This window comes from Sturnira hondurensis, unplaced genomic scaffold, assembly GCF_014824575.4.
Source record: "Sturnira hondurensis isolate 20B ecotype Veracruz unplaced genomic scaffold, ASM1482457v3 Scaffold0022201, whole genome shotgun sequence".
In the NCBI taxonomy this organism is placed as follows: Eukaryota; Metazoa; Chordata; class Mammalia; order Chiroptera; family Phyllostomidae; genus Sturnira; species Sturnira hondurensis.
The window spans coordinates 11,160,336-11,220,074 of NW_028094832.1; the positions used below are offsets into that span (position 1 = coordinate 11,160,336).

Consider the following 59,739-nt stretch of genomic DNA (forward strand, 5'->3'; position numbering starts at 1 on the left):
TCCTGATGCTGCTCCTTCCGGCAGTCCAGAGGCAGAAACTCATGGACAGGACTCAGGGCTCGAAAGTTAGGAGCTAGTCAACCAGATCCTATGTCCCCACTTCAACACTTCAGAACGCGTTTGGAGAGGCAGGGCACATACTGGGAATAACAAGTGTCACAGGTGACAGGAGAGGTAGGTGCTTCATACACACAATCTCTGGTCATGCTGTTAGCTCTGTCCATACAGTGTACCATTTCTGTCTCATTATTCCACTTTTATTTGCTCATGACAGGCTATTTACCTCTCAAAGACACACTATTTGGCATGACTAAATTCAACTAACATCATTTTCAAAGCCAACACCCATACACTGTCTGCCTGACAAGCACAAAACCAATGAAACTCCCTCCAATCTTGCCATTTCCCCTGTGATAAGCATGCAAGCAAATGGACTGAGGCAGGGTCTAGTGATGGCGTATCTCCGAGGGTCTGGGATCTTAGCAGTTGCTACTTCCAGCCCCAGGAGGTCTAGGCATAGTAAATGTCTCCCTGGTCAGTCCCCTTCCATTCAAATGCCGAAAGGCAAAATTCAGGACAAAGAAAGAACTAGGTAAGAAAGAGACCAAGGATAAACCAAATGACCAGATAACCAGTCTCCAGAGAAATTAAATAATCAATCATTCTTTATTAAAAATAAATAAGCCCTCTTACAGGAAAATAGGAAAGTAATCTGCTTGTCTCCTGGCTTCTGAGATAGAAACCACATTCAGAATATATTCATTTACAAAAAAAGATATGTAGATTATCAAAACTGAAATTTAGGAACTTCAATATACATTGTTTCTATGAAAAATAAAGACAAAAAGAAATAATTCATATCAAAGGCCACAGGTTAGAAAACTGATTTTCCTTTTGAGGCTCATTTTAGCAAACCCTCCAATCTTCCTGCTGAAAGGCCATGTCCTGAGGAGGTGCCCTCCCTCCCTCCTGCTTTAATGCTGGCTCCCTGTAGGGCTGAGTCCCATGACTAAGAGGACATCAGGACATCAGCCACATCACTCCCGTTGTCCACAAACTAACTTGGCTCAGCTCTCTGCAATGGACAGGATGTTTCCTCAGCAGCAGAAGACTCAGAGTACCACGTTTTCCAGATTCACAGTGTGCTCAGAGGGCTTTTAGGAAAGGTTCAGTCAGCATGCCTGGGTGCTTATTCATGGGACTTGCACTCTGAATGTCACAAAGGCTGCTTCCTGTGCCTTCCATGCTGCTAATGTCCCAATTAAACACATTACAAATACATTAGATCAACGAAGAACTAAGAAGGAACACAAAGTTGTTCAAAACTCCTTACCCCAAATACACAAACACAAAAGAACTCTTCTTATAAATTCAGGTTCATCATCTGAGAGGTTGAAGACTCCAGCGATTCTTCTAGCTCCAGGGCACAATGACTATACGCTTCCAGATGTTTTCTCCAGACTTGAACTGTAAATGAGAAAGCAGCACAACTATGAATAGGCAGGGGCAGTCAGCACAGTCTCTAGTGGAAAGCGTACTGTTCAGCAGGTACTGTTCAATCCCCTGGGTGGGATCTGGCATGAGTTCAACCCACCATCTCCAATGCACCCCTGAACCCCAGTTGTGAGCATTATCTATCACACCTCAGCATTCAGTGACCTTAACAACCTTCTGCCAAGGATACAGCTGTCCTTGCAGCTACCCTCTATCTGGAGGCCATCTGACCAGCGGTCTGAGAGCACATCTCAGACAATGGACAGGACTGACTGGGCCTTCCGAATCCAGTACTATTTCAGAGTGGCTGTGCTGCTCCCCCAGGCACCTGGACTCTTTAACCAGTCCACAAAGACTTGAAGGACACTTTGCCCAGACTCAGACCCTCCCCAGCACTCACTGTAGTATGGCTCTTCTGTCTTGGAAGAAGCCGTATCTTCTGCTGAGCAGCTGGTGCCCTGTGCAGGTAGGCTGGCTGGGGCCTGCAACCCAGGCTCTTCGGCCAGCTCCCTGTGCACATTCTCCAACATGGTCTTATATGCCTCCCGCGCAGCCATCGTCAGCTCAACCATCTTGTGGAACTGGTCCTTGGACAGAAGTGAGTGTACAGGTGATGTCCCCTGACCACAGAAGACAGGGCTCTCCTGCAAACCACAATGGCGCCCTACGCAGGCGGCTGACAACTGCCTAAATTGCCACCCTGAGAGAACAGGGCACCTATGGCACCTCTGTGGTGGCAGTAATCCCAGAGCTAAATTTGGAGTCACACTTCCTTCCATGCTATTATGGAAACAAAGTCCACTGGGGCTGAGTGGCTCTGTTGGGCTGTCTGTGGACCACACCATCTCTATTGCCTCCCTCCCACAAGCAGGGCTGATAGGCTGGAGCCCCTTCCCCACTCACCTGGGCCCCATCATAGCTGAAGATCCCCACCACGCTGACAGGAACGGCTTTGTTCAAACTGCGCCCCAGAGCTTTGCGGTTGAGAGCAAACACAAAGGGAATGTTCTGTTCACAGGCATAACTGATGATGGTGTGCAGGGTGTCATCCAGCCCACCTGTCCAAGGACAAGGAAACATGGTAGGAATCCTGGTTGGAAGGGCTTTTGCTACAAACAACAATACTCTCCAGATACCGTTACTCCAGTCAGTGGCCTGTGCCAGATGTCACCAGGAGAAAACAGGTCACTGCAGTATAAGTACCCTATTCCTCTCAGCCATGTGGAAGAATTCACACAAAAGACCATTCCTTAGAGTAATAAAACATGTCTACATTGAGTCACCAGCTGGCATTATACCTAATAAAGTCTTAGGAATATTTACTAAATGCTCACTAAATGTCAGGCCACTGTTCTAACTTCCTCACGTATTACTTCCTGTATCTTCATAAAACACTCCACTTACAGACGGGAATCTGCAGCAGAGAGATCACTGGGCACCTACCCCACATGACCAGTGCCTTCAACATGACCACACATGGGCTTACAGTCCACCATCCACCCCTGCCTTCCAGGGAGGCACCAGCCAGAGCTGGTGTAGAGGACAGCAAGGATAGGCACGGTGAGTTTAAGAAATGAGGGTAAAGAAACTTTGTGTGCAGAGATAAGCCTCCCAAGCTAGAAAGCCACCAGCACCAAAGAATTACCACCATCAAGAGCATTATATATGGAGCCTGTGCACAAATAAGCAGAAACCAAATGGTCGGCACACACACAGACAGCTAGAATGCATGATGGAAAAATGACTCCACTCATGAAAGCTACCACAAGATTACAACAAGCAGGAACCAATTTATCAGGTTACATGACAGATTTACAGAGCAACTTCAACACGGTATTAAAACACAACAGAAAATTAAAACAAACAAAAGTCATCTCTGCTCTTGGACAGGATGATCCAAAATCGTAACATACTGATTCTACATCAATCTAAAACTTTGAAACACTATGACTTACTACAAATAGGTTTTTAAAAAAATATGGAAAAACACACAAGTTAAAACAGCATTTTGAAAAAGGAAAATAACAGGCTAGCATCGCCAGGCATTAAAAGTGTGCTACAGCCCTGACTGGTGTGGCTCAGTGGGTTGGAGTCATTCTGCAAACTGTAAAATTGCTGGTTCGATTCCCAGTCAGGGCACATGCCTGGGTAGTGGGCCAGGTCCCGTTTGGGGGTATAGAGAGGCAACCAATCAGTATTGCACACTGATGTTTCTCTCCCTCTCCTGACCTCTCTCAAAATATAAATAAAAAAAAAACACACAAAAAAACAGGGTGCTATACTGCTACAAGAAAGCAAATAAGGGAATGCAGAGTGACAGGACAGAGGGTCCAGAAATGACCCAAACATGCAGATCTTGAGCATGTGAGGAAGAGCATTCCAAAGCAGTGGAGAAGGGACAATTGGACCAGCCTCTGCAAAAATCTATCTTAGACTGAAATACATGCGACATAAACAAACATGAAAACATGGCGATCAGGGGAAAAAATCAGAATTAAGGAAACTTTACTCCTCTGGGAGGAAGAAAGACAAGAACTGACATAAAACCTAAATATGATAAAAACATAAAAATAAAAAATACCAATATACACATCTACTCCCTGCATGATCAAAAAAAAAAAAAGGTGAAAACAGGCTACTGAAAAACCAGAAAAACATTTATCACTCTTAACAAAAAGGGTTAACTTCCTTGTTTTTTAAAAATGTAGTATCTGTGTAAAAAGTCAACATCCCAAAAGACAAATGGGCAAAGAATATGAACCAACAGCAGAAAATATCATGCCCTTAAAACAAGTGAAAAGATGCTCAACCTCCCTCTCAAGTCAGGGGAGCAAGAAGGAGGTACACTCAGCCTAAAGGGGCCATGGTGTCTCTGGAGGTGTCATGAACGACATTATTATACATGCACATGGCCTTCCATTCTCGATATAGAATCTATAGAGATGTTCACACAAATAAACCATAGTGTTTAAGTCACTGACAGGTGTGAAGTCTGAAAACAACTGATGTGCCTATTGTATGGGACTGTGCAGTCTTTCAAGAGCAACACAATCTGTATGCACCAGTGTAGCAAAAGGATCTTGAGACACTGAAGCTATAAAACAAGGTACACATGGGTCCAGGAGGTCAGATCACACACAAACACAAGTGTTTATAGACACACAAAGACTATTAATAATACAGAAAAATCTGGCAACAGTGGCTGCCTCTGGGCAGCTGGAGGAATATGAGGGATTCACCCCTCGAAAGAAAGTAACAAACATTGTATGCCACCCCTCGCATAGTGAGCTGTTTTAACCTAGCATCTAGAAGGACCACAGCATGTGTCACATGCCCCTTCCCTCCTCGTGTAGACCTCTCCTGTACGGACATACAACACCTGCATTAAATGAAAAGACTCCCCAATACCTCTTACCCTCTGGGAACTAAATACATGGTTATTAATCAATTTCAAGAGAGGAACTTCCCTAGTGTACATCTCCCAACTCTGCAAACTGGAAACTCAATTCTGCAGCTAGTGTATCTGGGCATTAATTTTTAAGCCCCACATCCTTTAATTTGTCCACCCCTACTCCAGATCTACCAGAAGAACATGAAGAGACAACCCCTGGGGATATAAATGCCAAAGAAAAACACCAGTTCTAGGCAGGCTGGAGAAGGGAGTCAGGCAGAGATAGGGTGAAAGATACGATATAATTACAAGTTATCAAGAGAGACTGCCTGAGTCCTCTAAACAGTAGCTGAGTCTTCTTTCCTTCCAGGGTCTCTCTGCCTCATGTCCAGTTCATCCGTGGGCTGATCACGAATGCAAGTTCAGCAGTGGACAGAAAAAATCAACCCAGCCAACTGACTGCTGCTTTCCCTATATAGACCTGCTTACGCAGTTGGACCTTGGCTGGCAACAAAAGTTGGGTTTAGAGAGGGCTCCCTATCTGGTCAGAGTGGCTACTGTGCCTGTGCTGCTTGTAGGAACTCAGGTTTATGCTGAAACCGACCTCCTTCTGAAATTCTGGGAGGTGGTATGTGTTGGGCAGAGGGTATCCACGTGACAACAATGTGTTTTAAATGTGTAACAAATCCTCAAGATGCCCATCAGTAAAATCTTAGCTCAGTTCTCTGGCACAGAGGACTGTTGACTAAACACAAACATACCCATTTTTTTTTAAAGATGTAAATGCACAAGAGAATGAGAGGTCATTCTGCAGCCCCCAGCTGTCCCATTACCACAGGGGAAGACTGGACCCTGCCCCAAGCTAAGATGGGCAAGACTGCTAGGCTGGCAACTGAGCAGGTCTCACTACTGTTCTTGGGCCCCTGGGGGCTGCAGACAAGTAAGGAAACCTTAAGTCTTCAGATATGACATGGCAACCGAAAAGCTCACTTGCAAAGGCAATTCCAACTGAACTCAAGTTGTCACAGCTGGATAAAGGAGTGCAATGGGGAAAGCAGTGTGATGTCCAGGTACATATATGGAGGGCCAATGTCTACAGCGATGTTTTGCTCCTGACTACCAGTCCCCCTAACTGCACAGCCTGAGGAGGACATACAATAGACAAGCCAAAGGCCACTAGAGAGAGGTAACATACAGAAGTCCACTGTCAATCACTTCACCAGCATTTCATATCCCACAAAACGAAACCAAACCTATGGCGTAAGACGGCCAAGTGCTTGGACAAACCCACATCTTTAATGAGGGAGCAGACATAGGAGTTCATCATAGACACAACCAGGAAATTTAAAATGGGACAGAAGGCCCTGGGCAGTGCAGCTCCGTGGACTGGGCATCATCCTGCAAAGCAAAAGGTCACCAGTTCAGTTCAAGGTCAGGGCACATGTCTGGGTTGCTGGGCAGGTCCTGGGTTAGGAGTGCATGAGAAGCAACCGATCGATGTTTCTCTCCCTTTCTTTCACCCTCTCTTCCCCTCTCTCTAAAAATAAGTAAATAAAATCTTTACAAAAGTAAAATAAGGACTTTCGGCCAAGATGGAGGTGTAGGTACATACACTGTGCCTCCTTATACAATCAAAAGAAGGACAACAACAAATTTAAAAACAAAACACAACCAGAACTGACAGAAAATCAAACTGTATGGAAGTCTGACAACCAAGGAATTCAAGAAGAAACATTTATACAGATTGGTAGGAGGGGCAGAGACAGGCAGCCAGGGCGGAGAGGACTCATGGCCAGGTGGCAGCTGGAGGACCAGGAAGGGCAAAGTGGCAGCTACCAGACTGGAAGAAGTGGTGGCTGGTGAATGGGCAGTCCCACATTTGTGTGTGGAAAAACTGGACAGAACAACTGGGGAGCAAGATAGACCATACAACCCAGGGTTCCAGTGTGGGGAAATAAAGCCTCAAGACCTCTGACTGAAAAAACATGTGGTGGTTGAAGCAGCAGGAGAAACTCTAGACTCACAGGGGAGTTCGTTGGCGAGACCCACAGGGTCCTAGAATATACACAAATCCACACAGAAATTAGCATCAAAAGGGCCCGATTTGTGGGTATCAGAGGAAGTGACTGAGAGCTAGCTGACAGCTGAGCAAACAGTGTTGGTTCCCTCTCAGACCACTCCCCCACATACAGAGCCACAACGCAGCAACCTGGGTTTCTCCACCCTGGCAAATATCTAAGGCTCTGCCTCTTACTATGTAACAGGTGTGCTGAGGAAAAAAAATATATGGCTGATAGGAAAGAACAGATCAAAGCTCCAGATCCAAAAAATATAACTAAGCAATGAAGAGATAGCCAACCTATCAGATACACAGTTCAAAACACTGGTGATCGGGATGCTCACAAAAATAGTTGAGTATGGTTGCAAAATAGAGGAAAAAGTGAAGGCTATGAAAAGTGAAATAAAGGAAAATGTACAGGGAACCAACAATGGTGGGAAGGAAACTGGGACTCAATTAACAGTTTGGACCAGATGGAAGAAATAAGCTTTAATCAGGACAAAATGAAGAAACAGAATACAAAAAAATTAGGAGAGGCTGAGGAACCTCTGGGACAACTTTAAATGTCCCAACATCTGAATCATAGGGGTGCCAGAAGGAGAAGAGGAAGAGCAAGAAATTAAAAACTCATTTGAAAACATAATGAAAGAGAACTTCTCTAATCTAACAAAGGAAATAGACTTCTAGGAAGTCCAGGAAGCTCAGAGATTCTCAAAGAAGTTGGATCCAAGGAAGCATGCACCAAGGCACATCAAAATTACATCATCGAAGATTAAAGATAAAGAGAGAATGTTAAAAGCATCAAGAGAAATGAAGACAGTTACCTACAGAGGAGTTCCCATAAGACTATCAGCTGATTTCTCAAAAGAAACCTTGCAGGCAAGAAGGAGCTGGAAAGAAGTATTCCAAGTCATAAAAGGCAAGGACCTATATCCAAGATTATTCTATCCAGCAAAGCTCTCATTTAGAATGGAAAGGCAGATACAGTGCTTCCCAGATAAGGTCAAGTTAAAGGAGTTCATCATCACCAAGCCCTTATTATATGAAATGTTAAAGGGGCTTATCTAAGGAAAAGAGGAAGATAAAAAATATGAACAGTAAAATGACAACAAATACAATGATCAACAACCAAACCTAAAAAAAAAAGGAAAACAAAAATAAACTAAGCAAACAACTAGAAAAGAAACAGAATCATAATCATAGAAATGGAGATCACAGGGAGGGTTATCAGAGGAGAAGGGGAAGGGGAAATGGGGAAATGGGGAAAAAAGTACAGGAATAAGTAGCATAAATGGTAGGTACAAAATACACAAGGGGAGGTTATGAATAGTATGGGAAAGGTAGAAGCCAAAGAACTTGCATGTACCACCCATGGACATAAACTAAGGGCGGGGGAAATTAGGGTGGGGGGGAGTGCAGGGTGGACGGGAATAAAGGTGGAAAATGGGACAACTGTAATAGCATAATCAATAAAATATATTTAAAAAAATAAAAACAACATGAAGTGGACAGAAGCCCACTGCCTGGCTGTCAGTCACAAAACCTCTGTGGTATAAGTGACACTGACCCTCCTTTGCTCCAGTGTAAACCAATGCCATGCCCAGCAAGCGGCATAATGGAACACACACTTTCTTGCTGCCAGAGGCCTACAGGGGCCGGCTAGAACTATGCCATGAAGACTATAGGGGTTTGGCTGCCTCAGAGTAAGGCATGTGGCGGGCACATAAACACCAGAAGCAAATTACTCAATTAAAAGAAAACACTGCCCATGCCTCACTGCTGACTGAGGCATGGTAAGCAATGTATCAGGCACAACAAGGCACCATTACCTTTCGACTGTATTTTCTCACAGTTGGGAGAGATGATGACGCACTTCAGCTTTCTGAGCTTCAGGTGTTTGAGTACCTCCCTCAGCCCCAGCACAAGCCGGCGTTTGGTCTTGGCCTTGACAGGATCTTTCTGGTACATACGGTCTTGGAAACGGACCAGCTCTTTGAGCAGATCCGTAACACAGGCATCCACCTCTTTACTGAGCACCTGGCTGCAATAACTAAAAGAAACATTAGATGCCGTCAGCTTTCTGCTGGCTGTGACACTGCAGGCTGCTCCCATCCCACCTCAAGAGAAATGTGGATGACACAGCCCCGCTCAGGAAATCACACTTTGATAAGCAATACTAATCAAAAGTGGGGTTCCTGACTCAATTTAATAAAAGGTAAGGATTGAAGCACTCTTCTACACTGCCACCAATGAGGGATGGAAGCTCTACACTCTGTCCTCTACCATGACTTGCCAAACATTCCCCAACTGCGGCCATTCCCTGTGTACCTCCCCTCCTGAAAACACCTGGAGAGTCCGCCCTGGAAGAAAAGTGTGGTGGGAGGAAGAGCTCCTTAAGAAATTATACGGAGAAATTCAACCATGACAGGGAACCCAAATGTCACGTACTGTCACTCACCAGCCATTCCCAACTGCAAACCTGAACTTATAGGTACCTCTGCCATCACATCAGTAGGATGACAGACCCTGACAAGTGGTATGACTAAGTACCTGGCCACTTTGACCAGAAGGATAAAAACATGGGCCCAGCTCTCAGCTTTCCAGTCTGAGCACATCAGGGTGGGACAACTCTCACACCCAAGGCTAGAGTGAGCATAGCACCCCCCTCCATCCCCTAAGGGCTCACTCACTCCCTGAATCTCCGGCTGTGGATCTTGGGGCAGCTGGCACCTTCAGGGACCAAGTAGCAGGTTGCCACTTCCTTATGGATCTCAGTTTCCAGTGGTTCTTCTGAGCTGCTCTCTACCGCAGGAGTGGAGCACACTGACACTTCTGTTTTCCCTGGAGCTTCACAGGGAAAAAGTCATGGCCCACAGTGTCTTGCACAGCACGGTCACCAGAGCAGCCAGATGCAACCCACACCCACCTCATTCAAACACAGCTGCTGAGCACCACAGATGGCAGCAGAATGATGGGAATGACTTTGGGAAAAAAGAACCTGGCAACTTTCTGTTCTGCCTGGAAGTGCCTTCCTCAATTTACCCAGTGTAGTTATTTAATTTTATTCTGGCAAAATATTTATAAAACTTACTATTTTAACCATTTTTAAGTATGTGGTCCAGTGGCCAAATTTGTATTTTAATTTTTTAATTTAATCTGAAGTACCTATCAGGAAGTGTCAAAAACAGTTGTTCTGACTTTTTTGCACTTAAATGCTTGACACTATTCTTTTATCAAATAATTCTTAAATAAGAGCTAAACTATAATATCTAATTTATAAGAGACCCCTCAAGGGGTGTGTTTAAACACATGAGACAGAATTCAGTAATTGCTACAGTTCTCAAGTGTTTCTTCTGGAGATTTTCAGAGTGCAAGTGAGGTATTAGCTCACCAGAGAAGGAATTCAGGAGCACATACACCAGCCAGGATGGCAGACACAATAAAGACAATGTCTTTCAGGATGACCTCTCCCCATCGTGGGTGGAACTGGTAACACACCTGAAAGCCACTGGCAGGAGCCTCAGAGGCTGGACGGCATGGACGGAAGCCTACAATCCACCCAGGGAAATGCCAGCAGGAAGGAGTGCTCACACCCTCCACACACCACAGTGATTCTGCATCTAATGGCACCATGGCACATTTGGACAGCTGCACTCTGTGCAGCAGTGACAATTGGGAATTTCCCTTATGGGCCACAGACAAACTGCTGGCCAGAGGGGCACCCACTGCAAGATGCCCTGGGAAAGAAGCCCAAAGGCCCATCAGTGCAGCTGTGGTTGAGGCCAGGCCTTGGGCTGGGACACCAGAAACAGTAGGGCTGCTCTGTTCCTCAAGTTAGTGCTGTGTTCACTTTGTAAAGTCTTCAAGCTATATCCTTAGGATTTGTGCACTTCCCTAAGTGTATCATTCAACAAAAAGCTCACTAAACACGTTCTTTTTAAGATATTGCACTTGCACTCAAGGGAAGCAGCTTTGCAGTTAATGGGGTAAATTCTCAAAGCTGCTTTAAGTTGCAAGGACCCTCTAATGCTATAGAGATGAAACTCTGGGACCTCATCCCCTGTCCCTCACAAGCCCACTGTCCATGGGGACATCTTCTTACTGTCAAGTTTGGAGTCTGAAAATGTCTGCATCCTCAGGGTTCAACGCTGCCTTGCTTTTACCACAAAGTGGCCAGAGGCTGGCAGAATTCTGGGTGGTTTGCTGCACACAGTTGCCCCACTGAAGGGTTCTTTAAGACACAACCGAAAGAACTGGGTAACTAAGGGCTCACCCTGTTCAAGAGCCAGGTCATCACCACCACTCTCTACATCTTGCATATCATCAACTGCTGGGCTCACAGCGTTTTCTTGGAGACGCTGCTGCTTTCTCTCCTCCCGTTCTTTCAAAATAATCTTTAAAATTGAATAAATGATTAAAGTACCTAAATACCTGTACTTACAAATCAGGTCCTCTGCAAAATAAACCACGCAAGGTTGGCTTACTGGCAGTGTGCCCATCTATGCCTTCACAGTGGCAACATGATCCCCCCAACCTCATTCTGGGGGGTTGGCCCAGGAGCAGCATATCCCTCACTCAGATGCACTGAGCAGGATGCATGTAACCTGGGTTCTGATGCAACAGTGCAGCTTGACAGTCACCTGATCCCAGACAAGGCACTTGTTTCCCATCTGAGACTGACGACACACCACAGGCTGAGAATTAAATAAAAGAACTCGTGCAACAGCCCTGATAGACTATCTACCAGGAAGTGTCCAACAGTCATTGAATCTGAACAGTAGGCAGATCCCTCAAGTAGGATGAGGGTATCAAGTGAATAAGGAGAATGTAACTCCTTCCATTTCTCATTTTCTGGCCATGTCACTGCAAAGTATTTTTAAAAACGGCTCCCTTCCCAAGCTAGTAGCTGAAGCCACCCCATTATGTCACTAAGCGAGTGAGGGATCATTTCTCAGAGAATCACCAACATATCCTCTAGAAAATAAAAACCTAAAACCTGAGCTGAAAGAAGTAATTCTTTAGGTTTTCTAGTGCCCAGTCTGAAATGCAGCACCACTCACCTTCTTCAATGAGGTAGGCTTCTTGGCCTTGGGGATCTCCCTCTGCTTCCCCTTCTTCATCAGGGGAGCGCTGGAGTCCAAGGGGTTGTGTGGGGTATTCGCCTGGCTAAAGCGGTGGCCCTTCTTCCCTGATGTGGCCTCTTTAGAGAGAATGGGAACTGCCCCCACTGCAACACAGTGAGGACGCTGCCTCAGGGAGGGCTCCCTGCAGGAATCAGGGGCTGCCCACGCCATCCCACCCGTCCCCACAACCCTACTCATCCTCATCAAACTGTCCCTGAGACATTCTTCTAAATGGCAATGATTGTCATGCAACTTAAGTGTTTGGTAGGAATCCAAAAAAAATCATCAACTAATTCAGGAAAAACCATCTTCACATCCCTATAACGAAGCCTGCTGTTTCTCAGTAAAGGCTAGTAATGTGTGAACTCATTTTTTGACTGAGGATATTTCTGGTAGTTTGGATTTACAACGATCCTTCTGAGTAAGTCTCTCTCCACCACTTTCAGTTGATACCACCTTTGCAGAAGTCGCCTACTGGTTACTATAGGCATAACTTTAATTTTGTAAGGCCCTTATAAGAGTCTTACAACATTTCTAGTTGATTCCTTTGCATTTTTTCAGAAATAAACCTATTTTCCCAAATCCCCTTGTGTGGTGTAGGTAAAAATCCCTCCAATGTGATTATGATCACTACTCAATACTTCCACTGCATTCTTTGGCTCTGCTCTACTTCCTACACCTTACTCTTCCTCCCAGGAAACAGTTCATTTGTGTATACTTTCCCCCTACTTTTTAACTTAAAAATTTCCAACATACACCAAAGAAAAATAGTGTAACAGCAAAAACTACGTATCTACTGTCCGGCTTCAACAACCAGCAATATTTTTCCAAATGTATTTACCCAAACTCCTTAAGTGTGGAATTTAGGTTATTAGTGTATTGTTAATCAGGTGCATCCATTAACTCTCTCGTGTTTGACTCCCTGCTACAGTGCAGAATGTGTCTACTATGTCCCTGCTCTGTGCCATTTCCAGCTCTGGCTCTTACCATTATGTTTAGAATGTACATGTAACTGGCTTGGTTCTCATCATCAGCTGTTCTTGAAAAACAACAACCTAACAACCCTGCCTACACACCACCCTGCCTACATCCGCTTCCTCTCCCCATCTTCACTGCCAACTGTGAGTTCAGGACCTCAATAAGGCTCCTGCAATATCTGCCACCTAAGCCCGCCAGCCCCGGTCACTCCTGTCTGCACCCCTGCACCCCACTGCCCTGTGACTCTCCATAGTGCTAACAGCAGGCCTGGGGAAGGGGGAGCTCCAAAGGAAAAATCCCAATAAGCTTTGGACTAAACCTTCTCCTCCATTTTGCCCTCTGCCTCCTGCCCACCCTGGTACTTCCCCACATGGCCCTGCATCCCATGCCTCCTGTCTCTATGACTTAAAAGCATAATAAACTTTGTTTTTTCTTGAGTTTCTCCTATGTCTCCTCTTATAGCCATACCTGACTGACCATTTATCAAAAAAATACTTAACAAGGTCCTGGCAGATTTGCTCAGTCAGTTGGAGCACTGTCCCGTGCACCAAAATGTCGTGGGTTCCATCCCCGGTCGGTTGGGGCATGTACTAGAGGCAACTGATAGATGTTTCTCTCTCATTTCAATGTCTACCCACCACCACCAAAAACCCTAATAAACATATCCTTGGGTAAGGATTAAAAAAAAAACAAAAAACAAAAAGCAATTTAACAAGCCCAAAGCTAACTCTCAAGGAAAATCTGACTTGCCCATGGGCATAGGAATAAGGTGAATACAGGAGAGCAGAACCACAGAATGCAATGGAAGTACCAAGCAGTGATCATAATCACACTGACTGGAGAAAGCGTCACCTACTGCGCATGAAGGGAACTGGGAAAATATACTTACGTGTGAAAAATGCCAGAGAATCAACTACAAAAGTACTAGTCTCTTATAAGGGCCTTATAAGATAGTTAGAAGATCTGCAATATGGTAACCAACAGCTGACTTCTGCAAAGGTGGTGTCAACAAAGTGGTGGCAAGAGACTTTTCAAAAGGGTCATCGTAAATACAAACTACCAGAGATGTCCTCAAACAATGAGATCACACATTATAGTTTTTACTGAGAAAGAGTAAACTTTGTTATCAGGATAAAAAAGATGGTTCAACTTCCACCAAAGCACCTGGATTGGTCTGAAAACATTAATACATAATAACAGCACTATAGGCCTTTACCAAACAGAAGATGAGTTGAGAAAAGCAATTTGAAGAAAGACTATCTAGGAGGTCCCAAGCTTTGGTATAAAGTAGTCCCCTGAAAACAGCAGTTTTGCTTCCTGCAGTTTCAGTTACCTGTGATCAACCATAGTGCAAAAAGTATTAGATGGAAAATTCCAGAAATAAACAATTTGCAAGTTTTAAATTGCATGCCATTCTGAGCAGCTTGATAAAATCTTGCAATGTCCTGCCTGGGACGTGAATCAATCGCTGGTCTAGCATATCCATACTATACGTACTACCCACCCATTAGTCACTTAGTAGCAGTCTCAGATCAGCAATGGCAGTATTGTAGTGTTTGTGCTCAAGCAGTCCTTATTTTACTCAATGGCCCCAAAGCACAAGAGTAGTTTAAGATTCTCATCGGTATGCATTATATAGGAAAAAAACAGAGTGTACACAGTGTTTGGTACTGTGGTTTCTGTGGTTTCAGGTATCTACTATAGGGGAGGGAATCCTGGAATGTATCCTTCATGGATAAAGGGGGACTACAATATGTAAGAATCACAGATATGTAATGCATGAAACTGTAGACCCTGATTTGAATAAAATCACCAAAATGGCTTAGACAATGAAGAAAACTCCAATATAGACTGAACAGGATATGCAAACAAGAAATAATCATTAATATTATTAGATAAGAGGATGGTAGAGTGGTTTAGTTAAAAATAAAACTATCAGAGATGCTAACTCGGGTATTTATAGGTAAAATGACATGTCTATGAGTTGCTTTAAAATACTTCAGGAGCCCTGGCTGGTGTAGCTCAGTGGATTGAGCGTGGGCCTGTGAATCAGAAGATTGCGATTAGATTCCCAGTAAGGGCACATGCCTGGGTTGCAGGCCAGTTCTCAACAGGGAACGCACGAGAGGCAACCATACACTGATATTTCTCTCCCTCTCTCCTTCCCTTCCCCTCTAAAGATAAATAAATAAAAAAATTTTAAAAATACTTCAGGAGAAAAAAGCTTCTTAACCATTTCCTTGATTACCTACTTTAAAAAATAATAATAAACTGCCTCAGAAAGAGGAAATACACTTAAAAGACTATGGTGGTAAATGTGCATATTTCTTTCTCTGACATGTTGCAATTGTAACTGTTTTGGTTTTATGAGAAGACATTTCAGAGGGGAGAAGGACATTATCAGAGCCAAGCCAACACTGTTATGAGCTGCACCCCACGGACAGACAGGTAATTCACTTCTATGAGATGCAGCTTTGGAAACTATACAGGGCACTTATGTATCATGATATTTCCAGGTAAACAGTATCATCATATCTGCTTCTTAAAATCATATTTAAACAACTTTTTGAAATGCTGTGGTAAAGTACATGTAACATACAATCTACTATTTTAACTGTTTTTAAGTGCACAATTCAGTGGCATCAATTATGTTCCTAATGTTGTACAACCATCACCACTATCCATTTCCAAAACTTTTTCATTCCCAAACTGAAAATTTGTCATCCTCAAACAATAACTCTCCATTTGCCCTCCCCTCAACCCCTGCTAGCCTCTACTCTATTACTGTCTATTAATTTGCATCTTCTAGAAATTTCATGTAGTGGAATCATACAATATGTTTCCTTTTGTGACTGGCTTACTTCACTTAGCATTATGTTTTCAATTTTACCCGTGTTGTAGCATGTGTCACAATGTCCTTCCCTTTCAAGGTTGAATAATATTCCACTGTGTGCATAAATCGCGTTTTGTTTATCCAATCAGATACACATTTGGGGTGCTTCCACCTTTTGGCTATTATAAATAATACCACTATGAACACAGGGATATAAGTGTCTGAGTCTCTGTTTTTAATTATTTTGTATAAATGAGAATGGAATTACTCAGTCACATGGCAATTCTGTATTTACCATTCTGAAGAACCACCAGACTATTTTCCAAAGTAGATGCATCACTTTACATTTTCACCAGCAGTGTACAAAAATTCCAATTCCCCGATGTGTTGCCACCACCAGTCATTTCCGTGCATTTGCTTATAGCTAGCTACCAGTTTAAGTACGAAGAACTACCTCATTGAGGTTTTGTATTTCTCTAATGGCTAATGAAGATCTTTTCATGAGCTACTGGCCATTTGTATTTCTTCTTGAGGAGAAATATCTTTTCCAGTGTTTTTGCCCCTTTGAGTTTGTTGTTGAGTTACAGTTCTTATATAATAGATATAGATATTAAATCCTTAGCAGATACAACTTTCAAATATTTTCTCCCATTCTGTAACTTGTCTTTTCACGTTCTTGAGAACATCCTTTGGTACATAAATGTCTTTAATTTTGGTGTCCTATCTAAAAACTCATTGTCCAACTCAAGGTCATAAAAGTTCACCTCTACCTTCTTCTAAGAGTTTTATGGTTTTAGGTCTTATAATTAGGCCATTGATGCATTCTGACTTCATTTTTGTTTATGGGATAAGGTAGGTGTCCAACTTTATTCTTTAGCATGTGGAAGTCCAATTGTCCTAGAACCAATTTTTAAGAGACTGTTCTTTATTATTTTAATGAACCCAGCACCCTTGTCAAAAATCCAGCGGCCATACACATGTGAGTTTATTTCTAGACTTATCATTTCTATTCCATTGGTCTATGTCTATCCTTATTCCAGTACCATATTGTTTTGACTATAAAGAACTTTGGATTACAAAATAAAAGTCACCAAATAGTCTACCTGAAAAAGATTTTCAATCATTTAAGATGAAAAGCCTCTTTTACCTGAAAACACCACTGCTTTGGAGGCCTGCTTTGGACTCTGGGAGTGCTGCTTCTTCTCCAGGGCTGTCAGCATCCCCCCCAAGTCCAACTGCACTGGAATTTGGCTCTTCTTTCCACCACTTTTAAAATTATTCTAAAAGTTCAAAAATCAAAAGTGTATAATATTTTACAAACTGTGCTTTTGTTTGATGACAAACAAATCATATAATTAAAGATAAAATAGATTTAGAGACTATAAAAATCTTAAAAATTAATATAATTAAAGAGAAAGACCCAATGAATCATACATTACCTGCCAATATTTCCACCATGGTTGTTTATTTCCTCCCTCTTCTTTCACAACACTGGGTTTACATTAAACCACCTACAATTACGTATACATCTCCACTAGGAGTAGTAGTGCACATCCACAGACAAGAAACCAACACTTGTATAAAGTCTTTGGCTACAAAAGTTTGTTGTATGTGAGGCTAATTGGTCAGTATTATTGCCTCGTTAGCCCTATTCATTCTCTAATTGTCCAAGTGAGTCAAACAAATGCCACAAAATCATGAAGAGATGGCCAAAAATTAAAACAAGTCCAAATCACATCCAGCAGTTAAGGGCTAAATTTAGACACAAAGTTTGATATACTATAAACAAACAGTACTTCTGACATAGCTGCAAACTGGGTTTTGAGACAATATAAAAGGTTGTACAGGCAAGTTGCTTCATTGCTTAAGCAGCTTCTCTCCTGCCTACTGTTCTCTTCCCTGACACCAAACCCCACTGGCTGAGGACTGCAGCACAGGTGGGCCATAGAGTATCCAAATTATAACATAGTAATGCAAAGTTAACTCACATAAGGGTTTAGTATTTTACTTTCCACAAGTGTGAAAATAATCACCCTGCTCTGACAGGAAAAACTTACAATGAACATCCGAAAAGTACACAAGTTCCCCATTTAGATAATAACCATAAGCCCATTCCTGAATCCACAGCAGGGCTGAGGTACAAGGACAATCTTCTCTTCAGGTTGTTCTGACTACTTAAAAGTGAAATTCAGGTGGCTCTGTTGTTTCCCTCTGTCAGACATTACTGCCTCACAAACAAATTCTTGTTTCCTGAGTAAACTGAATCAACATCGTTTCCTTTAAATCGAAGCTTCATAGGCAGTATGTATTCCGCTCCTTTCTCATAATAGCAGTGGTTGGTATCAACAGTGTGATTACAAAGTGACAAAGTGTTTTAGTTTAAAAGCAATCTGCTTCAACATACTGAATGCCCTCCTGCAATGACGGAATAAATCAAAACAAAACCACTTTTCCATACATAGATAAGTCTGGAAAACAGTTTTTCCTCAAGAGCTCAGTTTAGCGGGAAAAGTTAAGCCTAAGGCAATTGTGGTTTCACTCTAAAATTTACCTGTGGCTGCCGTTTCAACTGAAATTTCGGTGCCTCTACTCTGTCTCTTCTTTCAGATGCAACTGCCAGATTGGGAAACTCCTCAGCATCCTAAGTAAACCACACACCCTTTAGCACTTATAAATCACGAGACTCAAATATGCCCAAGTGAAGTCTTCTCCTTGTTCATATTTTCTATGATAAGCTCCCACAGAAGTATTCCAAGGAGATAAAAAACAGACCCAAAAATTAAGCTGAAGCTAAGGGCTTCAGTTCCAATCTCCCGCTCAAAGAGCAAGAGCAGGGGCCCCAAGAAGTAAACAGAGCTGCACCTAATGACCATGGCATGAGAGTGCTTAAGCACCCTTCCTTCCATTAGGCTTTGCATTAGGAAACCCATCAATCCAGACCCAGAGGATGTTAAGTGTCCTGTCATGTGTGCTGATCCCAAGCTAAAAAAAAAAAATAAAAAGAGGGACAAAGGGTCTCTAAACAATGTTTATATCATTTTAAAATGTCTTACATGCTTCTGTCAAAATTTTAGGTGCCTTGGAGAAGTTATGTAAGAAATAGGGACACAAGTATGAACTCTTAACTGGCCCAAACCATAATGCTCTGCCATGGTTATAGGTCTGCAAACACAATTCCACTAGCTCAAGGAAATGTTCCAGACTCCCAGGTGTGTGAGAAAACCTTGGCTTAGGCAAGCCAGACATCTGGGTAACATCGCTGACCCTTCTGTGAGCACCAGGAGCCAGGCTGCTGAGTATAGTACTACAGACCTGTGAAAAATGTGGTCAGAGCCAAGGACAGGGTCATTCTGGCAGTAGCCAGGACAATTTAAAGAGCACTTTGGCAAATCCATGACATTCTTGTGACCAGGGCCCACAACAGCTCTCTGGTATTCTGAATTTCTCTTTCTAGTGAAGCACATTATAATAAAGATTTCTGGATAGAAAAGGAAGCCCTGCAAAGCCAGCCTGCCAAAGCAAAGATTTAAAAAAAATTTAAAAAAACAGGTAAAGGAGAGACTTAGGGGTAAATAGTAATACTATGGTACACAAACTATTCAATTTTAATATACATAGTTTTGTCTCTAGATCAGGGGTACCAAACTCATTTTCACTGGGGACCACGTTAGCCTCGAAGTTGCCTTCAAAGGGACAAATGTAATTTCAACTCCTTAACAGTTAAGGAGTAGTTATATCTACACAGTCCTAAAATTACTTTGGCCCTTTGAAAGCAACCACAAGGCTGACGTGGCCCTTGGTGAACATGAGTCTGACATCCCTGGGTCTAGATCAAATTCATTCATTCACTCCAACATTTACTGAGTGCCTGCTATGAAACAAGTACTATGTCGGGACCTAAAAATGAAGATGTGAGGAAAACAGACAATGGCTATTTTCTTTAACACTAGGAGAATGATGATTAAAGAAAATGTTGAAGATCTTCCCTTAAAAAGCCAGTATGAATGCACATTTCTACTAAGACAGAACCATATATTATACCACACAAGGGAAGAAATATATACTTCAATCCTTGGTGGCTCTTGAACTGTCAGGACTTCATATTTTGATTTAGACTTTTCTTTCTTTTTCTTATTCTTTCTTGAGGCTTCATTTTGCTCAGGATCACCATTTTGTGTTGCTTTAGACTAGAACAAAACAAAACCATGGGTTTTGGGGACATTCAATAGAATGCTTAATTCCACATATGAGAACAAAATCAAGATATCATGTTGTTGCCCTCGCAGGTGTGGCTCAGTGAATTGAGTGCCGGCCTGCAAACCAGGGGGTCTCTGGTTTGATTCCTGGTCAGAGCACATGCCTCTTGCAGGCCAGGTCCCCAATGGAGGGGCACAATATGTGGGAGGCAACCACACATTGATGTTTCTCTCCTTCTCTCCTCTCCCCCCCTTCCCCTTTCTCGAAAAATAAACAAATAAAAATTCTTTAAAGATATCAAGTTGTACCTGGCTGGTATAGCTCAGTGGATTGAGCGCAGGCCTGCGAACCACACAATCGAGGTTCGATTCCCAGTCAGGGCACATGCCTGGGTTGCAGGCCAGTTCCCAGCAGGGGACTCACGAGAAGCAACCGTGCATTGATATCTCTCTCCCTCTCTCCGTCCCTTCCCTTCTAAAGATAAATAAATAAATAAATAAAATTTTTTTAAAAAGATATCAGGTTGTATAACTATATGGAGATTTTAGTAAGAGTTTGCCACCTCACTCTCTATTTTCCAAAGAGCCAGCATTCAGGGGGATAATTGTGAAGAAGAAAAAATCAGCCCTGGCTGGTGTAGCTCAGTGGGTTGAGTGCGGCCTGTGAATCAGACGGTCGTGGTTCGATTCCCAATCAGGGCACATGCCTGGGTTGTGGGCCAGCACCCCAGTGGAGGGCGTATGACAGGCAGCCGCACATTGATGTTTCTCTCCCTCTCTTTCTCCTTCTCTTCCCCTCTGTCTAAAAATAAATAAATAAAATCTTTTAAAAAAGAAAAAAGAAAAAAAACAATGAAAACAGTTGTTACATTGATTATTTTGAAACTAGTAGATGTACACATAAGCCAGGTTTCACCCTGAGGAGGCCATGTTAATAATTCTACTAATTCTGACTTAAAGTCTTTTTATAAACCCAGGTGTGCCATTTCAATTGCCAGGACCCAGTGGTTCCTAAACCTGACTGCACATAAGAACCATCTATACAGCCTTCAAATTAGAATGTCTAGGCCCATCCCAGACATCTTGAATCTGACTTCACCCCTTCCATTCTTCCCACAGCCCCTGACCTTTCCTCAATCAGGTCCAACACAATGACCTCAGAGCCTTCACACTTACACTCACACTTGGATCAAGGCTAGAATTACACCCTCATTTCAGCTCCAGAATCACGCCATCACTATCTGGCCTCTCCCTCTACATTCTCCTTGGAGCACTAATCATTCCCTGACAGCTTCTGCACCTCTCTGCACAGTGCTCGTCCCTCTGCATCAGCAAGGGCTCGAAGAGGGTACCTTTTTATGTTTGGGGCCCTGCTTTATTCCCCATGGGAACTTACCTCCACAGCTAAAAGCCTCAGTGGCCATTAAAACAAATGTTTATCTATTGACCAGGAAAAGCTGTCCATGGTATTTTGTTAAGTGGTAAGTCAACTTTTAATGTATATAAAATGACCACATTTTTGTTAAGAAAAAAACAAAAACACCTCTCTTTGTTTATGTTTTCAGAAGCCTGAGGTGGAGGACATACCAGGTTGTTAATACAGGCTTCCCTGGGGAGCCGTGGGCACCAAAGGGCTGTGGGAAAGATAACCTTTTTCATAATTAGATCCTTGTAGCACAATATTTATTATTTTGGTAATAAAAATTCACAACACTGAAAGTTTCAAAAGGAAAAGTCATTAAGACCTCTATCATCCCTGTTATGTACAATGTTAAGCAATCTAGGTTTGAAGATTAAAGATCTCCATTTTATCACCTTTTTTAAATGATTCTTAGGAAATAAAATATCTGTTAATTTGGTGTTAACTGCTTATAGAGGAAAACTGCTTTCCTCCTTATAGAGGAAAACCACTTCAGAGAGTGAATTGATTGGCTGCACTTTGCCGCTGATACTGAGAGGATGGTAGAATCTCAGGGCCCAGGGCCTCTGGGTGTACTCAGATGGGGTCTCACTTGCACCTCCTATGTCCTCAAACAAATGCACAAAACTGTGTAGAGCAGCATACAGGGTTGTCTTGCTATAACCGTCACCTGCACATATTCCCTTAATCAACCAAGCATAAATGCGCAGCTCCCATTTGTGCAGGATATGACACTCAGGATATCAAAAAGTACCCTCCTACCTCAAAAGAATGGAAACCATTGCACCAAAGAAATACAACCGGTGTTTCGACCTACAAAGAATACAAGGTCTGTCTGGAAAAAGTCCAGCTATTGTTAATGTAACGAGAATAGTTTATACAACAACCATGTAACCTGGCAGCCATGAAGGGTGGACTGGAATGCCCATAAGTGAACAATGACGACTTCTCTGTACTAGTCAGTGGGGGCCATAGGTGCCAATTGAGTAAGTGTGTGTACTCTGTGGCTGTTGCATTCAAAATTACTGAGTAGAGAAACAAATCTGCATCAAATTTTGTATCACACTTGACCATTCCTACGCAGAAACTATCCAGATGATTCAGAAAGCCTTCTATGGGCAACTGGTGATTGGCAGCTTCATCACCAAAATGCACCTGCTCATGCATCACATTTTGTACAGAGCTTTTTGGCAAAACATCAAATCACTCAGGTGACTCAGCCACCATACAGTCCAGATTTGGCACCCTCCAACATCTGGTTTTTTCCCAAAACTAAAATCACCCTTGAAAGAGAAGAGATTTCAGAACATTGATGAGATTCAGGAAAAAATGATGGGACAGGTGATGGTGATTAGGAGAACTAACTGTGTGAGGTCCCAAGGTGCCTACTTTGAAGGAGACAAGAGGTCACTGTCCTATATAAAATGTTTCCTGTATCTTGTATCTCTTTCAATAAATGTCTCTATTTTTCATATTACATGGCTGGATACTTTCTGGACAGACCTCATTATTAGAACACTGAAAATCAAGAACAACTAGACCAATGAAAAAGGTTCTTCAAGATACAAGTCTAGGGATTAATAAAAGTGACAGTTTAAAATGATAGCTTAAAATGATTTGAACTGAAAGGAGAAACTAAATTCTGAAATTGTATCTTATAGTAGGTAAGCTGCAATCAACCCAGAATCAGTAGCATAAATCATATGAATGCAAAAATTTGGAATTGAATTATTGTGCAATTAGACTTACGGCCAAGATGAAGGCATAGGTGGAAACACTGTGTCCCCTCCCACAACTAAATTTAAAGACAGCGAAGTTTTAGAAACAAAAACACAGCCAAAACAGTGAAAATTGGACTGTACAGAAGTCTAACAACAACAAACCACTCAGCCAGACCGGTAAGAGGGGCAGAATCAGTGGCGGAGCGGGGTTGGGCTGGAAAGATCGTTTGGTCCAACTGATCCAGGAGCAGAGGCAGAGGTGGTTGGTTGATCCCAGACATGGGGTGGCGACAGGTGGACCCAGTGAGGGCGTAGGGCGGCTGGCTGACTGCAGTCACACATTCACGCACAGATAAACCAAGCGAAGGAACAATCAGTAAGATAGACTGCTCGGGCTAGGGCCCCAGCGACAGGAATTAGAGCCTGAAAGTATCAACTGGAAAGACTTTCTCGGGGTCGAGGGGCTGGGAGAGGCTCCCAGGCTCAGAGAGTTCGTTGGAGAGACCCACAGGGTCCTGGAGAGTACAGGGGCCCACACACCTGGGAACCAGCACCAGAGGGGCCCAATTTGCTTGTGGGAAGCCACAGAGGGGACAGAAATCTGAGAGAGAGCACAGCAGAGCAAAGTGCCATTTTTTCCCTCTCTGACCCCGCCCGCACATACAGCATCACAACCCAGTGACTGAGTTGCCCCGCCTGGTGAACACCTAAGGCTCTGCCCCTCATACATAACAGGTGCAATCAGACCAAACAATATGACTCAAGAACACTTCAAGACCACAGAGCCTATAATTCTAAATGACCAAGAAATAGCCAACCTTTCAGACGCACAGTTCAAAACACTGGTGATCAGGATGCTCACAGAACTGGTTGATTTTAGCCACAAATTAGAAATACATATGGAGGCTAAACTGATTGAAATAAAGGGAAATGCACAGGAAACCAATAGTGATGGAAAGGAAACTGGGACTCAAATCAAGGGAGTGGACCAGAAGGAAGAAACAAACAACCAAACAGAAAAGAAAGAAGAAACAAAAATTCAAAAAAATGAGGAGAGGCTTAGGAACCTCCAGGACATCTTTAAACGTCCCAACATCCAACTTCCGCCAAGATGGAGGCATAGATGGAAACACTGTGCCTTCTCCCACAACCAAGTTTGAATACAACAAAGGTTTAGAGACCAAAGACACAGCAAAAAACAGAAAACTGAGTTATACGGAAGTCCGACAACCACTAACTGTTCAACCAGGACGGTAAGAGGGGCGGAGCCAGCAGCGAGCAGGGTCGGGCAGGACAGATCCCCCGACCTAGGCGCGCAGGCAGCCCAGAACCAGTTGGAGTGCGGGGCAGACTGATCGAGGTCGCACATTTGCACACAGTGAGACGGACCACGCAGGCCCCAGAGGGCAAGGGCTGCGGGCGGTGGCACACTCGAGTGCAGTGGGACGAAACGCTCAGGCCCAGTAACAGTGGCAGCTGCAGCACCTGTGCGGGCCGCAGCCGAAGGCGACGGACGGGACAGCATAGTTCCTCGTTGACCCCGCCCCCACATACAACGTCACAACCCAGCGACTTATTTGCCCTGCTCTGGTGAACACCCTAGGGCTCCAATCCTGCTACAGAACAGGCATGAACAGCCCGAAAGATGGCACAAGAAGAACTCAAAGTCCCAGAGCCGATAACTCTCAGCGACCAAGAAATTGCCAGCCTCTCAGAAGCACAATTCAAGACACTATTTATCAGGATGCTCACAGAACTGGTAGATTATAGTCACAAATTAGAGGAATATAGTCACAAATTAGAGGAACATATGAAGGCTAAACTAATTGAAATGAAGGGAGATGCACAGGAAACCAATAGTGATGGAAAGGAAACTGGGACTCAAATCAATGGAATGGACCAGAAGGAAGAACAAAACATCCCACCAGAAAGGAATGAAGAAATGAGAATTCAAAAAAATGAGGAGAGGCTTAGGAACCTCCAGGACATCTTTAAACGTTCCAACATCCGGATTATAGGGGTACCAGAAGGGGGAAAGAAACAGCCACGAGTGGAAAACTTATTTGAACAAATAATAAAGGAGAACTTCCCCAGTCTGGCAAAGGAAATAGACTTCCAGGAAATCCAGGAAGCTCAGAGAGTCCCAAAGAAGTTGGACCCAAGAAGGAACACACCAAGGCACATCATAATTACATTAGCCAAGACTAAAATGAAGGAGAGAATCCTAGAAGCAGCAAGGGATAAGGGGACAGTCACCTACAAAGGAGTACCCATCAGACTGTCAGCGGATTTCTCAAAAGAGACCTTACAGGCAAGAAGGGGCTGGAAAGAAGTATTCCAAGTCATGAAATCCAAAGACCTACAGCCAAGATTGCTTTATCCAGCAAAACTTTCATTTAGAATGGAAGGACAGATAAAGTGCTTCTCAGATAAGGTCAAGTTCAAGGAGTTCATCATCACCAAGCCCTTATTATATGAAATGCTAAAGGGACTTATATAAGAAAAAGAAGATGAAAAATATGAACAATGAAAGGACAGCAAACTCACAGTTATTAATAACCACACCTAAAACAAAAGCAAACTAAGAGGACAGCTACATTGGGAGTGGAAACATAGAAATGGAGATCACATGGAGGATTAGCAACAAGGGAGTGGGAAGATGAGAAGGGGGGAGAAGGTACAGAGAATAAGTAGCACAGACGGTAGGTAGAAAATAGACATGGGGGAGGGCAGGAATACTATGGGAAATACAGAATGTAAAGAACTTGTGACTCATGGACATGAAGGAAAGGGGGGGAATGGTGGGGGAGGGGTGTGCAGGGTGGAGGGGAGTGAAGGTGGGGAATGGAACAACTGTAATGGCATAATCAATAAAATATATTTTCAAAAAAATTATTGTGCAATTAGTGCCCTAGTCAGTAAAAGTAATTTGAATTCAGCAGACAAAAGACTGGGAGGAAGAATGCAGCACCACAGCATACCCTTCTGCCAGCAGCTCTCCTTTAAAAACTTCAAAATGACCCACAGATACGTTAAGACCACTAGTCTAAAACATAAATCTTCACTCATATATGAAGCTACTACTTACATCCCTTGACTGAGGTCCTGTTCTTTTTTCCAGGTCCAAGCACAACCAACTCAGATGACTGACCACAGTATAGAATGAGACACTTTCAGTCGGAATTTGAGAAAAAGAAAAAAAGACCATCCAGCAGTACAGGGGTCTCACAGTATCTAAATGTGACACATACCTTTTTAGTTGAATGGCCAATGGGTTTCTCTCTGTTGTAGGAAGAATCCGAAGAAGATAAAACGTGTGAAGACAATATGTTACCATTTTTAGGATCTGCTGATGAAACAACTGTCTTTAAATTTATCACAGGAGTAACATTTCTAGGGGCTGGTGATGGTTCTGTAGATAACGTCTGACGGACAACATAACCCATTGGCGTCCAGGATAACTCTGCTCAGATATAATGAAAATTGGGGAACAGTCTCAGCAGTAAACAGAAACTCCTTAGAAATTCCAAACATGTATCGTGTGAGATAATTACTCAGAGCATAATTAAATTTAGGCTATTGTTCAAAACATCCTCTTGGAAACTACAGTATTCACTAAACTGGTGTTTTCCTTGGATCATGCATGCTGAATTAAATTGTTAGGTTAATTGATCTTCCTGGAAACTGGTTTCCACTTAGGGGTGGTTCAGTTAAAAAACAGCAATCTTTTCTCGGGCCTGCAAACGACACGATCGAGGTTCGATTCCCAGTCAGGGCACATGCCTGGGTTGCAGGCCAATTCCCAGCGGGGGACTCACAAGAGGCAACCATACATTGATGTTTCTCTCCTTCTCTCCTTCCCTTCCTCTCTAAAGATAAGTAAATAAAATCTTTAAAAATAAAAAAAACCCCAAAAATTATGTCCACATGGCATACACACAGAATTAATGAGCTAAAGATCAAATGTTTGCCCTACTAACCTTGATGTGTATCTTTAATAGAAGTCAAAGGTCACTAGACTTCAGCTATCACAATAACTGGAAATTTATTTCCTTTTAGAACACAGGCACAATCACAGCCACACTACTCCTTAGGTGCCCATGAAACTCTATATATACAGACAAAACACAAGGACAGTCATCAGGACATGGACAGGTCATGTTAGCAGCCATGGCTACCTCAGACCATCAGAGAGACTGGTCTTGTCACCACAGAGCTACACATCCTTAAAGTAGCCTCTAAAGTGGAGATCTTTGTACCAAACGTGAGAATGCAAGATAAAACACACCTGTGAATAGATCAGGAATACTTTTGTAAAAATGTCTCCTGTTAGGACAAGCTACTCATAAAAATTTCAAAAGCAGACTCCACTCTCTCTGAATATATTACTTTTAGGCCAGGCCAGGCCAGACCAGTAGTTCTCAAAGTGTAGACTGAGGCTCCCAGGACCCTTGAAGTGAAAACTGTTTTCCTAACAGTATAAATGTGTTATTGGTGTTCTCGCCCCTGTATTCCCACTCCTCTTTCTCTCTGTCTCGTTTTCAGAGACTGCAAAGATAGGACAGTGAAATAGCTAAATACCAAGGCATATCTACTGAGCCAACCATTAAAGAGTTGCAAAAATATAGAAAAAGGCTGCACTCCTGTCTTAATTTTGAAAAAGTTATTAATTATAAAAGTGCTGTTTAACATGTAATGAGCTTATTATTGTTACTTTACGTGAATTAGTATTTTTAAAATTTCTGTTTAGCTTCAGGTGTTGCAAACACTGACAGTGTCTAATAAACAAAAGCTCTGTGGGGCTGTTTAAGGGGTATTAAGGGGTCCTGAGACCAAAAACTTTGAGAACCTCTGGTACAGGTAATACTTAAGGAATTGGACAAACATTTCATTTAGAATTCTTTGCTATCTTACACTCCTTACACATATATGTGGGATCTCATTTACTTTAATCTTTTAACAACAATGTCAGTTTATCAACAACCATTCAGCTGCCTTGCAGGCTTTAAGACAAAAATATTTTAGTTGCACTGGACTAAAAATGAACTTAAAAAATAGACAACTGATTTAAAATAATACATGGTGTCCACTCTTACCTCTTGTACACGAAGAGGGATTGGTATCAGCATTATCAGTTACAGAGTCAGTCAAATTATTATTTTTCACCACTGTTTCACCCTAAAAAGCAAACCAGTTATTTTCTTACTATTTCAAATTGAAAGTAATCATTTAATTTTTAAATACACCTTCCCTTGGCATTCTTAAAATCTTCAAAATATATAGTCCTTAACAATTCTAAATACGGACATAAGGGGGATAAATGGTAATGGAAAATAATACAATAAAAAATAAAGTATTATGTCCTGGCTGGTGTGGCTCAGTGGACTGAGTGCCAGCCTGTGAACCAAAGTACCACTGGTTCGATTCCGTCAGGGCACATGCCTGTGTTGTGGGCCAGGTTCCCAACAGGGAGTGTAGGAGAGGCAACCACACATTGATGTTTCTTTCCCTCTTTTTCTCCCTCCCTTCCCCTCTCTCTAAAAATAAATAAATAAAATCTTAACAAAGGAACTATTAAAAAATTATCCCTCCAAAAGATATTTAATTAAAGTTGATGCATTTGCATGAGAAAAGAAATTCCAAAGACCTAAATACATATGTAAAAAGTTCAATTACTTCCTTCTGCCAAATCTCTCTCCTTAGAAGAAAAACCATCCACTGTACAGCTTAGCTACTGGCATCTCTCTACTTCTTTGCCTAGGATTTAAATACTTATGTACCAATTTTACATAAATCCCAATAATGGGATCAAAATGAAAGTAATCTTTTTTTTAGATTTTATTTATTCATTTTTTGGAGAAAGGGGAAGAGAAGGAGAAAGAAAGGGAGAGAAACATCAATGTGTGGATGCCTCTCACACACCCCACACTGGGGACCTGGCCCGCAACCCAGGCATGTGCCCTGACTGGGAATAGAACCTTTGGTTTGCAGCCTGCATTCAATCCACTGAGCTATACCAGACAGGCTAATCCTTTCATTTTAAAGTATAACTTCTTTGCCATTTTTAAAAGATTTTATTGATTTATTTTAAGAGAGAGGGGAAGGGGGGGAGAGAGGGAAAGAAACATTGATTTGCAAGAGAAACACCAATTGGGTTGCCTCTTGCATGCCCCCAACTTGGGACTTGGCTGTCAATGTAGGCATGTACCCTGATCGGGAATCCAACCAGTGACCTTTCAGTCTAAGGGATCATGTCCAACCTACTGAGCCACCCCAGTTAGGGCCCTTGCCATTCTTAAAATCTTCAAAATATATGCTAATTAAAAATTCCAAATACCTAAGTACATAATCAAAAAAAGTTAAAGTACTTCAGTCTGTCAATTCTTTCACTCTAAAAGAAAATCCACCCACTGCCTACAGTTTAGCTAGTATAGTATCTCTCTACTTCTCTGCCTAGGAGATAAACACCCATCTATCACTTTTATATAGATTCCGATACTGACAACTCAATCAACTTTTGAAAGATCAACATATTACAGACAACTTTCACATCAGCACAGATGTGCCAATACCATTCTTAAAAATCCTGTCTCCACAGGAATGCTAAAACATCATTTACCAAGTCCACACACCAAAATTCCAAAGTCCCTCAAAACATCCACAAAGATAACAGAAGAATTGCAATAGGTACCTGCTTTTATAAAGACAAAAAGCTTCCACACGCATGGAGTAAGAAACCCCAAAGACGCTGGGGTGGCAGGTGAGTACATTAATACGTTAAGTGACATCGCAAAGTGACTGGCAGAACTGAAGGTAAAAGGAAACTGATAAATTCGAATTTGAATAGTATACTTCACAAATTTACCCATTATGCCATTTTTATATCTGAATCCGGTAATAAAAATAAAATCATTAAAACACAGCCTGTTCTCTTAGTCTGTGTGTGTGTGTGCGTGTGTGCGTGTGTGTGTAACTTTTATGCTCATCAAGGCCAATGACACACCTGTTCAAAAATGGCCGAGTCAACTATATCAATATCAAAAATCCAGTGCAACAGTTGTTTTCAAAGAGTATTTAAAGACATGGGAAAATGCCAAAAACTTTGAAAACTTCTAAGAGAAGCCCCCACATGTACAATTTCCACAATGTACCATTAACAAAAGATTAAGTTATATGAAATTAAATATGGTTTTCTCTTGGCTATACAATTTCAATTTTCTTTTTTCTTTGGCTGTTCAAAGATGTTACTAGTATAATGAGAAAAAAAAGTTTCTCTCAAGGGAAAATTTTTTAAAAAATGCACACACAATTCAAGTGTGAGTATATAATAGAATAACAAATAAGTACATCTTCTCACACAGCATGATGTACCTTACTTCAAGTACACATACATAGTACTCACCTCTAACAGGTGACCATAATGTAAAGTGTCAGTCATGGTGCCACCCTGTTCTACTTTTGTACAGCGCTCTTGGCCTTGGATTTATTCACTGGTTACCCATGACCAAATCACGGAGTCCTTCAACTGCTCAGCGATTGTACATACAGCACTAGGCCCAGAAGGGTCACTCACCTGCCAAACGATTCTTCTACCCCAATTCTGTGATTCTTCTACCCCAATCAGCCTTACTCCTCACAGCCATGTAACAAGAAAATGCTGTGGGAACAGCATATGTTCTACACACTATAAGCCATTATCACCCAGGCTTAAGGCTTTAGTGTCCAAGGACCCAAGAGAAGGACAGGAAATGTCTATTCAGGAGGTGCAATCAGGTAAGCTGTTTTCTTCTTTCTCCTTGCTCTCACACTGAGGAGTACCCCACCCATCCTTTATCAGAAATCTGTCAGAAGTGATTTTAGGGACTAGTAACCTGATAACTTTTTCTCTTAGAAGTCTCAAATCAACCTGTTTGAGAGGAAAATGGCTTAATTTGGTGGACTAAAACTTTGAGATGAAGTGGTGAATATAGTATAACTTAAAATTATTAAGTGGCAATCTGAATGTACTTTATTGCAATTACTTTCACTGGATTTGCTATATCATTAACGAGAGAGGTACAGACAGAAAGTCTAGAAAATCAGAAATTACCCCGTGCAGTTTTAAATACTATTTGAGTAAATAAAATCTTGTTGTATGTATTGAAAAAGCCCTGTCGAACACAATGCTACAAGTGAGATGTTCACAATGGGCTATTTAACCAGCTGGATTTATGCTAGAATCTTCTCCTGTACCTTTTAGTTAACAGATAAAATTAAGTGTATTAGGTGATTCTTTGAAAATAGCAGCACTTGGTATCACAGCCTCATTGTAAACAGTTCACACAACAAAAGAGTAAAAGGGAAACAAGGGAAAGGACTCACCTCTGCTAACAGTGGAGTGGGTTTCACCAGTTCTCTCACAAGAGAAGTGTCTGTTGCAGCAGAGTGTGAAGGTCCCCACTTGGGCTGTTTTGGTGTCTCTAGTATCTCATTGTTCTCTCCACCCTGCAGTTCAGGAAAATCCAACCTGGTAAATTCAAACTCAGGTTTGGAGGATGGTCCACATTTTTCAATGATTCTGGATCTCCTATCTGTTCGTTTAAAATAACCATCTGTATTTACAAAATTTAAAGTAGGAGGAAATTGTTAATGTTTGATGATCTGTACTCATGCTTAGCTGCAGAACAGAAAATCTACTGCTACTGATGCAACAACATGTATTGTCCAAAAAGCCTAAGTTTTGCTAGTGCTATTAACCTTCTGTGTAACAGTGTAAACATATATGACCAGAAGTAGAAATTTCTCTTGTTGGGCCACCAAACAGAAAAAACAAAACACTTTAAAATTTTTTCAAAGATTTATTTATTTTTAGAAAGAGGGAAAGGGAGGGAAAAAGAGGGAGAGAAACATCAATGTGTGAGAGAAACAAAGTTGCCTCTTACACGCCCCTAAATTCTCCCAATTGGGGTCTGAAACCCAGGAATGTGCTCTGACTGAGAATCAAACCCAAACCAGCAACCTTTCGGTTTGCAGGACAACGCCCAACCCACTGAGCCATGCAAGTCAGGTAACACTCAGAAAATTTCAGGAGTAATTCTAATGTTGATGTAGTAGTTACCTAAATGTGACTATACAGCCGGGCGGTTTGATTATTCTTAATACATATTTTAGAGTTTTGCAAATTTAGAGACATTAACAAATTTCCATTGAGTAAGAAATGTCCCCTTTTTTACTTTGCTAGAACTGGAGGCAAGCAAGTAGAACTAAACTTATAACCACTTTTCTATCTTTTTCCTTCAAGTGCAAATGAATGACAATGTCAGTTGCAATGCCATAAAGTTCCTGTATTTAATCATAAGGCCAGAATTATTATTGTTAAATGTTCAACTTTCCTTTCCATGCACCAGTTCAGAAGTCAATGCAAAGAGAAAAATGTATATACTAAGCAACATAAATTATACTTATAAATAAATGATAGACCTTTCCCAATAAGTACACTATTACAAAGGTTTTAAATCACTATATAAACAGGGGATACCTATGATCAAACTGCACTTGTAAATAAATTACAGGAAAAAAACAAAAACACCACGTAGAACCACTAACTTTCAGCCACAGACCAGAAAGGTAATTTCCAAGCCCAGACAGAGCAAACATGAATTCTTTCAGGAATAAAGTCAGTATCCTCTGATTCAAACCAAATACCAAAGTCAATACCAAATACTGCCCTAGATTTGGTATTAAGACAGAAGTAAAGTCATAGACAAACTGTCCTACCTATTAAGAAGTATTCCAACAAAATACTAGAGAAACTGTGTCAGAAATAAACATGGCCAAACATAGTACAAAGGATATAGTTGCGATCTGTTTTTATTTAAAGATGTGTTTTGAGGTTTGTGGTTGTAACTTACTTCCTATGTGACCTTAGACAAGTTCTTGTGTAAAACAAGGTAAATAACATATTTAACATATTAAGAGCACATCATAGAGCCCATACAACAGGTCCCCATCCCAAAAGGAAAGGCTTCCTGGGTCCCACAGGACATCTGATGGCCTCACCTTTTCACAAAAACAAACCCACAGAAACAGCTGTCCAAAAACAGCAAAGCTTCCGTGGTGGGTGGAGTAGGTTGACATAACACAAAACATAGAGTTTGATATTTTTACCTGATTTCAAAGTAGTGTCAGCACATATGGACATATGATGTGAGCCTTTTACTGATTTTGTATCAGATAATATAGTTCCATCAGCCTTCTTACTGTCAAACTTTTGTTCATGACACATTTTTTTCTGCAGGAAAGATGAAAAAGTAACACAAATTAGAAAAACTACAGCTGACCCTTGAATGAGGAAGCTTAGGGCACTCCCACCCCAGCAGTAGATAACCTGCATATAACTTCTAATCTTGCAACACTTAATAGCCTACTGTTGACTGGAAGCTTTATCAATAATATAAAGTCAATTGACACATATTTTGTATGTTATGTGTATATTATATACTATATTCTTATAATAAAGTAAGCCGGAAGGAAAAAAAAGTTAAATAACCGGGTTTGTCTGCACAGTTTTTTAAATTGTCACAAATCTCTTAAAAATTTTCCAAGATATTTATTTTTAAAATATTCACATATAGCCCTGGCTGGTGTAGCTCAGTGGACTGAGTGCCAACCTGTGAATCAAACGGTCACCGGTTTGATTTCCAGTCTAGGGTACATGCCTGGGTTGTGGGCCTGCTCCCCAATAGGGGGTGCATGAGAAGCAACCACACACTGATGTGTCTCTCCCTCTTTCTCCCACCCTTCTCCTCTCTAAAAATAAATAAAATCTTTAAAAAATTTTTTTAAAAATCCACATAAGTGGATCCAGTGGCACATTTCAATCTCATGTTGTTCAAGGGGCAACTATACCACTATAAAATAGGTTTAAAATTGCAAATATGTAAGTATAGTCATACCTCGGTACTCTCTGCTTCAGAATCCATCAAACCACTGGCTCATCACCTTTTGATGAGGAAAAAATGTTCAGCACTCGGCTCTTGCTTGGGACTTGTCACACTTGCTAGAATCTGTATGAGTCATGACATTGCCCCACAAGAGAAAATGCTTTATCATTCAGTACTCCTTGGTTTTGGAACTCATCACAAGTTCCAGAACAAATTAACAATGAGTACCAAGGTACCACTGTAGTCACAACTCAACTGTTTTTAAAAAGGTTAGACCAAATCAATTCTTAAATACCACAAAAAAAGATGAGTAATGCTTAAGTTAATGCAAGAACTTTACATTTTAAAGCTAATGTTCTTTACATTTTAAATGCTAATGTGACCAACAAAACCATAGCACTCCTGGCTCGTGTGGCTCAGTGGATTGAGTGCTGATATCCAAACCAACCACAGCACTTACTGACCTTAAACAGGGCTTTTGTGTCTTGTGGGGGAGGGCTCACGTGCTGATACTGTGGCTTCACCCTCTGAAAGCCTTGGTAACGACTGGATTGACTGTAATCATACTGGGAGCTAGGCACTGGGCAAACATTCTGTGTAGACTCTGGGTTGTAAGAACAGGTGTATGGATGAAGAGCCATCTCAGATGATAAACAGTGATGTGGAAATGTTGAAGCTCCAAAGGCCGTATCTTCAGGATAGAGTTTCTGCCTAAATAGAAATAGTAAATTTTAGTCACAGATTTCATATCACAAACCACAGAGCTTTAATAATTTGCAATAAAAAAGTTAAACATTTACCCTGGCTGGTGTGGCTCAGTGGACTGATTGCTACAAACCAAAGGGTCACCAGTTCAATTCCCAGTCAGGGCATATGCCTGGCTTCTGGGCCAGGTTCCCAGATGGGGGCAAAAGAGATGCAACCACACACTGATGTTTCTCTCTCTTTACTTGATGGCACTTTCTCCCTCCCTTTCACTCTCTCTAAAAATAAATTTAAAAAAATTTTTAAAGTTAAACTTTCATTACCTTTGAGGTCATTCATTTTACATTGAAATAACTAATTAAAAGCCAAATAAAATCTGAGCCTTTCTTTCTTAACCTGCAAAGACAGATGCTGACCTAGTTATTTTTACTATTGGGCTGGAACATCTTTAAGAGGCCCCTACTATAATGAGCATCAGGAAAGCCTAAGGATGCTCCAGCAGCTTTTCACTCCCAAGATGTCCAATATTTGGAAAAGCCTCTTAGCAACCTTGGCCAAAAGGGATACTGAGACTATTCTTCCTACAGAGGACCCCACAACCCAAATCCAATCTCCACCCTGACAACTTGCAAGGCCTGCCTCTTGGAGCTTCTGGGTGCCCAGAGACATCATGCTGCAGCCCGTTCCCTGTTTCAAGCCCACCACCACATCCTGTGTTCTGCTGACTTGCAGGGTTATAAAAGGGACGCTTCAGGCATGATGGCCCAGGAATTACACACTCTGCTGACCAGATGGACACCATCTGTGAACGATGCCATTGCTCTAATTTGCTTAAGCTGCTAGGTTAAACTAAAATACAATGTAACAGAGATTTTCCAGCAAAAATCGGGTATATGACCAGAGGATTCAACCATTTTGCAATGAAAGCCAATACACTAACAAAATGCTAAAGAGTTGAGTCAAAACATAAATCACAATCTTTCATCCCCACAACCGAGCACTAAATGTTTCTGTGAATTTCCACAGCTCAAAATTTTCTCCCAGAAAATCAGCGAAATCCCAGTGTGCGAGTCCACTGAAAGGCAGGAAAATCCAAAGCTAATAATGGGACATCCTATATGATCTTCCAACTGTCCAACCATCAGGAGATACGGGCCCAGGTACCAACACTCTTATTAGAAGTCCTATTTCTACTCTGCTGCAAGTAAGAGTCTAAACAGAAGGAGAAAGAGAGTCACTGTGACCAAGCTGGACTTAGAAGACACCTGTGAGGATAGTTACTGTTCTCATTTTCATGCAGTACCTACTCACAGACTGTCTGGTATCAATACCTATTAATTCGTATTTATAAATTTAGATATTGTAATATATTTTACTTATCAATAATTTATTCTAGTAATTAAATTTTCCTAATTAAATACCAAACAAAACCCCTCTATTAAACTTTTTCTGCTCCACAGACCATCTGACTAGGGCTGCTCTTTGAAGAGAAGAGGGAGTCTCCAGCTGCATCCCATTCCCCAAATGCTAACCCTAGATGTGACTCCCCATTTTATTTATCTGATGCTCAGAAAATCTAATGGGGCTCAAATGAAGGTGAGAGGAATCTGTTCTTTACAAGATGGGCAAAGAAGATGGGTTAATAGAAAAAAAAGCAAGACTGTCTCAAGTTCAAAAACTGGATAAATGAACAGACCAATAAAATTTAGGTAAAGAAGAAAAAGAGGGAAGATCCAATGGTGGCTTTTAAAATTTATTTTTACTAATTGATTGATTTTTTAGAGAGAGAGGGGAAGGGAGGAAGGGTGAGGGGGAAAGGGAGGGACAGAGAAGGGAGTGAGAGAGAGCCAGAGAGGGAGGGAGGGAGAGGGACAAAAATACACTGACTTATTGTTCCGCTTCTTTATACATTCTTTGATTGCTTCTTGTATGTGTCAACCAGGGATTGAACCTGCAACCTTGGCGCACTGGGACAAAATTCTAACTAAATGAGCTATCTGGTCAGGGCCCCAGTGGTGGTTTTGAAGACTGCTGTCATCCAGAAAATGTTCACCCCTGAGTTAGCAGGCTTTGGCTTGGTCCTCACTCTGTCACAGTCTAGTTTTCCACTTTGGAGACATTATCACCGATCTTCCTTCCTCTGAAAAGTTGGTATTTTTTTCCTTCCATCCAAGGTAAATACAATTATATGCAGAGAACTCTTCAAATGGCTTGTATGTAAAATTCCAGTTGCCATAAACTGCCCAGATGACCTTAACCATAGTAACACTATCTCCTTTATGCCCACTGTCTTATCCTGCACTCGTTTCCCCTTGACAGCAGCAGCTCATCTCTGTCATGTACTTGTGTAATTCTTGCCCATCCCTCTGCTCTTCTCCTTGACCCATCCATACCAATGATCACGAGTCTCTAGGACAGGGGTGTCAAACCCATTTTCACCGGGGGCCACAGAAACCTTGCAGTTGCCTTCAGAGGACTGAATGTAATTTCAACTCTTTAACAGTGAAGGAGTACTTACATTTATACAGTCCTGAAATTATTTTGGCCCTTTGAAGGCAACCTTGAAGCTGATGTGGCCCCCAGTGAAAATAAGTTTGACACCGCTTCTCTAGGACTTCCTTCCTGCCACGCTGTCACCTCTTCACCACAATTGGACGGGTTTGGCCCTTGCACCACACCACTAGAAAAGTTCCTCTGGACTGGACTTGTAAATCCTGCCCTCTTCTTGCTCTTGCCCACCTGCCAAAGCCTCCTCTTTGGCATGGTTTCCCCTGCACTCTATCGCACCTGTCACATTCATGGAGTCCAAGCCTCTCACTGTTCTGTTCAGGATACACACACACACACACACACACATACATCAATACTTGCAATCAAGTATGTTCATCACCTCCAGTCCTCTAATTTCAACTTGTGTATCATCACTTCAACTTAATAGTTCACTTTCCCTCAATCTGGTACACATAAATCTAAAATTTAACATCTGGTCCCCAAACTAGCCCTACTTCCAACTTGTGTTCTCATAAATGATTCTACAATTCTTTCTAACTATTAACTGAAAATTGCTATACACCTTTCCTACCAACACCCATATGGATAACCACAGAATCCTTTTTCTGTTACAGCAGGTCTCAGTGTATTTTCTTTTCAGTGCCTGGAACCCAGTCAAAGCTTCAAGCCCCTCTCCCTTAAAGTCAAACCAGAATCCAGGGGTGAACCCAAAAGCTCCCTATTTCATACCCAGCAAACCTAAACTTTCAGCTGTACTATGTAAACGTTTAACTGCCTAAGGACACCCCCTTAAAAATGGTAACATTTCTTTTCTACTGTCTCCCAACACATCTTTCACATAATCTCTTTGGATCACAGCTGTCAGGGATCCGGCCACTCCTCCACCTACCAAACCAATCTGAGCCATACAAACAGCACTGCTAGTTCTCAAAGCGGAGAAGTTTTAACTTAAAAGCATCCATCTGTGTATTGTGACATTTCATAGTATATTCCAAGATGCTGAGAATGCTCACAAACTCTCACCAATAGCAACAGCAGCTTTGGGAAGTAAAACTGAACTCAGAGTAGAAAAACTAAATGCTAATTCTGATTCTGGTGTTACCTATCTGAATGACTTTGGTGAAGCAATTCTAGCCTGTTTGTAATGTGTAGAAATAACATTACAGTCTACAGCCATACCACCCTAAATGCACCTGATCTCATCTGAACTTGGAAGCTAAGCATGGTCAGGCCTGGTTAGTACTTGGATGGAAGAAATAACACTACATCTCCCTGTCAACATCATGGATGTGACAAGCGCAAAAAGATGTAAACATATACAAGAATACCCAAGCAAAATGCAACAATGAGAGAATGTGTTTTATCTGCATAGCCTCTAATTGTTCATTATACCAGTAAATTGTCAGTACTTTCCAAATGGGCAATTGTATATACCAGAATACTTCTACTAATATTTGTCTGGCTATAACATAAAATTGGACATTGGTACATTTTCTTTCATCTCCATTAGTTCAACTCTATAAAAGAGTGACCAAAACAGAAGAGCTCAAGAGATAAGTCTTTCCTGCTTAGCATCCAGCATTTTCCATACAATATTTAACCCCAACTCAATAAATTAAATCCCTCTGAGTGCACTGTTAGGAGCACTGGAGATAGATTCTACCCTTAAAAAAGGGTAAAGTCTACCCTTAAAAAAGGTTCCTCCCAGAGACTTCTGCCAAGATGCAGGCGTAGGTGGAAACACTGCCTTCTCCCACAATCAAGTTTGAATACAACAAAGGTTTAGTAAACAAAGATGCAGTCAAAGAACAGAAAACTGAACTATACAGAAGTCTGACAACAACGAACCATTCAACCAGGACCAGTAAGAAGGGCAGAGCCAGCAGCGGAGGAGGGTCGGGCAAGGAAGATCCCCCGACCCCAGGCGCCCAGGCAGCTGGGGTAGCACTGGGGGGACGCAGTGAGGGTGCGGGGCGGCAGGCTGACCACTGTCACACATTCGCTCACAGATAAACCAGCAGAGGAGTGAGCAGTGAGACCTACCACGCAGGCCCTAGCTGTGGACCCAGTGAGGGTGCAAGGCAATAGGCTGACTGCAGTAGCACATTCACACACAGTGAGACGGACGGTGGTGGGAGGCAGCAGAGGGGACCACCACTGCTTTCCTTTGGCCCCGCCCCCACATACAGCATCACAACCCAGTGACTGAGTTGCCCCGCCCTGGTGAACACCTAGGGCTCTGCTCCTCATACATAACAGGCATGAACAGTCCAAAACATGGCTCAAGAAGAACTCAAAGTCCCAGAGCCAATAACTCTAAGCGACCAGGAAATAGCGAACCTCTCAGATGCACAGTTCAAAACACTGGTGATCAGGATGCTCACAGAACTGGTTGATTTTAGTCACAAATTAGAGGAACATATGAAGTCTAAACTAATTGAAGTGAAGGGAAATGCACAGGAAACTGGGACTCAAATCAAGGGAGTGGACCAGAAGGAAGGAAAAAATGACCAAACAGAAAAATGTGAAGTAACAAGAATTCAAAAAATTGAGGAGAGGCTTAGGAACCTCCAGGACATCTTTAAACGTCCCAACATCCAAATTATAGGGGTACCAGAAGGGGGAAAGAAAACTTATTTGAACAAATAAGAAAGGAGAACTTCCCCAGTCTGGCAAAGGAAATAGACTTCCAGAAAATCCAGGAAGCTCAGAGAGTCAAAAAGAAGTTGGACCCAAGAAGGAACACACCAAAGCACATCAGAATTACATTAGCCAAGATTAAAATGAAGGAGAGAATCCTAGAAGCAGCAAGAGAGAAGGGGACAGTCACCTACAAAGGAGTTCCCATCAGACTGTCAGAGGATTTCTCAAAAGAGACCTTACAGGCAAGAAGGGGCTGGAAAGAAGTATTCCAACTCATGAAATCCAAAGACCTACAGCCAAGACTGCTCTATCCAGCAAAGCTTTCACTTAGAATGGAAGGGCAGATAAAGTGCTTCTCAGATAAGATCAAATTCAAGGAGTTCATCATCACCAAGCCCTTATTATATGAAATGTTAAAGAGACTTATATAAGAAGATGAAAAATATGAACAGTGAAAGGACAGCAAACTCAACAACCACACCTAAAACAACCACACCTAAAACAAAAGCAAACCAAGAGAACAGCTAGATCAGGGAGCAGAACCATAGAAATGAAGAACACATGGAGGGTTAGCAACAGGGGAGTGGGAGGAGAAAGGGGGAGATGATACAGAAAATAAGTACCATAGATGGTAGGTAAAAAACAGATAGGGGGGAGGGAAGAATGGTAGGGGAAATATAGAATCTAAAGAACTTGAGTCACGTGGTCATAAACTAAAGGGGGGGAATGGTGGGGGAGGGGTGTGCAGGGTGGAGGGGAATGAAGCAGGGGGAATAGAACTGTAATGGTATAATCAATAAAATATTTTTTTTTAATTTTTTCAAAAAAAACCTTCCTCCCCCTTTTTAAGGAGACATACAGAATAAGGTTGTAATCGTGGAATCAACAGGAAAGAGGAAATATGTTTGTTATAGAAAAGGCTACTCCTTTTCTTCATGGCAGCAAGAGATCTCCATATAGATGAAATCTGACTAGAGCAATGCACTTCTTAACCTACATTAGAACTGACTAGATAATCACTTCTCAACTAGGTAAAGTCTCTCCATTTCCTACTCACTTTAAAGGCTCCTGTTCTTTCTAACCTTCCCTCTTTGATTTCATGCCTCCTCTGTCCCTAATTGTTTTCTTGCCAGTCAGGAATATTGTCAGCCAATCATTTCCTTTGTTATAAACAATTAAAAAATCAAAATCAGCCCTGCCTAGTGTGGCTCAGTTGGTTGTAGGTTGTAGTGTCACCCCATACACTGAAAGATTGCTGGTTCAATTCCCAGGCAGAGCACATATCTAGGTTGTGGCCTCGATCCCTAGAGTTGGGCACGTTGGGGAGGCAAGCAAACAATGTTTCTCTCTCACATCAATGTTTCTACTTCTCACTTCCCCTCTTTAGAAATCAATGAACATGTCCTGCAATGAAAATTTTTTTAAAAAATCAAAATCAAAGCTAAAATGGATAAGGGATTAAGAAACATGTTTAAATTTAGTACTGCACCACCTTGAGCCTTGAATCACAGTTCATGTTACTGCCAAGACACTGCTTTAGCTATGAATGTTTTCTACCTTTATTTTGAATTCCCAGAGTCCCACCCAGTAGATGGCTTAGAGACCTTGTCACTAAGATGTATTTTGTATTTTATTATGTGAACCACTCAAGGTAGGGAACAACTCTGATTAGACCCATGCCAACATCCCTTTTTACAAAATATGAAATTACACTGTAAAATCTGGGAACTCCTACCAAAGACCTTTAGTACATACAGGTACATCTTCAACTTTTGTCAAAAAATACAACTTTCAATATTTCCTAAATATACCAGACAACTCAATGATTTTCGTACTCATTCCAATTCTCAATCTTGTGGATATAATTCAAAAATATATATGAAGTATGAACAGTTTTCAATTACACCATGTAGGTGTGGGGAAAAAAGAAAAAAGGAAACAAATTTGAGGCATGTCAAAGAAATGTAAAGAATTCCTACATAGCAAAAAGGTGATTCATACCTTAAAAATAAATCTACAAATAATCTTCACAATTATGTGAAAAGTTTAACTTATTTTTCTAAATTCGGCTAACAATAAAACCATTCTGTAAATACCCTAAGAATGTATTCGAAGGGAAAAAATGTAAAAAACATAAGCCCTCTTTCAACTCAAATTAAGAATTTATAACCAAATTTTGCAGAAACCACCTCCATAAGACACATACAAAACAAACTGATTGATAGCAAAACCAGGTAACTTGTGAAGAATTATCCACAGAGGCAGCTATGGTTGCTAACCTTCATTCCTTCAACAGCAAGATTTTTAATGTCAAACCCTAAAACTGACGAACCTGATTATCTATTTAGGTTTCTCTCTAACCCATTTCCTCCCTTGTCCCTGCCATTTTATCTGCCATCACATACATAATATAGTTTTAAACTGTATGCACAATGAGCCCTTAAACTCCACTTCCTACAAATTGGTGTAATGTAGTCTACACACTTTCTTTACCCAAAATACCTGAGTACAGAGAAAGAAAATGAGAGCTGAAGCTTCAGTTTCTGCTGCAGGACACACTTAAGTTGTGCTACTGGTTCAGACTGTTCCTGGCTAAGGAGCATCTTCTCTAATTGCTTTGAGAATTTTAATGTGTTAGCCAATGTTGTAAAATCTAATCACCATTAAAGCCAAGAAACAAAATCCTCAGGTAAGGCAAGGCATTTATAAAAATACATACTCAGGCAATGGTAGTTCCTGAACACAAGGATAGTATGTGGCTGCACAGCTAGGGAACACGTGTGCTTCTGACGACTCTAACCATGCCACCCTGAGCCCAGCAAATTTGGGGATAAACGGTTTGACATCTGCTGACAACTTGATGCCCTGAGGGAAAAAAAAATGAGGTTATAGCTACATACATTATGAGATCAACCAAACGTAAACAAACAAAAGACCCAGAGTGACTCCATTCTGGCAGTCCCCAGAAACGCTAATCCCAGCGCTGTTGTTCAAATATCTCTGCCTAGTAAAGATAAGCATTTGCCAACAATTTCTCTCCCAATGCTTTATTTAACTAGAAAAATTGGCCCACCAAATATTTAAGTGAAAAATAAGAACAGCAATTATACTGCAAGTAAAATTCAAACCAGATACATAGGACCACAACTGACGGTTCCTTAGCTTTAGCTGGTAACGGGTATTTTATCTCTCTCAGCTGTACCTAGGGATAAGCCAGCATCATAGCACTGTGGGTAATCAAACGTTACCTGTAGCACAAAACACATGGCATAAGTCTATTTACACTGAATTTCTCATAAGAGTTAAACAAACTACTTTATTTTCACTCAATGAACCACTAACAGGTTTGCTAAAAAGCAAAAGTTTTGCTAGAAAACCTATCGCCATAAACCCTTGGAATATTTAAGTTGTAAAGTAGATTTTGGTTCTTAGGTGTCGAGAGATTTACTTTCACTGACAACTCTTAAGCGAGGTGTTTGACGCGTTTGAAAGACAATCCATGCAAATGCATGGGCTCCATCTAGTGGTTACGCTGAGCACGCCTAGCGGAGATTCTCGCTTCAAAATACTTGAGCCAGCGCTACTTGAACCACTCCTGGCCACAAAGGCGGGGAGCCAGTGCGGCGCAGCCTTCCCGCGGGGAAATGGGCAGTGTCCCCTCGACGGCGTCCTTCCTCATCCCACTCAGCAGTGGGCGATGTGGATGCCGGGGTTGGAGAACCTGACCGCCCCTCCCGCGCCGACCCAATCCCGTCCGCACCCCTCGATTATCAAGGATGCCCAGAGCCACGGTCCTCACCTCGCCCGCGGGCTGCCGAGGCCCCTCTGACGCCATTGCCCGCAGATGGGAGGCGGCCTGGCCTAGAAAGGCAAAAGCCGCCCCCGGCTGAACAGGAGCGAAGCACTCCTCCTCATCACTGTTCCGCTTTCCGAGCGGACGCCAGGAAGTGCGTCACAGAAACGCGCCGGCCCGCCCTGTTCCCGGTAGGGAGTGCCAGCCGCCTCGGCTGCGGTAGTTCAAGCTCCACCCCGGAAGGTGGGCGGCTCCTGCATACCTTCCTCTTTTGGCAAAGGCAATGAGTAGCACTCGGGATGAGGGAGGACCAGACCCGAATGAGAGTCCACACAGGGTAGTGGGACCTGTAGCGGGGTGGGAGTGTGATAGGTTGGGGACTTAGAAGTGCATACCGCCAAGTTCTAGACCTAGAAAATCACCAAGACTTGGTGTCCTAACTTCAGGAACTTAAAGCACTTTGGAAGTAACCACAGAAAAGAATTCCAAAATTGCCTTGTTTTCACCAACTAGCTGTTAACTGTTAGGAAGGGTGCTGGGAAAGGGAGAGAGATAAAAATAGTAGTCTGATTTTCCAGGAGGGAACAATGCCATCCAGAAGGGAGTTAAGTAGGGTGAAAAATGGACACGGGTCAAGGGTCACGTGGAGGTGAGGGAAGTTGCGGGGAGGACAAGAGAAACTCCTGATTTGCACTGGAGCTGGGAGGAAGATGTAGGAATTATTTAAGGTTGCTGCCAAGGTAGGTTATTTGACTCGTAGAAATTGATTAGACTCAAAATCCTAGGCTTAAGGGTTAACTCTAGGAAACCTGTACCTTGCACGGAGAGGGATTGAGTAACTACCAAGTACAGTATTTCAAGCAGGAAAAATGCAGGTAGCTCTATTTCTTCAGATTTCTGTGTGGTTAAACATGTCTGCACAGTCAAACCTCCAGAGCTTGGAGAGATGCAGGGTTTGGCGACAGTAATCAGTGCTGGAGGTCGTGGAGGGGGCCATCCCCATAACCTCTCAGGTATTGTTTGGTCTGCCCTAAATGCAATAAAGGTTACTCAGCAATTCTGTCGTCTGTTGACTTGCTAGCTTAGACCTCTAACTGATGGGTCCCCTAAGGCAGTTCTAGGTTCCTTCAGTCTTTATGGTACTTGTGTAAAGGCACCCCTTTCTAAAGGAGGACATACAGAGGACCACCTAATTGCAGTCTTGTTTACCATAAGCTTATTTTTAAAGGAATCTCCAGCATACCAGTAAAGATAGACTGCATTATCTTTAAAATATTACCCTGGCAGCTAAAAAAGGCAACTTTACAGACTCAAAATAAAATACCTATGGCATGAAGGGGTTTTACAGTGCTTTCAAACTTTAAAAAATGCTGTTGTATTTTATAGGAAACATCTCCACCTGGCAAAGAGAGAAACAGGGTTAAGTGGTTTCTTCCAAGGCCAATAGATGTAGCAGTTAAGTGGAAGCAGCTCAGAGTATTAAGTTGGGTTCCTTCCTCTTCAAATGAAGGCCCTAAACAATTAGCTCTAGTGAATTTATCCCTGGTTCTTGGTTTCTTCATAAGTAAATTAACCTCATCACACCAAGCTGTTTTAAATCCCTTTAATTATTTGCTCAGGGCCAAAATCATCAAACTGAAATCATCCAAAAACTTCTAATCATGAATTAACTTTAAATAAACTTTAATAACTTCACACAGTGATAAATGCAACATACAAACTTTATTTAACAAAAGTAACATGTAAAGTCAAACAGGCACTTACATTAAGAGTTAACTAGAAGAAATTTTAAACATCTTACAGTAACCTACTTGCAGTTGCATTTAACTGAGCTCTGTTGCTGTGAAGAATACAGCTCATGCACAGGTATGGATGAATGATTTGTACATTTTTTCAAGTATTCACTGAATACTACCTTATATACACATATACATTAAATTTGAAAAAGATTTAATTGACGATTCCCAGATATTCTTCATTTTTGTTGCTCTTTTGGAAGAGGTCGTCTAAAGAGAAGAATATGTGGTTCTGTGGAAAGAAAATGTTTTATATCATTTTAATATAATATGGTTACTTTTCACTCAAAATTCAAAGAATTCTCAGCTGAACCAAAATAAAGTAAAATAAACCTACTGTCAACTAGTGTTACTTACTGAGGTATCTGAAAACTTTGCTTAAAAGTCAGTCAACAGTAAACAGAAGAAAACAGCCTGATATTGAGAGTATTTCCCATGTGTTTTAGTTTTACCCACCCTAGAGAAAAGGGATGGTAAGCACAAAAGCTACTTTGGGGAGAATGGTTTCTACTTTTAGAATCTCAATTCCAGTATAAACAAACAAACAGATAAATAAATAAGGAGAATAGTTATCTCTGTGGGGTAAAGACACTGACAGCTCATTCAAAAACCACCAGCTTATGTAATGTACTGGGATCTACCCCAGTACATTATTTCATTGTGAGGAGGTGGCCTAGGAATCTACAATTACGTTCTCCTCCGTTGCTTTTGTATTGTCTGGAGAACACCTCTTGATCTCTAACATACTTACATGCCTAGTTGTGATTCTTAAAAGAGTTATTGATATTGCTACTGCTGCTTTTCCTTACCAGGAGTGGAAAACAAGATAGCTTTAGGCCCACCTAACACAACTTCTGTAGTATGAACAACTTCAAACTTTGTTCAAAGCATTTTACATCTTAACTTCTTGACTTTAGATTTACTGATATAACCCATAAGTAGAATTAAACCCCACAAAGTTTTAGTTTACAGTTTAGTTAATCTGGGAAACTGGTAAATACCACTTACACATTCATAATATATAACAAAGGCAGCACATTTAAATTCACTGGCCATTTCATCTATTTAATCTCACATACAATTTCCCTTTAATAGAAGGCTAAAAGACAAATCACTTCAAATTGCATAAGTTTCTGTACATAAACTTGAAAAAAATAACCTATTTATTTATAGACAGGAGAAGGGAGAAAGAGGGAAAGAAACATCAGAGAAGTGAGAGAAGGAATCTACAGTTAATCTACAATTAATCTCCTGCAACCTAGGCATGGACCAAAACCCTGACCAAAAATGGAACCGGCGACCTTCCACAGGAGGACACCCAACCAACAGCCACACACCGGATCTAGGCTTCCCTACATAAAATTTAAGGACACTTAAGTTGTCTTTAAATAAGTTCTTAGGTTTCCAAAGAAGGGATAACAGAATACTGAATATGTTTACAGTAAAATAAGATGAATAACATTGACACAATTTTTCAAAAGAAGAATAGCCTAATTTCTTACTCAATTTTTGCATGAGAGAAAAATGCCTTATTTTCACTCGTGTGGTATTTTATTTATTGTAAAATTGGAACCCTCTCTAGAGAGGAAAAGAATCAAGTCATTCAAAAGTAGTCAAAACTATCAGTTACTTTAAAATATCACTGAATGTCAGCTTTACTAAAAAATTTTCAACAACCACAACAGCTACTATTCTAATTCAGTTAATGCTTTCCCAAATAGAAAACTTACCTGGCTCATGAATCATGTAATGAACCCATCCTAGACTCTGTTGGACACCAAGTCTCCTCCACTCCTCTTCAGACATCAGATGGGTTTTGGGTACTTGTTTGGAAAGTTCTCTGGGTAACATGACATGCCTGTTGAAAGACACAGCCAAGCATTAGTGCTTTGTGCAAATATGCCTTCTACCATTGTGATCACTTGACACATCTTTAGGATACTCAAAATTTGAGGTTTTTTGTCCTCAAAGTTCTTTAAAGCAACTGGCATATTGTGTCAATTGGCATCAGTCTTGAGAACTACAATCTGAACTACCTTCAATTCTGATTTTTAATGGCCTATGTTCAAATTAGGGAAGGATATGCAGACCAAAACCAGAAGGCATTCATTTAGGATTAACTTCTTTTCCCACCAGAGGGCTTACAAGTTGTCTGAATGTTCAAAACTAATTTGGAGCCCTGGCTGGTGTAGTTCAGTGGATTGAGCGTGGGCCTGTGAACCAAAGGATGGCAGTTCGATTCCCAGTGAGGGCACATGCCTGGGTTGCAGGCCAGTTCCCAGTGGGGGACACATGAGAGGCAACCACACAGTGATGTTTCTCTCCCTCTCTCTGAAAATAAAATAAAAAAGTTAAAAAAAAAAACTAATTTGGACACACAATTACCCAAAAAATATCCAGACTATGTGTGGCCATGTGACTAAATCCTGGGCAATGGGATATAAGCACAAAATAGGTAATTTATGGAAAATGTCTGCAAAAGGAAAGAATATGCCCAATTCTTTTATCTCTTTCCTGTTGATTATGAAGATTAACCTGATTAGGAAGCTAGAGAAGCCATATATAAGAACACAGAAAATATTATAAATTGAGGATGGTCCCTGGTTGTGGCGCTGTCAATCCAGCCTCGTGGAGCCTTTTACATAAAGGAGAAAAAAAATACTCATTTGTTAATAGTTAATTTGGGTTTTCCTATTACTTAACATTTTAGATTTGTAGCATAATCAAATCCTTGTATACTCCAGAAGTTGCTTTATACTTTGTTCAGAATCAAAAGTAAAAAACACTAATCACATATACACATCTATCTTGCAACCTTCAGTTTTCTAATAAGTTAATTGACCTATATATCCAAAACTTTTTTTAGGAAGGCATGTAATATTCTTCAATGTGAAGAACACATAAAACTGTAGCTTTGTTAAATTCTCAAACACAAATCTGCACCACCCCTTCTTATTTAATTACAATACAAAGATCTTCATTAAAGAAAATCAGTTCCTAGCACCATTTCCAGTTATCAGTATTCGTTTGACACAGTCATCCATAACCACCAACCAAACTTTATTTTACTAATATAGGATATCTGTATTTGTGAATCAGTTGGCTAGGGGTGAGAAAGGCGCAATCTGGTTACTTTCTGGCACACTTTCTAGGAAAAGTAAACCCTTAACCCATCATAAGACTGATGTATGATGATGTATCAACCTAGTCTGTGGCTGGTTAGTTAAGTACCAATTTCAAATTATTTGAAGAACAAAATTTTTGTTCATAATACAGCCTTGGCGCGACTGTATTATGTAGCTAGACTGCCATAAAGTCAAGTCATATGCTTACTGTCATCGTTGGTTAAAATTTCTCCAATTCCCATGAACTACATGGTGAATCTTAGCAACACTTATCAGCTACCTCATTCATTCTTAAAATGCTGCTTTAACAACTACTTTTAAGGTTCTGAAATAACAGAACAATCAGTTCGATTGTTATCTTCTATCACGTTGTTAATTAGTCTCAAAAAGAACTGTAATGCTAATTATAATTAGATCTATCCTTATTTATGTGTATTTACATAAATGTATCAACATGTTATTCTGATAGAAGTCACAACCCCTAACTTTTCCAGAAACCATGGAAACAGGCTTATCATTGAGACGTGATTATAAAGGAAAAATTTGTAAGTTGCTTCAAGTTCACATAGAAATTATACCTGTATTTCATTGCATGGAGATACTATCTAGCTATGTGTAGGAGTAATTATTTCCAAAACTCAATTTTTATTTCAGTACATGGGCTTGTCATGGAGAAGGTAAAGACAAACATAAACAACAAAGGAGCTACTAGATGTGATTAGGAGGGCCCAACAGAAGCTGTGGATTAAGATTTTTAAAATACTAATTTACAGTTTTTATAAATTTAAATCTACACATCCTATAATAGTTGTTCCAGGTGCTATTTTAAAGAACTAAGTTTTTAAGAACCTAAGTGTAAATAAAGGGAATAGAAAATTAAGTTTGCATTTACACATACACAAAAAATCTAAGATGTACATAATAGCAATGGCAAAAAAATAAACCCTTTTGAAGTTCACATCACATGCTGCACTGCCATATACAAACTTCCCTAGAATCACACCTCTCTGCTTTTATTATCAACAACTGATATGCCTCTAAAACAGCTCTAAAGATTAATTACTGTTCTGTTTCTATTGTACAAAGGTAAGTGGCTTGGCTAAGAAGGACCATCATTTTAAATTAATAATGGATTAGAAATATATCACTTTAAATATATCAGGATTTTTTCCTATACATAATAAACACAAACTACTAACTAAATTTGGCTAAAATTTTGATAGCACAGTCTACTTACCTAGTGCTCATCAATGATTGTTGGTTTGTTAAAACTAAAAAATGAAACTACTCCCGAATAGTGTCTTAATTTGTATAGACCGATGTTTCAGAATTAATTTTTTCCCCAGGTTTTAGAGAGAATACGGTCTACATTCTGTCCATTGTCTATCCCCAATGTCAACCAATATTGTCTATTGGTCGACATCACATAATTGAACGTTATTCCAACATATTACAACATCCAGGCTGTGTACTTCGTACTTACCGTGCTTAAAAAATGATCGACTTCAAATTCAGACCCAGAAAAACGTATTTTTCTGATTGTAGTATAAAACAATGTATTACTAATCTCTAAAGCCCTGCTTTTCTTCTGAGAATACAGATTTCCAACACAACTAGAGACACACACCAAACTTCATATTCTTTCTTCCTCAAATAACATTCTTAGAAATATAACTTCAAAGAGCAGCATATAGAAAACAAGGTTACTACCTGACTTCAGAATCAAGCTCTCCAGGCACCACCCAGGAGGAGGACGGCCAGGGTCAAACCGGTCTTTGAAGCCACGCCCCAAGTAAGTCTTCAGACAATAAGACCAATAAATAACGTATTTCTTCCCTCCCACGAGTTGCTAACTTTAAAGATTAATTTCAGCATGTTTGTTCTAGTGCATCACATCACGATGCCAAGGCCAAAAAGTCCTCAAAGCGAAGATTACTTGGCCAGTATGCACTAGCAGAAAAAAAAAAACGTCGGTAGTCCTCTCAAATTCTCCATTTGATCTGGAAAGGAACCCCTTTCAATAATGCCCTTGGTCATCATAGTTAACGCACAAAAGGCTACGAAGATCATCCCCCCAAATTTTCAAATCCCAGTCAATATGCCAAGTTTTCGGGGATTCCCCTTCTAGGTCGATTTTAGTATCACTAACGTCGAAACAACAAGAACAAAAACTGTTCACGTTAACAAGCTAAAATCACCTTCCTACCTTCCACCTGATAATGACTGCAATAATGCTAATTAGTTCGCGATTCTCGGGAACCGTGGCACCAGTGGAGGAGGCGGGCTCTCGCCGCCGGCTGTCCGCCACTGTTCAACCCAGAGGGCCGACACGACTGTGGCTGAAAACCAAGGTCTACTGCTGCCCTTCCGCCCGTTCCCTCTAAAGCAGCAACTCAGAAGCGGCCCCAACCCCGCTCCTGCCTCAGCCTTTTCACAAAAGGAACAAAGAGCGGGGGCCGGACAGGCCCGCAGAAGCGAGAAGGGAATGTTCCAGCTCCGACGGTTCCCGACGCGCTTCTATCTCGACAGCCTGGATCTCGATAGGAATCCTACTCCAACTACCCGCAACCACCTGGCCTGACTTCCGGTACCATCAGAACCCCGGCCGCCCGGATGAAGGAGCCCGCCTGAAGCCGCTCACCGGTATTCGTAGTGCTCGTCGAAGTATTTGTCTGAGTAGTAGATCTGTTTGTGGGCCATCCTGCCAGAAGGTGAAAGACGCAAAGAGGGAGCGATGGGGCAGAAAGAATGGACTCAACCCCACGCAACTACCTTCCGCGTCTGAACGAGATAACGACTCGACTGCGACTAACCGACAACTGGTCGAACAATCTCGGTTTGAATCCGACAGCCCGCCGTTGATTGGAAGGAGAAACTGACCAATCATCTTTTACGCAAACTGCGGGAAGGCGGGGCCAGCTTCCAACCTATTGTCAGCGCTCCTCCGCATTGTTCACTACCAAGATCAGCCACTCAGAAGCCTGTTGCGAGGTTGCCGGAGGGAAGAAGTGGATGATTGGCAGGGCGTGGAGGTGGAGCGCTTCCAGGAGGTAGGAGCGTCACTTCTAAGGGCGAAGTCGAGACGTTAAAGGTCGCAAAGCGCGTGCGTAGGAGTTTCGAACGTTCCAGGTCTGTAGAACCGTTAGGCCGACGAACCTGCAGGACCTGTGAGAGATTGTGGGATTTGGCGAGACCTGGGCGGGGCTACACGCCCCGCGGCAGCTTACTGGCAGGCCCGAATCCCTGTCCCTGGGCTGGCGTTCGCGTCTCAAGTCTGTGGGAGGTGGGGAAAGCGAGCGGGCTACGTTACGCTGCGGCAAGTCCAGGATTGGGAAGGGTGAGAGGACGAGGCCTGGTTTGGGGAATAGGGACGCGGAGAAGTTGAGGTTGAGCTCCATGGAACGTTTCAGAAGTCAGACAAGGTGCTGCTTGGTTGGCGAGTCCTGGGCCTATCCCGGGAGGCCCGACTTTAGGTAAAACCTGTGTTCTCACTCCGTGCGCACACTCGGATAACTACCCTGTGGGTACGCATGTATATGCGTGTTTTCTAAGTGGGAAAGTATAAAAAGACTCCTAAAAATGACACTGTTAAATACTGGGATTAAAAGTGGTTTTTAAACGTTCTTTTGGCTCCTAGTATTGAACTCTAAATAAAGTTGCTGGGGGGAAAATGCCGAGATATATGCTGGTTCTTTTAGGTGACAATTAAAAATTGTCTTTAGTATTTTTCATATTCCCCCAGATGAGCATGTTATTTTTGTAGTAACAGAGCCTGATTCAGTGTTAGTTGCCGCACCGTGCTGATGAGATTGTAGATGGGCCCTGCAGCTCTCCAACACCAGGTGGACCTTTAACTTTAAGTGTTCTGAAAGGGCTTCCTTATACCTTGCACTCCGGAGGTCCCGCTTTCCCCATTCCTCTACCTCCTTGCATCCTTCGGGTTTCCAACCCCGACCACCGGGCTTTGCTGCGACTGCCTGGCCTCCCACTGTGCTGTTGCATATCTCAATAATCCAGGGTAGAGGGCATGTCTCTTGTTCACCACTCTGTACCCACAACATAGCAGAGTCCTTTGCAGATGAGCACTAAATTTAAAGTAATATGTAATAATGTATGCCTAAATAATCGGATGTGGTTGTGTACTGTGATGGTAAAGATGTAAATAAACTGTTAAGGGAGATGATTAGGGAAATCACTAACTTTCTGGCAGAAGCTGGGAAAGAAAAGCTTCCTAGGAGATGTATTTTTACAGAGATTTTGGAATTGTGGAAAATTTGCACACATAAAAGTGAAATAGTAGAATTAACTTGGGTGTACCAGTTATTTAATTCAGCAACAAATATATTGCCCTTCTTGTTTCATCTGTTCCCCTCTTTTTTGCTAGAATATTCTTAAAGAGATCTAAAGTAAAATATCATTTAGTCACAAATGATACTTTGTGTCTATCTCTGTCTTTATGGTGTACACCTCAAGAAAATTTTTAAAAAGTGACACCTGTTTTAGATTGATTCTGATTAACAGTTGTCTTTTTAAATGAGTCACTCCCCAACCTGGTTTTGAGTGATTGCTTTGTTGTGCTGTTATTTACTTTGCTTTTTCTGTAATCTTGTTTTGTTTCTTTTTTTTAATTTAACTTCATGGGGCATGCATGCCAACACTCCCCATCCCCAGATCCTTGATGGTGGCAGGGATAAGACATAGGGAAAATCTGAGGGGCAGACTGGGCTAGGGGTCAGGAACCAGATGGTTGAAGCCCCATGCTGAGAACCCACCTGGGAAACAGTAGGAGGCAAGGCTTCATGTAAACTGAGTCTCCCATCCATCAGTGCGAGCTCTCTTGTCCCACCAGACTTCACTTACAAAACATAAAATTTATTTTTTAAATATATTTTATTGATTATACCATTACAGTTGTTGTTCTATTCCCCGCCTTCATTCTCCTCCACCCTGCACACCTCCTCCCCCACCATTCCCCCCCTTTAGTTTATGACCACGTGTCTTAAGTTCATTAGATTGTATATTTCCCCTACTATTCTTGCCCTCCCCCTATCTATTTTCTACCTACTGTCTATGCTACTTATTCTCTACACCTTCTTGCCTGTAAGGTCTCTTTTGAGAAATCCTCTGACAGTCACATGGGAACTCCTTTGTAGATGACTGTCCCCTTCTCTCTCTCTGCTTCTAGGATTCTCTCCTTCATTTTAATCTTGGGCAATGTAATTATGATGAGTCTTGGTGTGTTCCTTCTTGGGTCCAACTTCTTTGGGACTCTCTGAGCTTCCTGGATTTCCTGGAAGTCTGTTTCCTTTGTCAGACTGGGGAAGTTCTCCTTTATTATTTGTTCAAATAAGTTTTCCACTCGTGGCTGTTTCTTTTCCCCTTCTGGTACCTCTATAATTCGGATGTTGGAACGTTTAAAGATGTCCTGGAGGTTCCTAAGCCTCTCCTCATTTTTTTAATTTTTTATTTATCTATCTTTAGAGGGGAAGGGAAGGAGAGAAGAAGGAAACATCAATGTATGGTTGCTTCTCGTACATCCCCTGCAGGGAACTGGCTCCTGCCGGAAACTGGCCTGCAACCCAAGCATGTGCCCTGACTGGGAATCGAACCGCGATTGTCTGGTTCACAGGCCCGCGCTCAATTCATTTTTTTGAATTTGTGTTTCTTTATTCTTTTCTGGTTGGATGTTTCGTCCTTCCTTCAGGTTCACTCCCTTGATTTGAGTCCCAGTTTCCTTTCCACCACTGTTGGTTTCCTGTGCATTTCCCTTCACTTCAATTAGTTTAGTCTTCATATGTTCCTCTAATTTGTGACTATAATCAACCAGTTCTGCCAGTTCTGAGCATCCTGATCACCAGTGTTTTGAACTGTGCATCTGAGAGGTTCGCTATTTCCTGGTCGCTTAGAGTTATTGGCTCTGGGGCTTTGAGTTCTTCTTGAGCCATATTTTGGACTGTTTGTGCCTGTTACGTATGAGGAGTGGAGCCCTAGGTGTTCACCAGGGCGGGGCAACTCAGTCACTGGGTTGTGATGCTGCATGTGGAGGCGGGGCCAAAGGAAAGCAATGGCGGTCCCTTCTGCCTCCTCCCGCCGCTGTCTCACTGCTCCCTCCTTTGCTGGGTTTATCTGCGCGCACGAATGTGCAACCGTGTTCAGCCTGCCCCGCAATCTCACTGGGTCCTCGATGCCACCCCAACTGCCCACGTGCCTGGGTTGCTTGGGTCGCCTGGGTCGCAGGATCCCTCCTGCTCGACCCTGCTCCAACTGCTGGCTCTGCCCCTCTCACCAGTCCTGGCCAAACGGTTCGTTGCTGTCGGACCTCCATATAGTTCAGTTCAGTTTTCTGTTCTTTGCCTGCGTCTTTGTTTACTAAACCTTTGTTGTATTCAAACTTGGTTGTGGGAGAAGGCACAGTGTTTCCACCTATCCCTCATCTTGGCGGAAGTCCCACAAAACATAAATTTAAAGATAAAATTAAATCATATCTGCTCTGCCAGATGTGAAGGTAGAGCATTAAACCCAAGTGCAGGGTCCTGTGTGAGTGCACTAGTTGCACACCATGAATTGCAACCAATTCAGTTTTTAAAAACATTCTTGCATAAAAGAATAAACTTTTCATAGGACTTGAAATGTTGGTAAAACTCTTCAGAAGACTTCTAATTACTGCTCCAATTTAACAGAGGGCTCATCAGTCTTTTTCTGACTTCTTGAGCCAATATAGGAAGTAAAAAGGAAGTATGTAAAGGTAACACTGAGGGACCAAGCAAAAACAAATAATAAAATAGCACACTTAAAGCCTAACATCAAATGTCACATACCTAGAAATAAATGTAAGATACACAATGACATGACAAGCAAAATTAGGAATTTTTGAGAGATCAAAGATTTGAATAAAGGAAGAGATATTCTGTGTTTGTGGTTAGGAAAATTTCATGTTTTAAAGACAAATTCTCTAACTTGGTCATGGAGTTTTTGTAATTCTAATTTTTAAAACACTTTCAAGGGACTTATTTAACTGACTAAAATGTACATGGAAGAGAAAAGGGCTAAAAATGGCAATGACATTTCAATGGATTAACATCATGATTTATTAAACTCTAGAAATTAAGACAGTGTAGCAGTCACTTATAAAGATTAAGATAACATGGTAGTGGATAAACAAGCAGACTGAGTTGTAACGGCCAGCTCAGGGTACTGTTTGCTGAAGTTTTATCATTGTTGTAGATACCCTTTAGATCATTTTAAGGATGTACTCATTCATTCCTAGTTTGCTAAATTTTTATCATAAGTAGATATTGTATGCTCTTGCATATTTTTAAAGTTTTTATTTTTTATTTAATTTTTTTCAGAATTATGAATATAAGTTGTAAATACTGTAAAGAGATGAAAGGATATTAATAACTGCAGCCTTAAGAATGAGTCAAATGGCAATGTTATTGAAAACTAAATAATTGAAATAGAAAATTCAACAACTAAATTGAAAGCATTATGCTAAAAAGTAAGAACACATTTAATGAGCCAAAGGATAGGGTTGTGTAACAGTCCTAAAAAAAACATCAGAAAGGGTAAAGAGAAGAACTCAAGGAGGCTAGAAGTAACAGCTGTCATTATTACAATAGTCGCAAATGGAGAGGAAAAAAAACAGAGGAGAGGAAATACTTGTACAAATAATGGTTGTGAATTCCTCAGCTTTAAGGAAAGATAAAAGACTATGGATTCAAAAGGCTTGTGGAGTGCTAATTGTATAGATAAGAAAAATATAACCAGAGAGATATTATAATGCAATTTAAGAACAACAAACAAAACTCTAAAAGCTTCCAGGGAGACATTACAGATTACACCTACAAAGCAACAAGAACAATTTAACAATGGCAATCTCCAAAGCAGCTCTGGACTCAAGAGGAAGATAGTTTACTTGTTCACAAAGGGTTGAATGAAAGAGTAGAAATGAATTCAAGACAAAATTTCACAATACAGTAAATCCTCACCTGACATCACTGATAGGTTTTTGTGAGACAGGCTAGTAAGCCAGGACAAGTAGAATAGAGAAACAGACATAGCTGAACAGACTGGTGGAGCAATTAACCATATGCAGAAGGCCACCTTCCTACAGATAACATCTAGGCCTCAGTTGTATTTCAGCTCTAGGCCCAGAAAAGCAGCAAAACCAGGTGGGGGACATTAGGACCAGTTGTAATGATAAGGACTCCTCCCCTCACATTGACCAGTCAGCAGAGACCACAACCCTCAAAGCATATCTGGAAAACTGATGAGTATTCTGCTGAAACCCTCCCCTGAGATAGCCCCAAAGATTCCCCACCTGCAAGAGAAAGATAAAATCTTTGACAAAAGACCTTCTAGGGAGCAACCCATGCTATTCCCTCCCCCACATNTCCCCCCCCCCCCCCCCCCCCCCCCCCCCGCCTCGCCTATTTTTTCTTCACAAGCATGCTGCTCCTTAACTGTAAGGGTCCCCAGGAGACTTTCAACCAGGGGAGAGCAATGGGCAGCAAGAGCTCAGCTGAGGCTAATCCCTTGTCTCTAAGATCCCCTTTTCTTTAACTTCCCAGTGAGTTAAGGCAGCCAAGCCTAGACTCTCCTGTTGCTTCTTCTATCCTAGGTCCTTGTTTTACTGCCCCCAGGTTCAAAAATATACCCTTTAGTTACCTGGATTCACATTGTGAAATTTTTCCTGCATAGTGTCAAGAACCCACACACTACTAGCTGGCCCTAGGTAGACCGACTCAGGGCCAGGTTCCCTATCCAGTAACATTTGTAAACTATGATGAAACCACTTTGACTACAGGCTAATATAAATAAGAATTAAATTCCTATTTCTGGTCACAAAAACCACCAAACTTCTAAATAAAGGCTGAGAAATACTCATAATATTAAACATTGAAATAAATATGAGCTATACATACATTTAAAACACTAATTTAAAAAAAGATCACTCTTTTCCAACCCACTTATTCCAGTCAAGGTTGTGGGTGGTAGGTAGCCCAACAGCTCAGGGCACAAATTGGGACCTACCCTGGACAGGACACCCTTTCATTGCAGGGAGCACTCATACCCATATCCACACTCACTCAGACTTGGCAAAATCTAAACACATCAGTTCACCTACTCTGCACATCTTTGGGATGTGGGAGGAAACCAATGCAGACAATGGGGTGAGTGTACAAACCTCAGAGAGACCATGACCCTGACCAGGTACAAAATGACGTCGAATGAAATTGTTATTTGAAGACCTGCTATATACTGAAAATAAAGCAAAGTGAGTAACTTAGTATATGTAGCACAGGAGCCCCAAAACCACCTGGAGGACTAGCATGTGGACACACTATTACTCCTGTTACAGTGGAGTGCACTAATTTTTATTTGGATTTATGCAAACAAACATTGTTATGAAAAGAATAACACTCATTAAGAGCCTCCAAATTCCAGAGGGATCAGATAGGGAGAAAAATGTAAATGCTTCAGTATTGCTAATAAAGGTATACTTAACAAATTACTTAAACAAAGTTTTCTTATGTCTGAAAAATGATTAAAAGTTAGCAATGTTTTTCAACAAAAAGTTATAAAAGCCACAATTATCTTCAGTTCATTTTTTTTAATTTATTTATTTATGTATCTTTAGAGGGGAAGGAGAGAGGGAGAGAAGCATCAATGTATGGTTGCCTTTTGTGCATCCCCTGCTGGGAGTTGGCCTGCAGGGAATCAGCCTGCAACCCAGGCATGTGCCCTGACTGGGAATCGAACCTCGATCCTCTGGTTCGCAGGTCTGTGCTCAATCCACTGAGCTACACCAGCCAGGGCCTGTTCATTTTGTCCCATAATTAATTTGTTTATCCTGATCATCTGCAAGCACCTCTAAATCCAGTTATTTCACAGAGCTCCAGCAGTCTTCCCTTAGCTCAAAGATATAATTTGAAAATCTTTTCTCAAAAATACATGATCTGAAACAAATCAAGAGTCCTCTCTGTGAACCCCTCCCAAGACATAATATATTTTTGCAAAGGCATTAAAGCAAAACAATAACTTCATAAATGACAGAACTTAAAATGACATGGTTACAGAATTGAGAGTACTACAATTGACAAAGGAGTTTGCTTTCTTAAGATGACAAAATTACAAATGCAAATATATTAAAACTCATAACTTCTAGAATTTCTACTTTTTAAAAAATTTATTTAATTGTTCAAGTACAGTTTTCTGTCTTTTACTCCCATCCCAGCCCACCCCCCCATAGAATATCTACTTTAACAATAAAAATGTGCATACAAATTGCACATACTATTTCTTTTTTATTGTATATATTTTAAAATTTTATTTATTTTTAGAGAGGGGAAGGGAAAGAGAGAAATACCAATGTGTGGTTGCCTCTTAAGCGCCCCCTACTGGGGACCTGGCCTGCAACCAGGCATGTGCCCTGATTGGGGATTGAACTGGCAACCCTTTGGTTGATAGGGCAGCACTCAATCCACTGAGCCACACCAGCCAGGGCAATTAATATTTCTTTATTTGACAAAGCTTACCATGTACTTTAAGTATATTAAATAGGCCCAATTAGTTCCAAAACTTCTCTTTTATAAAAGAGGGAGGTCAAATACTTGAGGTATTCCAGGGTCCCACTGGAATAACCTAAAGTCATTTCTTAATTAAAACGTCTCTTACAATTTGAACTTTTGGAGGGCTGTCAAAGAAACAACTAAAGTATAATAACAAACTTTTTGTAAAACAACACTTTTTTATACTAACTTTAAAAGACAGTAATTAAACTTAAAACCGGTTTTCATGTCAAATAATTTGTCCAGACCACAGGATCCTGTGTAACTCATGTGTTTACTTTCTTTAGGTCAATAAAATATTTCACCCTAATTATGCCACTTAGAGGCAGAAAACACACCACATGTAATACACAAATAAACACGTTACATACAGCTCACACAAATAAAGACTGTATATGTAAAGCACAGGATTCTCTCATTTGCCTGTCTTTTTGCTTCTTCCTTCTACCTAATCCTTC

The 59,739-nt window shown here is 41.4% G+C and overlaps 2 protein-coding genes across 9 annotated transcripts; both read right to left on the reverse strand.

Moving 5' to 3' along the window:
* Window positions 1-637: 637 nt before the first annotated feature.
* Window positions 638-43,934, reverse strand: SECISBP2 (SECIS binding protein 2). 8 transcript variants are annotated; one of them, XM_037034724.1, is made up of 17 exons: window positions 43,796-43,934; window positions 42,716-42,861; window positions 34,602-34,848; window positions 33,362-33,485; window positions 31,577-31,806; window positions 28,312-28,393; window positions 26,467-26,678; window positions 19,943-20,065; window positions 18,430-18,519; window positions 17,026-17,158; window positions 12,005-12,171; window positions 11,218-11,338; window positions 9,635-9,791; window positions 8,774-8,994; window positions 2,398-2,552; window positions 1,895-2,081; window positions 638-1,467 (listed from the first exon to the last, which is right to left on the reverse strand). In XM_037034724.1, exons 1-17 carry the CDS (start codon window positions 43,829-43,831, stop codon window positions 1,364-1,366), a joined length of 2,535 nt encoding a protein of 844 aa, XP_036890619.1. In that variant the 5' UTR covers window positions 43,832-43,934; the 3' UTR covers window positions 638-1,363. The 8 variants fall into 8 exon arrangements, with proteins under 8 accessions (XP_036890619.1, XP_036890618.1, XP_036890616.1 ...); XM_037034723.1 differs by having other exon boundaries at window positions 1,895-2,114; XM_037034721.1 differs by having other exon boundaries at window positions 1,895-2,138.
* A 1,555-nt stretch (window positions 43,935-45,489) lies between these two features.
* Window positions 45,490-51,553, reverse strand: CKS2 (CDC28 protein kinase regulatory subunit 2). The gene is made up of 3 exons (XM_037034804.1): window positions 51,352-51,553; window positions 47,316-47,443; window positions 45,490-45,817 (listed from the first exon to the last, which is right to left on the reverse strand). The coding sequence occupies exons 1-3, from the start codon at window positions 51,408-51,410 to the stop codon at window positions 45,765-45,767; spliced, it is 240 nt and encodes a 79-aa protein (XP_036890699.1). The 5' UTR covers window positions 51,411-51,553; the 3' UTR covers window positions 45,490-45,764.
* Window positions 51,554-59,739: the final 8,186 nt, after the last annotated feature.

Coding starts and splice junctions, on each gene's coding strand:
- SECISBP2 (XM_037034721.1), bottom strand. CDS start 43,831: ATGGCGTCAGAGGGGCCTCGGCAGCCCGCGGGCGAG. Junction 42,862..43,795: donor CTCGGCAGCCCGCGGGCGAG/GTGAGGACCGTG, acceptor TTTTTCCCTCAG/GGCATCAAGTTGTCAGCAGA. Junction 8,995..9,634: donor CACAGCCGGAGATTCAGGGA/GTGAGTGAGCCC, acceptor TGTTTCTTTTAG/TTATTGCAGCCAGGTGCTCA.
- CKS2 (XM_037034804.1), bottom strand. CDS start 51,410: ATGGCCCACAAACAGATCTACTACTCAGACAAATACTTCGACGAGCAC. Junction 47,444..51,351: donor GACGAGCACTACGAATACCG/GTGAGCGGCTTC, acceptor GTCTTTCAACAG/GCATGTCATGTTACCCAGAG. Junction 45,818..47,315: donor TTACATGATTCATGAGCCAG/GTAAGTTTTCTA, acceptor TTCTTTCCACAG/AACCACATATTCTTCTCTTT.